Source organism: Carex rostrata, chromosome 10 (genome assembly GCF_964058835.1).
Source record: "Carex rostrata chromosome 10, lpCarRost1.2, whole genome shotgun sequence".
In the NCBI taxonomy this organism is placed as follows: Eukaryota; Viridiplantae; Streptophyta; class Magnoliopsida; order Poales; family Cyperaceae; genus Carex; species Carex rostrata.
The window spans coordinates 12,821,986-12,894,074 of NC_135927.1; the positions used below are offsets into that span (position 1 = coordinate 12,821,986).

General features: G+C 32.7%; 3 protein-coding genes and 2 pseudogenes across 4 annotated transcripts; 4 read left to right on the forward strand and 1 right to left on the reverse strand.

Annotated features, from left to right (window-relative positions):
• The first annotated feature begins 11,977 nt into the window (after window positions 1-11,977).
• On the forward strand, window positions 11,978-18,066 carry CLC-F (chloride channel F). The gene is made up of 9 exons (XM_078309353.1): window positions 11,978-12,485; window positions 12,933-13,335; window positions 13,963-14,157; window positions 14,579-15,033; window positions 15,126-15,230; window positions 15,636-15,872; window positions 16,236-16,454; window positions 17,042-17,274; window positions 17,602-18,066. The coding sequence occupies exons 1-9, from the start codon at window positions 12,132-12,134 to the stop codon at window positions 17,672-17,674; spliced, it is 2,274 nt and encodes a 757-aa protein (XP_078165479.1). The 5' UTR covers window positions 11,978-12,131; the 3' UTR covers window positions 17,675-18,066.
• Window positions 18,067-26,170: 8,104 nt separating this feature from the next.
• On the forward strand, window positions 26,171-29,917 carry LOC144560491 (aspartyl protease family protein At5g10770-like). Its single transcript, XM_078309706.1, has 3 exons — window positions 26,171-26,559; window positions 27,276-27,637; window positions 28,530-29,917. Exons 1-3 carry the CDS (start codon window positions 26,460-26,462, stop codon window positions 29,421-29,423), a joined length of 1,356 nt encoding a protein of 451 aa, XP_078165832.1. The 5' UTR covers window positions 26,171-26,459; the 3' UTR covers window positions 29,424-29,917.
• Window positions 29,918-40,090: 10,173 nt separating this feature from the next.
• LOC144560308 (aspartyl protease family protein At5g10770 pseudogene) lies at window positions 40,091-41,815 on the forward strand (annotated as a pseudogene). Its single transcript, XR_013513357.1, has 2 exons — window positions 40,091-40,459; window positions 40,842-41,815. The product of XR_013513357.1 is annotated as an aspartyl protease family protein At5g10770 pseudogene (transcript).
• Window positions 41,806-56,244, forward strand: LOC144560309 (putative aconitate hydratase, cytoplasmic; annotated as a pseudogene).
• A 2,089-nt stretch (window positions 56,245-58,333) lies between these two features.
• LOC144560492 (ubiquitin-conjugating enzyme E2 5A-like) lies at window positions 58,334-60,581 on the reverse strand. Its single transcript, XM_078309708.1, has 3 exons — window positions 60,358-60,581; window positions 59,664-59,884; window positions 58,334-58,799 (listed from the first exon to the last, which is right to left on the reverse strand). Exons 2-3 carry the CDS (start codon window positions 59,877-59,879, stop codon window positions 58,572-58,574), a joined length of 444 nt encoding a protein of 147 aa, XP_078165834.1. The 5' UTR covers window positions 59,880-59,884; window positions 60,358-60,581; the 3' UTR covers window positions 58,334-58,571.
• Window positions 60,582-72,089: the final 11,508 nt, after the last annotated feature.

Consider the following 72,089-nt stretch of genomic DNA (forward strand, 5'->3'; position numbering starts at 1 on the left):
AACTAAGCGGGTACTAAATAAAAAACAATTACCGTGATAAAAGGCAAAATAACAAGGTAAATTGGTGTTATTTTATGTTTACCAGTATAAGTTTATTGCATTGAATTTTGAGGTGAAAAATTCTCAATAGAGCCCGAATGAAACTATAAACCCCTAGATCCCAAGACATAATTAGGGACGCTTGGAACCATTGTGTTGCAAAAAAATAGAAACCTTTGTACCAGTTCTAAATAATCAACATTTACCCAAGTGCGAATCAAGAAGTTTATTAATTATTCGAATTCCTGATAAAGCACTAAAACCGAGTAAATTCAATTGATATAGAACTAAAGTGTGAAATTCAAGGATTCAAGCAATAATTCACCAAACCATTTCAATTCTACATGAATTATGCAAATATTAATTCAATTGATTAATTAAAACTATAAATTGGGATCTCACAAATGAAGTCAATTTTTTTGGTTTTACTCTCTGCTCCCAGCAGCGAAAAGTAGCAAATGAAGTCGATTTTTTTTATTTTGCTCTGTTAAGCGTGAAGAGGGCGGAGGTGCGTGCGTGCTGGCGCGTTTCTCTCTGACAACGACGACAGAAGCAAATAGGAATCGAAGCAAATAAGAATAGAAGAGACGGTCTTTGGTTTTTTGCTCTCTGACTCGGAACAAAAGCAAATAGAAAGTCTTATTTTATTTCTCTGTTGTGTACAAAACAACGGATGCCGAAGTCTTATTTTACTTGTGTGATTGTATCGCTACATTTAATATTTTTTTATCACGTTTCATTTCTCTAGCGAACAAAATAGCGGAGCGGACCAGCAGCGGAGCATGGGCCTTGCTTTGTAAATATTTTTGGGCCTAGGGTAGGCACAATAATAATTCAGGGTAGGCACTTAGGCTAATTTATACTGGGTCAAAAAAAAAATTTTAATTCAGGTGTAGGCAAGTGCCTACCCCTGAGCCTTTATGGATCCGCCCCTGACCTCCGATCAGCCTCCAATCCACTTTGCCACTGAGCTTCACCACCCATCTCTGCCTTTCTCCATTCTGGGCAGCCTCCGATCAACCTCCGATCCACTTTCCCAGCGTATCCCCACTCCGCCATCTGACATTCTGAAGTGTGATTGGTTGCTCAAGCACCAGACGCGGGTCCCAGCAATTGTCGCGGTGTTGTTTCATGGAGATCAGATTTTAGGTGATCCTCTGCAGCGGCTTCGGGCATGTAAATATCTAGAGAACTTGAAGTCAGTCTACTTTTGTTTCATTTTTTATTTTTCAATTTAATTTTAGTTTAATTGACTGATTGAACGTCGAGTGCATCTCTGAAACTTAGATGCTTTAGGTCATGACATATTGTTCTAATGTGATCTTGGTTGAATAAAATCTGTGGTTCATGGGAGGAGTAGGCCATTAATTAGTTGTTGTTCTAGTGCATACACAAGCAACTGGTGAGTTCAACTCCCTTATCAAGCAGATTGGCGATTGGTGTTGTAGCTTAGGTGTTTGCTGAAATGTCTCTGTCAGAATGTGCTCCTGGTACTTGTTAGTATAGAAGTTCTGTCACACCCCGAGACAACCCGCCACGTGTTTACACGTAAGGTGTGTGCACATCACATACATTATCAATAATAAATACTCATGCAACATTTAAAAGTCAAACAAATCTTATAACACCACCATTAGATCAAGCACATAACATACATTTAACATGAGTTCAAGACAAATATGGCAAACAAATCGATAATTGCCATGTCAGCCAATGTATCTACTTTCAAAGAGAGAATTAAAGTTTAACTAAATAGAAAATGAAAAGCTACTTGAGTCGTCTGCTCATTGACTTCCTGATCCGCATCCCTTCTATTCGTGCATCTCATCGGCTTCATCATTTCCTGGAACCCACATAAAAGTGGAACGGGTGAGAGATCGAACAGTCTCTCAGTACGGGATTCAGTTCCAGTCCCGGAGTTTGTCAAATTCACTTATTAACACAAATATGATATTCAAATTATGTCCTCACATGTTATCTTACTAATGCATATTTAAAACACACACACAAGCACACATACACTTCTTTAGTTATCTTTCATGTTTTTAACTGCCTCACCAGGGGGACTCAAACCCCACCAGATCTTGGCTATGCCACTAGACGGGGACTCGAACCACCGCTAGATCTTCTTTGCCTCACCAAGGGGACTCAAACCACCCTAGCTATTGGCGTCTCACTAGGGGGACTCGAACCACCACTAGTTCAACTGTCTCACTCAACGGGGACTCAAACCACCGCAAGATATTGACCCGTGACGGAAAGTCCAACTAACGCCACGTTAACGAGGGGTCCAGTCGGACACTAGACCCAATGTATACATTCCAACATGCGTTCAATGCATATTGGCCCCTTTCCTTTAACTTATTCGTTACTTTCCACGTTTGTTTCATTTAATCACACAAATATCATACTCTACACTACACATCTTAAAAATCCGTTGATCAATCGAATAATCTTATCCTAGTATTCTAAACAAAACAAAAAGGATCGTTCGATTCAACATGCATAATTCCATAAATAAATAAATGCAAACAAAACGATAAGTAACAATTTGACAATGTCCAGGAAATCCGTACCTGCTATTGTGGTGTAGTTCGCTATCACTTCTTCATCACTCTTTACTTCAGAACTCAGACCTAGACCATGTAACACGGTTTCTAAATTAATACTTTTATATATTTTCATTTGACTGTCGTTCAAGATATAAATCAAATATATTTATTACCATCTAATCTGACTTAAAATAAAATTTGTTATGTTTTAAAATCTGAATATCGTCACAATTATTCAGACAGGTCATCATATCAAGACAATCAAATTGATCAATTTTTATTTTATGGAAAATCATATTTAGTGCAAATCAGATAAAAGTCAAATACCGAAAGAATATACATATATATTTTATATGAACTTCATGGACACCATTTAATCAGACCGAATTATTCAAACTAATTGAAAATCACTCAATAATATAAATCAGAATAATATCTATAATCAAACTTTATGAATCAAATTAATTAAAATGACTATCTGACTATATGAACGAATTAAATAAAAATAATCAAATTCCAAAAGCATAAAATAATTTAATAAAAATTGGAATTCCAAAATTTCTATATAAATCTGACAATTATTAAATATCTGACTATCTAAACGAATTTAATAAAAATAATCAGATTTCAAATGACTATCTGATCTATTATCATCAAAGTAATTTATATATATATATATATATAGTATAAAATAATTAAATTCCAAAAGAGTACAAACAGAAAAATCCAAACGAAAAACACAATCTGAGAAACATTACTTTAAAAAAAATTGGAACACGTTGATTGCACGGATTGGGTATCTCATGGAATGTATGAAAGAAAAGGAATAAAACAAATGGAAAGCAATATAGTATTTGATCACCTCTGTGAAGATGGCGGAGGAAATGAATAAACAATTGAAGAAAATATAGGATCTGTGAAGAGGCAGAGAAAAGAACACAGAGATGCAAACCGGCCGGTTAATTCATGTATATTTAAAGAAACAGTTTCTAATTTGAATCGACGCCGGTTGTTTTGAGGAGTTATGATTCCAATTAATCTGATATATAAATATATTAATTTGGATTGGCGCCGGTTACTTTGAGGAGTTATGACTCTTATTCAACCAATTAATCAAATATATTTTCATCAAAAAAAAAAATTAATCAAATATATATATATATATATAGGAGGCTGATAATTAACCCCGCACCTCCCACCCCGCAATTAACCCCGCACAAAATGCCAAAAAACTCCAGCTGTCATTTTTTTTCATAAGGTATTAATACTTACGTACAGAAGTATTTATCTCTAAGAACGAAAGTATTTATCTCTAAGTACGAAAGTATTTAGGAGACCATGCACATTTTTTTCATGGAGGGTGGGGGGAATCTCAAATCACATGGGGGGACCATGCACGTTTTTAGAGGTGAGTTTTTTTTTATCTCATTTCAATCTCGTCCACATTTTTCACAATCTATGAGAAATTTTGCGAATCTAAAATCACGAACGTTTTCTACGTAATTTTCTCTTTCAAATGAGATCTATGATGACATACTTTCGAGCAAGTCGTTACAGAAGTATTTATCCCTCATCGTGTAAGTATTTATATCTATACTGAAAAGTATTTTTTTGCATATAATACTTATAATACATGATATTAATACTTTCATATATCAGTATAAATACTTATAATACATGATATTAATACTTTAATATGTCAGTATAAATACTTATAATAATTGATATTAATACTTTCATATGTCAGTATAAATACTTATAATATATGATATTAATACTTTCATATGTCAGTATAAAAACTTATAATAATTGATAGTAATATTTTCATATGTCTGTATAGATATAAATACTTGCATGATGAGGGATAAATACTTCTATAACGAGTTGTCCGAAAGTATGTCATTATGGATCTCATTTGAAAGAGAAAATTACGTAGAAAACGTTCGTGGTTTTAGATTCGCAAAATTTTTCATAAATCGTGAGAAATGCGAACGAGATCGAAATGAGATCAAACTAATTTGGAGAGAGATAGAGTGGGGGGATGGTGGGGGGATGGAATAGGGGGGAGTAATATAATTGTTCATATATATATATGTATTGTGTGTTGCCGACTAATTATATAAATTGTGAGTCTTATATTTTGGGATTATGATTATATACTATTTATATACTATTTAATTACTGCTAAATAAATATATAACTATTAACATCGTACCTTAATTTAGTATTTTAATTTACATGGCGTTACAAGTTCATAAATTTTTCTTTAAGTTAATTGTAGATACTGGTACCTGTGCATCATTATCAATTGGTTAGGATGTTACATTGTAACTCTGGCATTTTTTGCCTCTGTTTTGGAGAAATTTGGTTAGAAAAACTGCATTTTTATACTGGTTTCACATTTTCAGAGTACTTGGAAGATCTGTTCTCAGGTTGATTTAAATTGAGATGATGGTCCTTCAATCTTCCTTGATTGGCTAAAAATAACCTTAGAGCTATCTTTATGTGAATGCAAGGTACGTTCTGCTTCTTTCAATTACTTGAAATTAAGTGTATAAAGAACATCTTTTGCAAACGACAAGCTCGTGATTTTATATTGAAATTCTATTAAAGGCCTTTTTGGTTCTGACTGAACATTCTTTTACTTGTTTATGTTTATGCTTCTATCTAGATCATAATCCTCTTTGTTAGTTTTGCTATAATGTCCAATTTGTCAGGATCAAGATGAGAAGGGCATGATAGAATTTCTTAACTTTGTTCTGTCTACATGTGATATGGTATATGACGCTCAACCTAACTTCTATAAACTTGCTTCGAACACTCTTAATGATCATGGAGAAATTTATATATATGATGATCAAGATCTGGAAAATTTTAATTGTTTGAGAAAGGGAAGTAGAATTATGGAAGGAGAACAATTGCCTTACCAGCAAATACAGGGGACAAAACTACAATGCCATGTCAGAGAGGCACTATCTTCAGCTTTTCATTTAGTTTTATGTTTGGATGTGTTTTCTTAAGAAGTAGTTGATATCTATTTTAGGCACTTAATTTGAATAATGTTTAGTATTTTCATGACTATTTATTAGATAGTATGAATACTTTACATCTTATGCATGTATATTCTTGTTTAAAAATATATATATGAATGCTTGAACACTTGCAAAACTGATGCAATGTGAAATAATTATGCTAGGAAGAATTGGTTTCTTACGTAGCAACATTTATTTGCATAAGTGTCAATACTCGGAGATGGAAGAATAAAAAATTAAAGTCAAATATTGTTTCATATATTTTCACGCACAAATATGAATACTAAGTGTTTTAGATATCAATAATCTAGATAAAGTATGTATGAAAAAAAATAATAACATAAACAAGTAGATATGAATACTTCTTGTCTTAACTATTGTTACTTACCGTTTCATATATTAATAGTTTGAATATTTTCAATTTAAAAATTCATACTTCAGTAATTAGATATGAATACTTCATATGATACAGATCAAGTATAAGTATGAATACTAAGTGTTATAGATATCAATAATTTAGTTAAAGTAAGTATGGATAAAAAAAATAACACAAAAATTCATACTTTAATGTGTAAGTATGAATACTTGATATTTTAAAAATGAACGTTTACAACAACTACAACGCTAACACTTGAGATGGTCATTACGCATCCGCTTGGCCTTGGTTTTCTAAATGTGGTCCCTATCGTGGTCGCTTTCAAGTGACGTTTGCAGCACCCCCAGGTGAGTAGTGGCCCCCCATGTAGTTAATGCCAAAGACACGTCTTTGTGTTTATCATAAATACTTTATAACATAAATATTCATATTTTACTGAGTAAGTATGAATACTCGGAATTTTAGAGAAGAATACTTGACATATTAGAAATGAATACTTGATAATGTATGAATACTTGCACACCAAGGTATGAACACTTGAAATATGATAAATCCAAAAATATATCATTATGGATCTCATTTGAAAGAGAAAATTACGTATAAGATGTTCGTAGTTTTAGATTCACAAAATTCCTCACAGATCGTTAGAAGTATTGACAAGATTAAACGGACAAAAAGAAACCCACTTCTAAAAATGTGTAAAAGATGGGTGTGTGATTAGAGAGAAAAGAAAGTTCATGTCCAGTTTTTTGTTTTAGAACTTAATGTGCTAGGTATGAATACTTAATATATTATATGGTAATATTTGCGCATATAAGTATCCATACATGTGCGCGTCAGTTGTAAATTTTTTCAAATATAAGTGGTCCCCCAAGTAGTTAGTAATCCTCCGAGGTAGTTAGTGGTTCTCATCGTACTTTATGTATTAGTTAGTTAGGGGGACGTTTAGGGAACTGAAGTAGGGGGGTTGTTAATTAGTTGATCCTATTATATATTATATAAATTAAATATTAAATTTTTTGGATAAAGTACGATGAGAACCACAGATCCAAAGTGTTTGGTAAGCTTAATTCCAAAATCCATCAAATCGGTTTCAAATGACGAATTTGAACCGTTGGAACCCGCCTACCTTACAAGTGATTCGTCTATATGTGAAAATTTTAAACATTCGAATTAATTTAGTATAAAGTCAAGCGGTCAAAATTAGAAGGTTAATACATTAATTTTAGTGCATTCATTTTTTGAACGTTTTTTGACCGCTTGACTTTATATTAAATTAATTCGAATGTTTAAAATTTTCACATATAGACGCATCACTCGTAAAGTCAGCAGATTTTAACGGTTCGGATTCGTCATTTGAATCTGATTTGATGGATTTTGGAGTTAAATTCACCAAACACTTTGGTGAGCTTAAGAACACCCTAGTTCTACTCGTTAGTTTTAAATTGTGTATATATGGTTTATATGGTCATTGTTTAGATGTAAATGTAAAATATTATATGGTTATTGTTTAAGATGAAGGATGTAGCTGTTAATTATATAATATTTATATGGTTATTGTTTAGATATAATTAAATGTAAAATATTCCAAACAGATATTGATAAGTAGACAAATATAATGAACATTAATTATTTCACATTTTAATTTATTAAGGTAATTAGAATAACTACAAAAAAAATGTCCTAGTAATTGATTTGGTGTAGAGATTGAAATCTCTCAAGTTCAATAGCTCAATTGATTTTCAACTCGAACTCGACTTGATTTGACATATAAACAAACTAAGCTATAGTTATAATCAGCTTGTTCGAGATCGACACGTTTGCAATCCTAAATCCAGTGCAATACCTGACTGACTGAATGGAATGAGATTTTAGTCTTCAGTTTTAATCTAACACGAATCTAAAATTGGACACCCTATATCTAAATAGACACTTTTTTTTTTTTTAAAGGCATGGTAGAAGCTACCAGTGTATAAAATGCAAAATAAAATATACAAATAATCTCTCACGTCATCTAAATAGGCACATTCTTTTTTTTTTTTTTGATACATTCCCCATCAAAGCATTTCTTATTGACCTGTCCCATGTTTGTAACATCGAATCTCCCATACTCATTTACCTATATATGGTAATGAGTTTCTATGTCATAATTAGACAATCATCCGAAAAAAAATACTACAACAGAAACAAAATAATTGTTTTTTTTTTTTTAAATTGATTTACTTAATAAGGTCGTAAGGGCAAAAAATATTTGTTGATGCCCAAATTAGTGATATGATCATATTAAAGTTAATCAAGATGATTTAACAAAATCTTAGATCTTAATTTTCAAAACATCGTGGCGACCTTCTCCTTTCATCATTTTTCATTAGAGAAAGAAAGCCTGTCTTCTGAAAGGGATTAGACAGATCTACATGTCTTCTCCCATCATTTGATTATGGAATAAAGTTAAATCTTATCGTTCAACTTTTTCTGTGCACACATTTCTAAATAGCTAATTTTTCTATGCACGCATCTCAAAAAAATCAATAGTTAGATTTGAAAAAACAAGAATTTCAAGATATTGTAGCTCCAATTCGGATCGCAACAGATTTGTTTGCGAGGGAAGATGGGTCATGTTCACCCGAGCCCGGAGGAACCTCTTCGTACTGAAGGAATCCGCTTGGTGACCTCGAATCAGAAAATCGTACGGGAATGGGACTGTATCTCTCTTTACTTTGATTTTTTTTCAGTTATTTAAGAGCCAGAAAAATAAGAATTACATATATTAGTTTAATTTTGGTCAAATTTAGAACTAAGCTTTTTCTGTGTCATCAAACTTGCCGAATTTGCCTTATTGTATTTATATTCTAATTTTATCTTTTATTTGGATAACAAAACAGCGGCTCCTCTGCATTTTGAGATGATCTCTGTATTTCTTTCTCCAATTATTTAACCACAATGGAGACATCAGTTGCTATAATTTGGGCTTGCTACGGTCCAAATAAACGGTCCACGATGGACCCTCAGCCCTCAGGTTCATCATATCATATCCAAAAAATATATTTAAATCATCTGTGGGCTAAAAGGGAGGCAATAGTTTTGGGCTGTGGAGTGGAATTGTGGTATCTGATCACATGTTACTGTGCAAATTCTCTGCGGATTCTGAGAGACCATGTAAGCTTAAAAATAATTTTTAAATTGCATTGAGATTTGAGCAGGTTCAGAATTTTTATTAAAAGGAGGACCTAAAAGTTAACAAATCCAGTTTAAATTGGTTAGCTAATGAGATACTATCATCTAGATAAAAAAGCAATACTTTAATTTATAATTTTCAATACTCTAATTTATAATTTTCAATATTCTACCATCTAATCCTAATTACCAATCAAAATTCAAGAAATTTATCCTAATTTTAACCCTAAGTTTAACTCTAATTACAAATCAAAACTCTATAGAAAGGCAAATAAAATTCCATAGAAGGGTGGAACAAAGTTAATCCGGACATATAGATCTCTATAAAAGTTTAAACTTTAAGAATTGTCTTTCTAATCCTTACTGGATTCGCCCCCGACAACAAGGAAAAGCAATACTCTTTAAAAAAAGAAAAAAAAAAGAAAAAGGAAAGTAATAATCTGTTTTTTTTTTTTCTTTCTCTTTCTCTTAACTCAGCCATTGATTTTTCTAATTCTTTACCGTGTCTTCTCTGTCACAAAGCACTCTTGTAATAATAGAAAAAAAAAATCATACAAGATACATATATGTCACATTTTTCTGTTCAAAGCTCAAACTCTGGAATTGCTTTGAACTGTCAGATCAAAATCAAGTGGTCCGTGTAATATTTTAATTCTTTCAAGGGATTATTCTTTACTAGCTTGGACATTTCGATCCTGATTAAATAACACATGCAAAAAGTATAACACATTTCTAAGGTTATACCTTCATATCTATGGCAACAAATGTGCATAAATTCCTTCCTATGCTGCAACTATATTTCATGCCGGGCACGCAAACCTCGTTTTTTATTGGATCATGCGGATTTTACAAATAGGCTATCTGTCAAATTTTGCTATTTTTTTGCATCGTATTTAATTTTTTTTTTTCCTTGAAATTGCTTATATACTATTCCAAAGACAATAGCTTAGGAAGGGGAAATATGATCGTGATGAATTAATTAGCTTTGTTTATTTTATTCAGGAAGTCACAAATTGAAAAACAAAAAGTTTTAACGAGATTAATAGCAATAGCTACTGTCTAATTAATCATCGGTCGGGAATTAGTTGATTCGTCACTTCTTTCATATTCAGGTTTGGTTGAATCAGTGCCGTCAATTTCAAACATGAAGCACAAAATATGGGAATATATATAATTCTAAGCAACAAATTAATCGACCCACTAAATGCATCATGGCCTTGTGGTTTGTGGAATATATATTGATCACGCAACCAAAGTTGCAAGCACACAAATTATCTGAGGCTTCAAGAACAAAATGTAATTAAATAACTGAACTATAAAAATAGAGATTGAGTGTTAATTAGGCCACTAAGTAATCCATTAATTGGATTACTTTGTTTTATCACCAGCCGTATACGGAAAAGCATATAATGTACCAAATCAACAAGATGATAATTAAATAATATAATTTCAAGCGAACCCTGCTTTTTTTAGTAGGGGTGTATATGAGTTTGGTTCGATCTAGCTGGTTTTTAATTGAACTAAGCAATATACATTATATCATAATTTTTTTTTAATATTCAGTTCGGACGATAATGGTTTTAAAAAATTTGATATGTTCGATCCAATCAGTTTTAAAGTTTCTAAACCGAACAAAACCAAAAAATTAAACCGATTTTGAACCAAACTGATCCATTTAATTTAAAAAATGAACCATTTAATCCAAACTTTTTCTATTCAGTTTAAAACCGATTAAACCAGACTCAATGAACACCCCTATTTTTGAGTAGTATGGATCTCTTGAAGCAAGTAAGAATGGAATTTTGTACGTAGAAAAAATATCGTTACAAGAACTAATAATATTGTTAAGTTAAATATAATTACTTTATATGTAAGTGAGGTTAGGTTAATTTGTCCTTAATTTTAGACAAATAGACCAGTGTCTGGTTGTACTTTTGACTCATTATTTTCTTTCATTGTTTTTTCTGTTAGACTTGACTCGTCATAACTCACACACACTGATTTTTAAACGCAATATTCAAATACGTAAATTCAACGTGGATCTCTTTTAACGATTTGCGTTAGACCTATAATTTAAATATAATAAAGTCTCATTCATAATATTCGAGAATCGAGACACCACCAACTTACGAATTCACATCCTCTGAGATATCTCATATTTTGCGTGACTTTTTGGAAAATCTCAACCGTTCAGATACGTGCTGCGCGAATTTCGAAGCTCAAATAATACTGGCCCCTACGGTTTTCCCGAATAGGAACCGGACACGTCGGTCATGCAAAATATGAGATTTCTCAGAGGATACACACTCCGGTCAACTTACACTGCTCCTGATCCGCTTCTCTTAACGAAGCAACATCTCAAGCTCCCAGCTATGCCACGCCATGCTAAATTGCGGGACCGTGTGAAGGCACCGACCTTTCTAAGTTCACTCGTGCATCCCCCCTTGTAGCGGATTTAACAGCCCTTCAAACGTAATGCATTCGGTCTATGTTCACATCCTCTGTAATTTACACATTGCACAAGCATGAAATTCCCATAATATCTGTCCGTCACATGCTGAGTTTATATTTTATGCGTATACGCACATGCTATCCCGTGCAGAGTACATAATACTCTGTTTTTCTAGACAAACAAAGTCAGATGAAATAAATTAACCAGTCAATTTAAGCGATTCTGGTTTTCTTATACTTAATTGAATACTAAATAATAGTTTTTATATTGCACTTATTGATGCTTAATTTCAAGATTAATGAAATATATAATATAATCCCAATCTTTAAAATTGGGGAAATATTAGAGGAACCGAACTTCAGTCCGTCCTCTTCCCACCCGCATTCCCTCCATTTTCACTTTGTTTCCTCTCCAATCAACCAAAAAAAGGCAAAAAGAAAACACTAGTTCCAATTTCGAATCAAACACTGATGGGAGAAGAAATCTAGTTTTAGGGTTTCAACCCAATGGCGGGAAGCGAGCACGACGACCAGCGCGCGCTTCTCAAATCCAACCAACCCTCTTCTTCCTCCGATCCTGATCCAGAGACCCAATCAGATCTCGATACGGTGATAGCCGTCGCAACCCCTACCTCCGCCAGGAAAAGCGGGATCAGCGAGTTTTTGAGGCATTTAGATAGAGGTTTATCGAACCGGGGTCTGAACCGGCACCAATCAGACCAGGTACCTTCTCCGGTTCGAGTTGAGGAAGTATCTCAAGATGAGCTGGGCGATGGAGCGCCACCTGAGTGGGCACTGCTTCTCCTTGGATGTCTTCTTGGCCTCGCGACTGGAATGTGTGTAGCTGCCTTCAATCGCGGGGTAATGTGATGTGCAATTGGCTTCAATTTTTATAATGATGTGGATTTTTAGCTTCGATTTCGTTCTGTTTATTGCTTATGCTATTAAAGGGACGTATTAAAGCTGTTCTCCTTAGAAGATCGAGTATTTCACCTATTTATAGATACACAGAGTATCTGTACTGAAGCATCCAAAATCACTCAAGGCTCTTAAATGGTTTTTTATCAGTGTTTTTTTTTGTTTCCTAACTTTTAGTATGGTTAATAGCTACTGATGAAAATTGGAAACTTCACTTGGTATAAACAAGTGGAAATCTGATGGGCTCATCACTTGTACACATGAGTTAATTGGATCGTTTTACATTTATCTCCTAGCTCCTTGAGGAAAGGAAAATTTAGAAGAAAAGTAAAACTGATTCCAGTCTGGTCCTAAGATATGGTATAACTCCTAATGTCATTACATGAACAGGTACATGTCATACATGAATGGGCATGGGCTGGTACTCCTAACGAGGGTGCTGCCTGGCTCCGCATACAACGGCTAGCTGACACCTGGCACAGAATTCTCTTAATTCCTGTGACAGGAGGCGTGGTTGTGGGCATGATGCATGGCCTTCTAGAAATATTTGAGCAAATAAGAAATGCGAGAACCTCGCCAAGGCAGGGCATTGACTTTCTTGCAGCGATATTTCCCACCACAAAGGCAATCCAGGCTGCTGTTACACTGGGGACAGGCTGTTCTCTGGGCCCCGAGGGGCCCAGTGTGGATATTGGGAAGTCATGTGCAAATGCATGCTTTGCTATGATGGAGAGTAATAGAGAGAGGAGGATTGCGCTTGTTGCAGCTGGTGCAGCTGCTGGAATTGCTTCAGGTAAGTCGAACATCTGGTTCTTCTTTTGACATATTTTTTGATGTTAAATTATACATATATTGTAGTGGTTCGGAAGATTAATGCAACTTGAAATCAGGAGATTAGCATTATTAGATATGAAGTTTGTAACTAAAACTGAAGGTTTTATCTGAAATTAGTTATAGACTGATTAATCACATAGGTCTATTTTAAGTTATTCGTCTTGGATTTTGGTACCATGCCATGTATTTTTCTGAACTGGTAATAGTATGTTCAAAAAGGTCCCTGTGTCACAGTGGAAATTAAACAAACCCATTGAATTGCAAGGCTTGGTGCAAGAATTAAGTTTCTTATTAAGCTGTAGCTTTAATAATGAATACTCCATGTCAATTGGTTTCCCCTTATTCTATTGAAGAGTGAAAAGGCTAACCACTTTTGCTTTTGCAATAGCATTAAATTTTAGGTAAATCCACAATGTAGTAGTGATATTCAAGCTAGATAGATTTATCATATCTTACTTCACTCCATGTTTATGTAATTATATCATACATGCATAGTAGAATTATAAACCAGCAAAACCACTGTATCTACCAAGTAAGTTATAGAGCAATCGATATGTGTAGTGAATTGCCTTTGGTGCTTTTTCAGGCTTTAATGCTGCTGTTGCTGGGTGTTTCTTTGCCATTGAAACTGTATTGAGACCACTCCGAGCTGAAAACTCTCCTCCTTTTACAACAGCCATGATAATATTGGCATCTGTTATCTCATCGACTGTATCCAATGTGCTGCTTGGTGAAAAGCCAGCTTTTACTGTACCGACGTATGAGATAAAATCCGCTGCTGGTATTTTTTCTTGTGCTGTCTTTTTCTTGATCTTGATGATATCATTTTGTACATCAAATGAGTTTCTTCGAAACTTGATGAATTGTTTCAGAGCCATCATCTGTTTCATGTTGCAATTTTATTAATAGTCATATGGCCTTTTATGGAGATTCTGAGTTCAAACCATAAAATAGAATTAATAAGTGATAAAATATTTGAAAAAAAGAAGGTATATACTTAAAGGTAAAATAGTGGTCCTGTTGGCAACCAGTTTATGAGGAGTGAATTGAATAACAGGATGTTATTTGAAGTTGTAATTAGTTAATTTCAATTTCTGTATAGCGCCTTTGTGTATCTCGGATTTTTTTGTTACTATGTCAACTTTTTTTTAGAATTAGTCATAAAATCATTTTAACAATAATTATTATCTTTTATATTTTAGAACTACCCCTGTACCTCATCCTCGGCATGTTATGTGGTGCTGTTAGTGTAGTGTTCAGCCGGTTGGTGGTCTGGTTCACTAAGTTCTTCGAGTACCTGAGAGAAAGATTTGGCATTCCACCTGTCGTCTCCCCTGCTTTGGGTGGACTTGGTGCAGGAATTATAGCTCTAAGATATCCTGGGATTCTGTACTGGGGTTTCACAAACGTAGACGAGATTCTACACACAGGAAAGAGTGCGTCAGCTCCTGGCATCTGGCTATTGACTCAACTTGCTGGAGCCAAAGTTGTGGCAACAGCACTGTGCAAAGGTTCTGGACTTGTTGGGGGTTTATATGCACCGAGTTTGATGATTGGTTCTGCCGTTGGTGCCGTTTTTGGTGGGTTGGCAGCACAGGTGATCAACTCAGCCATCCCGGGTAACACTGCTGTTGCACAACCACAAGCATATGCCCTTGTAGGATATCTTCTGTTGGTTTAATCTTTAATTGTTTCTCAATCACGTGTTTTGTTTAGTAATAGTTTTGTAATGTAATATATTTTGTTCAGGTTGGGATGGCTGCTACACTTGCTTCTAATTGCTCAGTTCCACTGACCTCTGTGTTGCTGCTGTTTGAGTTGACAAAGGATTACAGGATTCTGCTTCCACTTATGGTAAATGACAATGATAGAATCTCCATTATATTACAGCATTGTTAAGTGCATGCTGCCAGTTTTGAATTCTGCACTAGTCCAATTTGGGCTTAATCATACACTTTGGAGTTTCTGTACATACTGCAAGTTCTGTACACCTTTACTTGCCAAATAAGAATATTGATCTGGAGCACAAAAGGAAAAGCACCAAACTATTTAAATTTTGTTTATAGGTCAGAAAGGTAGAGCAGATGATATAAAAATGACATGGACAAGAAAAATAAATTTATACCTTATCAATGGCATAAATTAAATAGCAATTGTACAATTGTTGTGAAAAAAAGGTATACTTTTTGCAGTAGGTTCTCTTGTTGAACTCTTCAATGATGACAACAAATGTAATAACTGAATTTTATCTTAAAATAGGGTGCAGTTGGGTTAGCAATATGGGTTCCTTCTGTAGTAAATGAATCCAAGGAAAGCAACCGCTCAGAGCTGAGATCGCCTCGGCATGGCTATTCTTCTCTTATCTCAACAGAGGAAAAGAATGATGCTGCATGGAGGCAACAAGAGACAGGAGAAAGTCTCGAGCTTTCTGTTTTGCAGAATGATGCTCGCAACATTTTAAGTAACAATGATGAAGTTCTTTTGGATGATCTGAAGGTTTGTCACTTTGTATTTATTTGTTTCTCTTCTGGTGCACGATCTTTACCTCTCTACCTCTCAGGTCACGATATTTCGCAAAGTACACCAATTGGCAGTAAGTACTTGAAGTGAGAGCTTAGATATACCAGCAATATGGTTTGTGTCCTTCATATGTTCAATTTAATACTTTATCACTCATTAACCCTCGATTAAACCTAGTAATACTTTATCACTCATTAACCCTCAATTGAATGGTTTAGATTGACTGTTTGGACTTTGAAAACGAAGATATTGATCCACCAATCTGCACTGTGCATAGTACCATAGCCTCCCTCTAGTCATGGTTATGTACTTAAAAAGGAAAATTGTACTCTTTATCAGGTATCTCAGGCCATGTCAAAGATCTTTGTCAGAGTGCAATCAACACATACAGTTAGAGATGCAATAAACCTCATGAATGAAAAGAAGCAAACTTGTGCTCTAGTGGTAGATGATGAGGATTATCTTGAAGGGATTCTCACTCTCGGTGATATCCGTCGCAGGGGGCTTGAGTTAGGTGCAAATATCTCTTCTCCCAAGGGAGGTGCATCTGCTGTTGATGTATGTCAGCTTTCATTTTTGTCATTTATCTTTAATAATATCCAAGGATATATCTTTTTTTTTTCTATTAAGAGTATCCAAGATATTTCTCTTTTAGGTTATTAGCACTTGTCATGTGATAAGTAGTGCTGGTTTTATTTTATCTACTAATCTCCTCTTTTCTCCTTGGAAATATTTAGTTACTATTCTATAGACCAGGTTGTTGTCCTTTTCTAAAAGCAGTTTTAGTTCCTAGAGTTCAGATAAAGTTCTCCTATTAGAGTATTTCTAAGCTGGCTGTTAAGTGCAAACCTTTATTATAAAAGCATACACTTGGAGTTAGCATTAAGTGCTTATTTTGACTTATTCAAAACCTCAAAAGTGACACTCAAACTGATTGGGTGCATTGCCTCAATTCCTTTCTATTGTGGGGGTTTTCTATTGACTTCTTTGCTTAAGGTGGTTTTTACTTCATAAGAGTTTTGGTTTTTATGTTGATTAAATATCGCTTTTCCCAAATCTCCTTGCCGCCTCTTACTACAATTGTGCAACCAAATCATACTAAGGTCTATCCAGTATAAGCATTATTGATGTCAATGCAATTGCAGGTGAACTCAGGTGCAATATCATCATTTTTCACTCGAGGCTTCCAGTACAGGGGAAGTGATCGTGGTCTCTTGACCTGTTTCCCAGACACTGATTTGACCACTGCAAAGGAGCTAATGGAGGCCAAGGGGATTAAACAGCTTCCTGTGGTCAAGCGTGGTGTGGGTTACAGAACTGATAGTAAGCGAAAGCCTATCGGCCTTCTTCATTATGATTCCATTGCCCACTGCCTTAGGTTAGCATTTCTTTCCCATTTTTTTATGTTCTGTAAGAGGTTTGTTTAAAGTTCTCAAAAAAAAAAAAAACAAAAAAAAAAAGATTATTCTCAAAAGTTCTTCTGAGTATCCTAGAAAGAAAAGGAAAAAAAATGTCTATATACAAGCACACTGGCACGAGAATTAAACTAGCTTGAAATCGATCTGATCATACTGGTGCTTGATTTTTTTTTTTTTTAGTTTAGATACAGCTTTTTATTAATTCATTACAAGCAACTACATTTTTTTTTGTTATTGCTGGACACTGTATTGTTTTGTTAAATTGCAAAAACTCTCTTGTAATGCAGAGAAGAAATAGAACGCTGGAAAGCCATATTTCAACAACAGGAGGATTCTCAGCAAATATCAAATGGGCATTAACCTGGGTGGGATATTCGCAATATTTAAACAAGAACCTTCAACAAGTTTGAACCTTTTTAATTGAGATATAGATGGATAAACAAACGACTGGGGTGAGATAGTTCAGTGGCCTGGATTTGCTAATGGATGATTCTTTGTATTGTGTATTGAGGTGAAGTTTTGGATATTATATATAGAGATGGTGGAGAAGAAGGATTTACCCTCTTAGAATAGGCATATTTACAATAGGTACTCAAATAGTGTTATTCTGTTGATTTTCCCTTCCCGATTTGACTAAAAATGATGCCTCTTTTATTAGAAAGGCTGTACAGTGTATGTATCAAGCAAACAGATAATTGAATAATTTCTTCACACAGCAAACGAATAGTCATTTAATATTTTCATCTATGACCTTTTTACTTGCCTGTTTCTTTCCAACGGTAGGTCTCAATGATTGAATCAAAAGTACAGGATTTACGTGCTTATTGAGCTACAGGCATTCGTTTCTGTAAGGTAAGTTGTCATGATTTTTGCACTCTGAAAGTGAAGCAAAGCGATCTTGTATGATAAGAAAATGCTACACCAAAAATGAAATACTGAAATAGTAGGAAGTTTGATAAGTATCAATCATTTAGTACAAGGTAGCACCAACAATCTTATGCATGAATCACTGCCACTGGGATATGCAGTTTCTGTTAAAAGTTTATGTCGTGCTGATTTTGCAAAATACGGATACAAACGAATCTCGACAACAAAAGGGAAAAGAGACGGATAAATTTAGTTGGTCCAGTAGTGACCCTTAATCACCATATAAATTAAGAAACACAAATTTGTGAAATAAATTGTAGGCCGCAAGGCCACAATAGTTGCATCAACAGTCGCAATAACTATCAATAACTATCAGTCTTTCGGAAGCCCCTCTTCTCCGTTTTTTAATCTACTTCAGTGAGCCTACACAAAATACATCAGAGATAAATTATAGCAATAGTACATAAAAACTGTAAAGGAAATGTAAATTTTGATAAAGGCTTTGTTTGAAAATTCAATTCAACAAAATCGAAGATCCTATAGTTGTACCAGAGGGTTTAAACCAGCTTGGATTAAAGGACTTGGTTCATTATTAACATCCTAACCTAACTTGGAAGCTTAAATTGCAAGAGAGAGGCATTTTGTAGGTATACCTGTTCATTAGCGGTCAATGCTTTGTACGCATTTGGTTTTAAACATTTGATATCTGATGGGTTGTAACAAATGGTGTGTTTTCTTCAATAGAAAATTAGAAACAGATGCCATTCGAAATCACAGAGGTTACATCCTCTCCAAATTGACTTGAGAGTAGGTCCGATGTCCATCGAACCTACTTCGGCTCGATGGGCTCAATCACTGTCCAATCCGCTTTAAAATGTGTGTGCTATGCTTCCCTGCTTTGTATATGTCCTGGGCCTTATTTAATCATAGTTTCTCGGCCATTAATTGTCGTTGGGCTTCATGAAACTTAATCAGAAGGCCCAATTGGCTTACAGCATTATTTTCTGGGTCATTACTAGTTGGTAGTTACAATATATGATAAGCAAACTTTTTATTTAAGTTTTTTATATAATTGATGGAGAACTTTATCCTATGTTCAAAGTAACCAAGATGGTTGTGATATTCTAAATTTTGTTTCATTGAGACTTTTTTTTTTGTTATTTAATAGAAGGTATTCATAGAATCATGTTTCTTTCTATGAAAAATGATTTTTTTTTTTTGGTAAGACTTGTAGCAATAATACACATACATATTTCTAGTACTACACATACAATGGAACCGTGATTCCTACATATTTGTTTAAAGGCCTAGATTCCAGGGCACTTTTGAGTACAGATTCATTTAGTTATATGGTTTGCACTTTGCAGTTACATTTTGTGGTGGTGGTTGTTGCCTCTTTCCAAAAGAAGATCAGTAGGTCATAATGGGGCTTGAACTTGATAGTTACTCTTAAGATCCTTTTCTGTTATTTAATTTTAAAATTTCCATTGTACAGGCTTGTTTATGGTTAGTTGTACCTTTCTAGGGTGGTTATTTTAAGACAAATGGCTAAGGAACTTCAAGCAAAAACTAAATAAATGGCAAGGATCTTTGCCTATGGCTATGCTTTTCTAGGCGAGTTGCATTTGGCGTTGCATCACCTAGAATTAGATTATGTCGTAGATTAATGTGTATTTTGGTTATGTGCAATTTCCTGTTATAGCAAGAGTAATTAAAGGATAAGCCCCTTAGTCTCTCTTGTCAAACTATTTAGAATCAACATCACCATCTACTTTTGATATATGCAACAGTTTCTCCAATTAAAGTAAACAAGTCTAACTGCCTTCCTATACAGATTATATATCAAATTAGTTACATTACAGTGTAGATTTATATTTGGCACAATGCATTTAAAGAACCAGGAACTAGAGCATACATATATATATATAGTACTTGAGTGTTGACCTTGGATCCATGCTTGCTCTGTACGTCTGAATTTTTTTCCCTTAATAATAATTATTTTTCTATTTCAGTTATTTGTTATTTGTTTTAGTTAATTGGGACTTAAAAACTAATAAGTGGTTTGTAAATTTCAAATGATCTAAAATTGAGGTTGCAATCACGCAATTGTGAAAAAGTTGGTCCAATTCGTTGAAATCCATTACCAATTTCTAGCAAACTACCAGAGTACCAAGTACTCTGTTCTATTATGTCAAATTGGTACCACCAGCAGGCAGCAGCAGAGCCAGATAATGCATTAGAATTATTGATTTTTTATATGATTATTAACAAATAATTAATTTTTGCTTTATTAGCGGCCAATTTAATAGAGAAAAACAATGTCCCCTATCCCCCTATCAGACTCGTATCCTCTGAGTACTACATAGGTATTGTTCTGTAGAGTTAGTAGATCCGGACCGTTCTTTTAACCTGCCACGAATCTTAGAGTGAATCCCTACCGTCTAAATAGGCTCCGATTTGATTTTGGTCTGGCTTTATTTTAACATACAAATTTTAGAATATTTGTAATTAGGAAATAGAGGCATGAAATCTCTCTGCGTAGAAATAACTTTAACTTTGCAGAAATACAAGAAAGCTAGAGTTATCTAATTAAAGAAAAGAGAATCTAATCAAATTGTCTCCTTAAATTTTTTGTTATTTTGTTTTTCTCCTTCTTTCTACAAAGAAGCAGAATCCAAATGATCACATATAATGTTGGATCTCTTTTAGCTAGCTCTCCATGCCATGCAATGAAGATTAATTAAGCAAAAGTGCTGGTAGATTATAATCAATAATCTTGTAGTGTCAATCATGCATTAAGAAAGATTGTTAGATGGTCGTAATCATTTATTTATCGTTTGGTTGCCATGTACAAGTGGAGTGGTTGCAAAAAAGAAGCCAATAAATTGATATTAGAAATGTCTTTAACCAATTACATGCCCAACTGTTTTGATAAAACCCATGTGACGGAGGCCCCACAAGAACAAAGATGAATGGAGTTAGCTTTAAATAGTGATGAAAAGGTGATACTAAATGATTGGTATCATTTAAATTTGTAAATGGTTAATAATTAACAAGCTATATATTTCAGTTAAATATACATCGCATTAATTAAGTTAAACAGTTAGGTGCTATCTATCAAAGAAAGATTACCAACCGGAATATATATATATAGCTGAAATATTGTCCGCTTTAATTAGACTAGACGGATGAAATGCTGTCCTTCTTTTCACATTAATTAATAGCGTGAAAAATAGTAGAAATGAAGCAATTAATAGTGCATGGAGGGAGAAAATATGTTGAGTGTGAATGTATGATCGCTAAATAATATTATTATTTTGTATGGTTGTTGCAATAATTTTGATTAAATATGAATATTCATAAGATTACTTTGTCAAAGTGATTAGGATTATTTGAAGTTTTGAACTAATATAATAGTTTAATAGTTGCTTTCTGATCCAAATCTGTGGTAACCAGGGGCATATAGTCAGAACTCAGAAGGGGACGTCACACCGTACGTCTTTGTTTTGATGGGACATGGGATGTATTATGTATAAGGTTCAGAATTATTGGTGATGTGGAGATATAAGCTAGAACTACTCCAATATTAATAAAAACCGTAAATTCTAAAATATATAATACGTACGGAAAGTACAGGAAAAAGAAATCCATACGGACCATATATATATATATTACCAACGTGATACGTACATAATCATGTGTGATTCGTTGAGCGTTAACCGGTACCATTTCGTTATCATACTTGAAAGTTGAAAACTTGATTCATTCCGTGTCAACTCACACTGACTTGGAGATATTCCTATTCCTTCATGCCTCCAAATTTGGGACCCATGCAACCAACGCCAAACACCTCACATGGTTGGTGCTACGCAATTATTTCCCCTTTGGACGTGTCTGGACACGGACACGGACACGGTACACCCAATATAGTGTCCAACCAAAATGCATATTATTTATAACATTCGTAAAATTTGTCAATAATTTGCGGCGAATTAATCGTTTAATTCACAAACTAGTGCATTATTCGTTATTTGATTCTTAATTAGTTAAAATCTGAATAATTCGCAAAGTTTATTATTATATACGGATCCATACATAATATTCTCATTTATTGACTTGTCAGCACAATGCTACATACGTTACAAGGTATGTTGATACCAACACTACATATGACCCACGTGTCGGTGTCGGTGTCGGGATTGGAATTTTTCGACTGTAAAGACAGGAAAAGTGGGATTTGCCTTCACGCTTTCTTGCACTGACCAAGAGAAAAATTGTGTGCTTCGTTGTCGTGTCCGTTTCTGATGGCTTGTATAGTATAGTATAGTATAGCCACTCGTATAATTGATTATTGGTTGTAGAAGGAAGGCTTCAATATCATGGTATTTTTAACATGAGTCGAGGTTTAATTAATTTTGTCTCCTGCTCTGAATTAATCGATTTTGGATATTAAACTTGGATTGATTTATTTTTCTCTTTTTTCAAACTTTTAAAATGTACAAGATCCTTATTTTTACCTAAAAAAATAAAATTAAAATGTAATTACAGACACTTTTTGATGTCGTGGATAATAGATTTGAAGGCTAAAACTTCATTTTTCTCTAAACAAAAAAAAGAAAAGCTTAATTTTATTCATCAAAACTTCATTAATTTTGATGTCGTGGATAATAGATTTGAAGGCTAAAACTTCATTTGATGTCGTGGATAATAGATGTCAGCGCATCTCAGTCGTCTGATTTTAAACGGTTAATCCGGCCACAGTCTATAATTTAGGGTGCCCTTTAATATTAGTGTGGATCTAGTTTGCACGGATCTTTGCAAATCAGACGATGCATATGCATTCACTCAAAAGATTATTTTTTTAGTTAATGCAAAGGATACAAATTCGTCTATAGTGAGGCATAATTTTATAATTTTTTAAATCTCAAGTATATTTTAATTTTATAAAAACATACATTTAATATTTTGAATATTAATTGTAAAAGAGATGTATAAAAGAGCTAAATGTCATTCTCTGATTCTACGTGACTCCACTAAGACGAGGCTATATTGTCAGTACCGGTTTTGTATAGAAATCAGTGTTTTAAAATGCGGTTTTGTTCATGCATGCGGAAGGCCACTGCATACCGCATATCCGGTATGCAGACGCATATGCGGATTTTCATGCGGATTTATATATGCGGATTTTAAAATAAAAATTCACATATATATATATATATTCATATTCATATATTTGAATTTATTTTCACATAATAACATAACCAACAATAATTTTTTAATTTTTTAATATAAATTTTAATTAAAATACAATCAAATTATCAAAACCGCATGGGAAGACTGCATGGCCGCATATTCAGACCGCATGGCCGCATATTCAGACCGCATGGCCGCATTTTTAATCCGCATGACTGCATATTCGGACCGCATATGTGGCCGCATGGAAAAACCGCATTGGCATTCTGAGCACGGTTACCGACCGCATACGCATATGCGGCCCATGCGGCCGCATTTTAAAACACTGATAGAAATACACGTACCACAAACATTCCTTGGGTAAAACATCAATTCAAGATGTAGCAATTGCTAACATATATGGAGGTGTCATACCGTTTTTCTGTATAGAAATGGACATATTTTTGCGCTTGTGTGGTGGTTAGTACAGAGAAATCCAAGGGCAGGACCAGCCGGTCCCAATGATGCAAATATACAATATATGTTTTCTCTGTCTGTAGCCTGATTTGTTTTTGTACCATCCTTGGAGGATAGCAAATGGGTCAAATCAGGTGAATTAATTGGATCACTTCAAATTTAAGTCCAATTTTCACACAATTTTTTGGTACCAAAAAATAATCCAGAACATAATTTTATTTATATTCTAAAGTTTAAAACCCAAATATTAAACTCACATCATTAATCTTCTTTCTTCACACATAGAATTTATGATTTTTTTAGTACATTTTATACTAGATCAAGTGATTGAAAAGTGAACGGATCAAAATTATCTATCATAGTGAATTAGATTTGTTTTTTAAACTACTTGATCTAATATAAATAAACTCTAAAAATAATAAAATTTTGTGTGGATGCATTCTCATTAAAGAAGATCAATGGGTTAGATTTGTCATTAGATATAGCAGAATTTTAAAATATATATAGATTAAAAAAATGAACTTGTGTTATTTGGTGGCCACAAAAAAATTGTGGGATTAGTACAGATTTCTTTTGGATCCGATTATTTCATATCTCAAATCATTTAAGTTTTAGATCGTGTCGGTTTATGGACAGATTTAAGAAGGGTACGCTTTCATATTGTTACTTCAAGAAAATAGTTTTGAATAGTGATTATTTTTTTTGTCTCAAGTTCAAGTCTAGTAGTGATTATATCAGATAGATAGAGATATATAGAAGGGTGGTCCTGCCCTTGGATTTTTAGCTCAAGGGTGGTCTCTTAAATTTATATCAAATTAAGTATGAACTAGAATATTATAAAACATGTCAGAGATAGAAGAAATAAAGGCATGTTCTCTATTTATAACAATGGCATCTTAAATTTATATCAGATAGTTTTATTGCTCTTTTTTATTCCAAAGTAGGGTAAGGCTATGGTGCTACGGCTCAATATTTGAGTTTTTAAAATTCTAACGGTCGATCCGAACCGTTCATCTTGTTCTCCATATTAATATGTGTTTGGAGACCAAATTTTACATTTTTTGAAAACTTTTGACTATTTTTTTAGATAGGTAGAAAATCAGTATCTAAAAATTTAGTAATTTTTTTTCAAAAAAATATAAAATTTGGCCTCCAAACACATATTAATATGGAGAACAAGATGAACGGTTTGAATCGACCGTTAAAATTTTGAAAATTCGAATATTAAGCCGTAACACTAACCCTCTATGCAACCCATAACACCGTAGCCTTACCCTCCAAAGTATTAGATAAATATTTTAACAGCGTAGTTTTGGTTGCATCGCACTAACTATGTGACTGATTTGATTGATTGATTCTATAGTCTGTGAACTGCATGAAGCCAAAACTACTCTGTTAAACTCTGTACCCTAAGTATTTCAGTAGTCCCTAGACTCCCTACTACGAGATGACGAGGGGGGAAGTGTATTCTCTGCGGAGCCAATCCCTGCGGAGCTTTTAATCTGATCCGTTCGTTTCGGATCAGACGGATCAGATCAGATCTTGTCCGAATTGAAAAAAGAAGAAGAAAATATTCTCAAATTTTGCAAGATCTGATCTGGTCTATCCGATCCGGAACGAACAAATCAGATTAAAAGCTCCGCAGGAATTGGCTTCGCAGAGGATACGCTTCCGATGAGGGGGGCCCCAAGATGGTTCCTATGGGCCTTGGTTATATTATTTGAGTCCAAAAAATTGTACTCTCATATGTGAAAAGTAGGATCATATCTTGTCCAATTGTGTTCACGGCTTCACGCTCATACATATTATTTATTTTGTTCAAAGAAATCTAGTTTTGTAACTTTACTAAGTTTTCATATAAATAATTTTCTTAACCTAAAAAAAAAAAAAGAGCTTCACAAGTAGATAAAATTGGGCTTTTAACTCCAACTTTCATCGAGTCTGAGAGGTGAAATTTAAAATCAATAATTTTAGACGTATTTTTCTAATTTATATTGTAAGACGATATATATAATTTGGAAACAGTTTTGTATTGCATACTTCAAAAATTATATCCTGTCCTTTACGTTGGTCATATCAATTCTATACCCAACACCAATAATACATCTAATTTTCAAGCTAGGCCCACTTGGTTGAAATTCAAGTAGCTAGCTTGACTATATTTTCTCTTTTGTGTTGATCAAGTGAAGACTGATCATTCAACTCAAAATACCTACTTTCATTGAAATAAAAGACTAATGTTTGGTTTCTCACATAAATAAAAAAGATTGGTGTTAGCTAACCTTGCCTAGGTGTACACTTTATCTGATTATTGTGTGAGGGTACAAGAAGGATTCATGTGTATCTTTTTCTTCTTTTATCTAAGAATCTTGTGTTTGGTTTTTCACAGCTGGTTTTGCATCTTATATATTTTAATCCAATAAATGATTAAATGTGTCAGCATCACAATTTTTGGGTGGTTTCGCCGCTGAATTAATTTTAGGGAGGCTCTTTTATTGATTTGTGGAGGATTGAAAGCTACTTGAAAGGCTCCCCACTCAAAGAGCGACCACTCTCTTTCTCTCTCTTGAATCTCTATATAACAAGAGCACACTATTAGAAAGAAAGAAGATATCAGAGAGGCACAGATATGGAGAAATTGGTTCTTTCTCTTGTGCTCTCTCTCCTCCTCTCAAGTGTTGCTTCCATCAGGGAAATTTCTAGCAAATTATGCTCTTCAGAATTCAAGGGTACTTAATTAATTACTTGTCTTCAATATATATATATACACTTTGCTTTATGATTTCGCTTCATTCACTTTTTGTTAGTTGGTTCTTCTTTAACTTTCTCATAACCCATCTTGAATGATATATATACTGATATATAATTTTGCTAATCCATCAGTTTTGTAGTTGAGAAATTTACCTATTTTCTCAATTGAGCATATCACAACTCCGATGAGACATAAGAGACTTCTAAAAATGGCTTATTGCTTTGGGCCCTTGGCATAGTTTTCGAATATATGTATTAGGTGGCTAATTATAATAAATTTTAACATAAGAAAAAAGAATGTAATAATTGTTTTAACCCGGGGGGTGGGGCCCTAAATATATAATTAGGTATGGAACAACTTGTTTCTTGTTCTATACTTCAGCTTTCTTTAGCGCAATATATATTTCGTGTGTTTAATTAAAGATTGTCAGGTGTGTTCAACCGACACTCTTTTCATTTTCTTTTATAAATAGGAACATATTAATTTCAGGGTTTTGATGTCATATGGATTACAACAAAATATGAGGCCAGAAATCCTGCTACAGGCTCTCATAGCTAATTAATTTCATACATATATACATTACACTGACCTGACAAACAAATTCCCAATAAAATAGTAGATGAAAAACATAACCCATAAACTAAACAATAGTTATTAAATCTAATTTTAAAGCAAAATTACAAACAATTCCAGATGAGAAGTACCACTTGAACAGCTCCGGGCTCCACCTGACACTCTACCACCCGCGTAGCCCCTGTGGCCCGGCCCCGCTCCCTGACATCACATTCTCTACCATCCTCACCCACGATGATTCACGTGTGGCATCTCTCGAGGCTCGCCTATCAAAGAAGACATCGTCTCGGCCGACCTCACTGGAGCTCCAGCCTGAGCTGGCAACCTCTCCCCTAACCCCTGGTACCTCAGTTGGAGTCGGTAACTATGTTACCAAAATCGGGCTCGGAAGCCCGGCAACTTCTTATGTTATGGTGGTCGATACGGGGTCATCACTTACTTGGCTACAGTGCTCACCTTGTGTTGTCTCCTGCCATGCTCAGGTATTATAGCCACCAATTATTTATGATGAGAGTTTGAATACCTTTATTTTTTTTACTTCCATCATACCTACACTTTTAATTTTCTAATAATAAAATACTTAAATTTATTTGTCAAAACAAAATTGTTAAATGTAATATATATTATTTTTTCTACGTACACACATAAAATTATTAATTTATTTTTATTTTATATGAATCGATAAATTGAAAAATTAATGTTCATAATTTATCCACGGTGCATTTTACAAGCTCTTTATACTAATAAAAAAGATAGAAATGTAGTAATATTTTACATGTGCATAGAAAAAATGATGTAAATTATGTCTAATGCATATTTTTTTTTTGTTAAGTTTTAAATTTTAAGTTATTGAAGTTCTAAAAATAGAGGCAAAAAAAAAAAAAAAAAACAATGAAATTCACCCTCTCATAATTTGTACTTTTGTTTTTTATTACTAAAGAAGTAATTATCCAGAGAAAAAGTCTAATTGTCTGGTGGGAATTAAAGGCGTCACAGCTAATATTCTGTGTTTAAATTGTGAGTTCAGAGTACTCTGTTTCTCTAGGTAGAAAGCAGAACAGAAGTTTAGGCACATATGGTACAAGGAAGCATAACCAGCGCAAAAAGACTCATTCTGATTTTTTCAACAGTACAAATACAATGAAGATAAAAAAGAAAAGAAAGAAGAAGTACAAATACAATTAATATATAACAGTATTTCAACATTTATTAATTGGCCGCTAAAGAAGATTTTAGACATACAAGCACTAGCAAGTATTATGTTAAGGAGCAGTAATTGAACAATTTTAAGTTGCTTTCTTATTTTTCTTAATCAATTTTATTTTGTTTTTCTGTGAACTCTTGACTGATTCTAATCAACTGAATCTCTGTCAGGCGGGTCCAGTCTTCAACCCAAAAACCTCCAACACGTACCGTCAAGTCTCGTGCGCCGCCTCAGAGTGCTCTGCTCTCGAATCAGCCACTCTCAACCCATCGGCATGCTCAACTTCAAATGTATGCATCTACCAAGCCAGCTATGGAGACAGCTCTTTCTCAGTCGGTTACCTAAGCAGTGACACACTAACCTTTGCTGGATCCTCCGTTCGAAATTTTATTTACGGTTGTGGCCAAGACAATGAGGGCCTTTTCGGCCGCTCGGCTGGTCTCATCGGCCTCGCACGCAACAAGCTCTCTTTCCTCTACCAACTTGCGCCATCTCTCGGCAACTCCTTTGGCTACTGTCTCCCTTCTACCTCTTCCTCGGGTTACCTTTCCATCGGTTCTTACAACCCGGGCCAGTATTCATACACTCCTTTGGTATCTAGTTCTTTGGACGATTCTCTCTATTTCCTACAGTTTTCTAGCATATCAGTCAATGGGAAACCGATTGGTGTTTCATCTTCAGCTTATGATGCTCCAACGATTATCGACTCCGGTACGGTGATCTCACGATTGCCATCAGATGTGTATGATGCTTTAAGCAAGGCAGTTTCAGCCGCCATGGCAAGGGCTCCAAAGGCATCGGCGTATTCAATCTTGGATACCTGCTTTAAAGGCAGCGCCTCAAAATTGAGGGTGCCGGCAGTGAGCCTGACATTCCAAGGTGGCGCCACGTTGAAGCTTTCATCAGAGAATGTGTTCATAGATGTCGATAGTTCAACAACATGCTTGGCATTTGCACCATCTAGTAGAGTGGCTATTGTGGGTAACACACAACAACAGACGTTTAGTGTCGTATATGATGTCGGCAACTCTAGGGTAGGTTTCGCGCCCGGAGGATGCCGGTAACCGAACAAAGAAAGCCGGTACATGAAAGGTCAAAGAAGCAACACAATTAGTGGTCTTTACTGACCATGGTGCCCTGTCATGTCATACCGGTAGATGGTATGGAAATGAGAGAAAGGATGGTAGGTGTATATTATGTTTTCAGTGTACAGAATAAAGGTTGCAGCGTTGGGTTGGAGATTAAATTAATTAACATCATTAGTGAGGTTGTATTGGTGCCTGGTGATTAGGATATAATGGGACTAATGGTTAGGCCAAGCCTCTTCGCCAATTGGTCCATGAAAAGATTTATAGATATATAATGCTTTCACTTTCAAATGGAATTGTGTAATTCATTTTTTATTCGTCTACAATCTACGAGTATCAAGTGTAAGATATTTTATATGGAGGAAAAGAATATAAAAATAGGTTCTGTTTCCAATTGTGCAATATCTCATCATTTTCCTTTACTTCTATTATTGATTGTAATATTCTTTTCTGAATTTTAAAGAAAGCTGTTATATTGTCCTTGTCTTACCTTTTTGTTGTCTGTCATAACTCATAAAGGCCACCGGTCATTTTCCGCTTAAAATTTTATAAATATTACATAATTCATTTTTCTTTTAAATCCACACAACAAAGGATGTTCTGTTATAAAATAAAGATAAACAAGCATAAGAAGAATAAACAAAATAGAGAGAAAAAATATGACAATCTTTTTATTCATATATTTCTCATGTATGTCCAATACAAGATTACAAAGTCTCTATTTACAGGCTAAATAAATGGAGAAATGAATTTCAATAGTAGTGGGCATCAATATGCATGGAATAGTGGGAAAATAAATTGAGGGTTAATATGGGAGTTACAAAATGAATGACATCCACACATTTAATATATATTCATAACACTCCTCCCTTGGATGTCAATTATATAAGAATATGTCTCATTAAAACCTTACTAGGAAAAATCCTATGGGATAAAAACCTAGTGAAGGAAAAAAAGTACAATATTCTTCTAAATACGCAACTACAACTTTATAAGGAAAACCCAGTGGAAAAAATCACAGTTAAGGAAAATATAGTGCATATTAACTCCCCCTCATGATAGCATCAATCAAGCTCTTTAAGTTGGTGAACTCCAATATTATGAACTAGCTTTTCGAATATTGCAGTAGGGAGTGCCTTAGTGAATAAATCTACTGGATTTTTCACTTGAACGGATTTGCTGAATATTAATAACATTATTCTTTTGGATATCATGTGTGAAAAAGAATTTTGGTGAAATATGTTTTGTTCTATCTCATTTAATGTATCATTTATTTCATTAAGCAATACATACAATATTATATTCATATATGATCGTCGAGATCATTTCTCTAAAAGACAAGCTACATGTCTGACAAATGTGTTGAATCACAGATCTTAACCAAACACATACTCGGCTTGCTTTTGTGTATTGCTAAATTTTCTCATAAGTAGCGAAGTATATGTTTAATTATATGTCAATATCTTCGCGTTGAAGAAGAACTATATCTTGCTAATAAATATTCACTTAAGTGCTCATATTGCACTAAGGCATGGTACTTCAGGACTAAATAGTTCTTCATCATTTGCTCGAGGTCTAAAATGATCTTTATTCACATCTAATGATCTTACAACCATCGGAGTGCTTAATGAATGTTATTTATCCATATAAAATTATTTCAGCACTCTTACAATATAATTTTCTTGATACATAAAAATATCATTTTTAAATGTTCGATTTGCAATCCAATGAAAAATTTTGTTCTCCTAAGATCTTTCATCTCAAATTATTCTTTTAAATAATTTATTGTTTTTGGAAGCTCTTCAGGAGTTCCAATGATACTTAGATCGTCAACATAAACTGCAATTATAACAAAATCATTTCTATATCTTTTCATAAAAATACATGGACATATCGTATTATTCTTATATCCATGTTTCAATAAATATTCACTTAGACGATTATAGCATATGCGTCCATATTGCTTTAATCGATATCAAGATTTATTCAATTTAACTGAATAATATTCTCGAGAACCTAAATTATATGCTCCAGGCATCTTAAATCCTTCAGAGATTTTCATATAAATATCATTATCAAGTGAGCCATATAAATAGGTTGTAAGCCTATAACAACATTTATTAGGCGCAAATCAACTCCTTCATGAACTGCCAGACTAATTATGTACCGAAAAGTTGTTGCATTCACCACAGGTGAGTATATTTGATCATAATCAATTATATATCTTTGTGAAAAATCTTAGGCAACAAGCCGTGCTTTATATCTTACAATTTCATATTTCACATTTCTCATTTCTTTTTTCGCATAAATACTCGTTTATATCATACTAGTTCTACACATTCAGGTATTGGGACTACAGGCCCAAAAACATTTCGTTTTTCAAAGGAGTTTAACTCTGCCACAATTGCACCTTTATATTTTTGGCAAATTATTTATTTGTCGACATTCTTTAATAGACTTCTAGTCATAATCCTCAATATTTATTATATTTAGCGCTATATTATATACAAAAATATTATTGATAACAATTTCATCTCGGTTCCATCTTATTTCATTCATGATATAATTTATCGAGATCTCTTTATTTTCATGAATTTCAGATACCCGAGTTTCTACTGGAACTCCAATATTATTTATATATTTGATTCTCTTCTGGAGCTTTATCTGAAATTATCATATCCTCGATTTGACCATTTTCATTCTTTGCTCCTTTTTTCGAGGATTTTTATATTTTTAATCTTTGGAACCGATTGTATTTCCACGCTTCATGCGTGTTATAATTAGTCTGTCCAACAGGGACACCGACTTTAATTGGAGCATTAGCAGCTGGTACATGTGATTTGATTACTTTATTTGAGTCTGTGAATGTGTCTGGCAATTGATTCACTAATATTTGCAAATGAATTATCTTTTGAACATTTAGTTCACATTCTTTAGTATGAGGATCAAAATTGGACAATGATAATTCATTCCAACTAATATATTTTTCCAGCTGATTATTTTCTCCCCCTAAGTTGAGAATATTGATTCATAACAATCGGCAAAACTAGCTATGAATAAATCTCTCATCAATGGTTCTAGATACCTATTATATATGGAGATTCAAATTCAATATAAATTCTCAATTTTCTTTGATGTCCAATTTTAGGGCGTTGTGGTGGAGCAATTAGAATATATACCACACATTAAAAAATTCTTATATGAGAAATGTTAGGCATATGATCAAAAATCTAATATAAAGGGGAAGTTTTATAATAACTTGTTGGCATGGTGCGAATTAGTGTTGTTTCATTAAAAATATCATATCTTCTTTTGATATAGGAACATCTACATAATATTCAACATTAATTTCGACATTGTCTAGACGTATTTTCTTAATCAAATCAATTGAGCAAGTAATCTCGCAAACGTCAGGTTGCGATTTGATAATAAACATATATGTGATCATCTTATTGATGCATCAATTATAACCATAACATATTCAAATGATTCACATGTTGGATATAGTGTTCCACAAATATCATATTGTATACGTTATAGAAATAAAATCAACACAAAAAAAAATCATCAGATGAAAGAATCTTCTGGTTCTTTGATTAATGTTCACATTAATTCTCTATTATTTTTTGCATCATTATTGATCCGGAATGACCCAATCGGTCATGCCAAATTATAAACATATTATTGTATGTAAACTTCTGGTTTACAATAACATGTGCTTTAATTGTATTAATATATGTGTAGTACAAGTCGCAGGAAAAACATATGCATTGTTTTCCATATATTCAATATTTTTTTTTCAATAGTTGTCTCAACATGATATCAAATTCGGCGGATATTCTTAAAGCTTAACAAATTCTTTTGAGACTTACAAGAATATAATACATCATAAATTTGTGTTCCTCCATATCACAACAACGTAGCTCTTCCGGAGCCTTCAATCAATTCTCTCATTTATAACAATTGCAAATAACAAAAATAATAATAATAATTGCAAATAAGAAATAAATATTGTAAACATTACTTAATTGAGCGAAATATATAATTATGTTTCTTTGTTGAAACAAAAAGTAATAATAATAGCAAAGAATATAATAAATAAATAAATATGTTTTCTATTCTCTCGTATATTGTCTTATTGCAAATCTCACAAATATTTTGTCATACTTCAACTATTTTTGATTTGTTATTATTATAATAGTTTGACAATAATTTTCAAATCAAATCAAGACAATATGAAATACACACATTGTTCCATTTAAGTAGCGCATCTATAAAATAAATTCAAAACTATTGAAAATTTGAATTTGTTCCATTAATGCCATAGTCAGCTCCAAATTTCGTTATTTTTTATTGGAATATGTGTGAGTACATGGAATTTCAAAATTAAAATTAGTTGCAAATATTGCCAAGATTATGAAGTTAAATAATTATTTACAGAATTTAAAAAATATATTGGATATTTATAATTACAAACATTTTTATAATTACAAACTTGTCTCTTAACAAAACTAATATTGCCGAATAAATTAGCTTCTAAATATGCATTATTAACTAATTTGCTCGTGTTAATAGTAATAATTGCAAATAAGAAAGAAATACATTACAAAAATATTTTTTTATTAATTTATTTATTTTTGAATACTATCATTACTAATCAAGTTATTAGTTTTTATTTTCTTTGTTAAAGTAATCAACAACATCCAAATGAGTAACATCAATTTGAATAAGATTGAGGTCACCTTCACAAATAAAATTTGTCTCGATTTTTTTTCTTTATTATTATTGATGCTTGATATAGGTCAACAAAATATTTGCACGTACGACAGGTACATGGCCAATAACATTTATCATCATAATAATAGCATGAATTATTTTACTCGCTATTATGTCACTTTTCTCATTCTTTTTGTTCATTAATTTTTTTTTCACTTCTAGTGGTAATTCTTTTTGTTTATTATTTTTTCACTTTTAGTGGAATGGTGCGTCTTTTCTTCATTACCATGTCCATATCTAAGAGTGTGTCAATCATATTATTTTCCACTTCTAGTGGAATTATTATTTTGTTCAACCATAAGAAGACAAGAAATATACTCAAAACATTTCTAGAAATCTTCTTCAGGAAGATTAAATTATTAAAAAAATATATGAACATCACATTAATTTTTGCACATTATTTAAATTTTCTTCATTATCTTTCCACTTCGGGTGGAAATATGTATTTTTGTAATAATCACCATGATAATAAATTCATTCTTGTCCACGTCCACAAGTTTTTTTTTTCAAATTTATTATTTTATATTGCTATATTTACTTCAGGAAATGGAGCAGAACCAATTGAATTATTTTGTCCAACTCGTTATAATCTCTTCAACCATAAAGAGATAATAAATCAACTTAGAATATCTTTTAACTTCTTCAAGAATATTAAATTATTGAAAAAAAAATATGAACATCATGTTAAATTTGCGCATCATATAATTTTTCTTTATATCTTATTCAGGAAGATCTTCTTAATATCTTTTGAAATCTTCTTCAAGAAGATTCAATTATTGAAGCAAAAAAAATATGAACCACTATACAATATTTGTACATCATATAAATCTTCTTCAAGAAGAATTTTCTTTTAAATATTCTTCAGGAAGATTAAATTAAAAAAAAAGCACTTCATTTAAAATTCTATGAATCCTACTAAATATCTCAAAATAAATATAAATAAATTGATAACTATTTTCATTTAGCAATTACTACGAAGTATTATTTATATAAATGAAATTGAAATAAAAGTTATTAAAATTAACTCGAATCTTCAACTAGTAGAGCTCTCGTGCTGATAACGTGTTATAAAATAAAGATAAACAAGCATAAGAAGAATAAACAAAATAGAGAGAAAAAAATGTGACAATCTCTTTATTCATATATTTCTCATGTATGTCCAATACAAGATTACAAAGCCTCTATTTATAGGCTAAATAAATGGAGAAATGAATTTCAATAGTAGTGGAAAAATAAATTGAGGGTTAATATGGGAGTTACAAAATGAATGACATCCACACATTTAATATATATTCATAACATGTTCAACCTGACACCGGTCATTTTCCGCTTAAAATTTTATAAATATTACATAATTCATTTTTCTTTTTAATCCACAGCAAAGGTCAAATGTTCAACCTGACAAGTTCTTCCCAGTCTGGCAATAGTCTTGTGGAGAATGTAGGGTATTTTGTTATTATTTTTTCTAAATCAACTAAGCAAGCTACAAAACAGAGGATTAAATTTATGGATGCCTCATCAACACTTATGCAATCCAAGTAGTGAATTATTTCTATCTAAAAAAGTAAAAAAAAAATCTAAAGAATTTAAAATTTGATTTAATGTAGAGATCATATTGAGCAGTTTACATCAATTTTTTGAGTTTAGAAAATAAAAAATTCATCTAGAGCACGGACCAATATGCGCTATGCATACTACCATAGCCTCACTCATCATCTATTTGTATTTTGTAACATTTTGAGTATCATTCAATAATACATTAAATATCATTAAATTTATACAACTCGATAATATGAAACTGTTTAATGCATGAGTAAAATATGCAACAAATCCCATCATTTTTATATGCACCATGAATAAATCACACCAAAAATAAATCCCAATTACATTGATAATATCATAATAACAATCAACTTGTCAAAATGATTCCATTGATATCCTGATATCCAGACCTTTTTATTAGTTTCTTCTTGTCAGAGGATGATAGCATGATAAAATGTATTAATCTAGGCACACACAAGTAAAGAGTTGTCATGACAAGTTCTAAACGTACACGTTTGTACAACCACTAACAAATGCACCAAATTTCATAACAGCTAAAATCAAATATGCCCTACCACTAAACCATTTCCTCCGGACTTCGGATAAATACAATTCATCGTTAAAAAGACAGAAATTGACACCAAAAAACCATATCATCCAAGCACTCAATTTGGTGTTATGTCCCCATCACCCCCACCTCACTGCCATTTTGCTGTGTTATTTAACAAAATCTTGTTTAAGAAGTAATTATTACAAGTTAAAAGTGTTAGAACAATATATTAAGATTTAAATTTCTGCTTATCCACATGTATTTCACACTATTATCACGTACGGTTCGCGGATGTCTTCATCATACTTTCTATCCTCACCTGTAAATAATATAATTTCATCAAAACTACCTAACTTCGGTAGGGTCTATCTATCATCACCTATCATGGCCAAGGACGAAGTCAAACTTTCAAGCTCTAAGAGTCAAACAAACAGTAGAAGTCAATCATATAAAATTTTCCTCCACCATTTTAAATTACGCCATACCACGTCCGTCATGTCATTTGTTTTCCTTCACCAAAACATCTAGCTAATATAATTGTGCTAATCAAAATTAGCAAAATTCGCAGAAGAGCACCCATGAGTTATGATATTAATTTGCTAGCAAAATGTTACTGATAGACCTTATATTTTAGTACAAAAGAGATTTCTCCTGTGAATTGAATTCATCGCATTGCAATTCCCACACGTCGTCGAATTCTTACTAAATCTACTATACTAACACTAAGTATTTATTTATTGAGGACACAATTGAAATAGACAATCATTTTATTCAATAACATGAAAAGGCATAATTTCTCCCTGAATAAAATAATAATTTGTCTCCAGTTATTTATGGGTGACTTTTCCAAATATAAAAGATCTCAGTGTTTCTTTATATCAGATCAATCAAAGGGTGTAATTTTCAGTACTAACATGCTAACTAACATTTCTTTGACCCAAATTATTAATAACTAAGTACTTTAATTTTTGTCAGTGACTCAGCAGACATGAAATGAATATTTTCAGATAAATCTCTACTAACAGTAATCAAGTTCTAATAGTTATATACCAGTATATGTCAATTCAAAGGAGATGGCAGACATAGGTTCACCCAATTTCGTGCCAACTTAATTGTGAAAACAGAATCAAAGCTTTCATTATTAAATATAAGTCCTCGAAATTTTTAGAGAAAGTGCCTAGGTCATCCATTAAGGTCCTCTTTTATCAATTTATTGAATTATCTTAGCATTGAATCAGCAATTGCTCGTGAATACAGAACGAAAAAAAAAAAAAAAGAATCTGTGCCAGGATGTAACAACCATCGTCCTGGGATACAATATAAATATAAATATATATATATAGTTGATAGATGATGACAAATTAGCAAAATTTGAAGTCTTACGATGTTACCTTCCGGTATTCTATGAAGTCTTATCTGATATTTTTAGCCTTATTAGAGACTCAAAATTGTGCTGACCACTGAAATAATGTAACCAGTCTATGCAAAATCAAGTTATATAGATAGTGAAGTTTTAGCTGTCATTTTCAGATACTAATTAGTATGAGAGTTTTTCATATCTCACTATATCACTTTTCAAGGGTCCAATGTGTAACAATTGATTTTTGAAAATTAAAAAGAAAGAAACTATTTGTCAATATTATTTTACTGTTGAAAATTATGATTCTCCAATGCCTATTATAAGTTTCAAAAAGGTACAAGTCAACTAGCTAGTTCAACCAATTTAAGTAGTATATCGTATTTCATTACTGTACCAGTCAAACTCAGTAGTTATCTTTTACCAGCAAGTGATGTATTTTATAGTGAACTTCCTGTTCGTACTTGATTGAGCTACTGCTGAATCAGCAGTTACCATGTACATATGGATACATTACCAAGCATTAAGCATTACCATAGAGAATAGAGATATATAAATGTTGACATGGTATTGATCGAGACAATTGCATGACATCCGTAGAATCAATGCACATTTGATTTGGGATTTTAAGAGGAGTACTATTAAATATTAAGAAAGAGAAATAAGATTTTTCTTCTTCAGCTTCCCGATTCAGGTGAGAAGAATGAGAACCGTCCCTTCTTCAGCTGCTCACCTGAGAGGCTGAGACGTTAGCATTTAGCAATTAATACTAGCAGGATTAATATATTTTAAAACGAGCGGATGGATATTTGGGCCATATTTTAGAAGGCTATGGAATATTGGAATGCATCTATTTGTTGATATTTTTGGGCTGGAAGCCTTGAACTATTGCAGCTTGAGAAATACATCGTTATGTAATGCATCTATAGTATCGCACAAAAATAAAATGCAAATTTTCTTAATTTGTTATTTGTTGCACAATACAGGGTACAAATTTTTGGTCAATTGACCATAAAGAACAAAAGTCTGTGTTTGTTGGTAGATACTACATACGCATATTCATTCATATAGAATTATGTTTTAATTTGTAAAGCCGGTTTCATCTCTTTATTAATCTCTAGAAATATCTCAATATATAAATGTGCGGAAGTCACAGTTTTGGAGCGGTATTCCGGACTTTGTTTTGTAGAGGTACTAGTACATATTTTTAAAGGAATTGAAAGCTACTTGAGAGGTTCCACAATCAAATAGAAATACAACATTATCTCTTATATTTTGGGGGTATGTATATTAATTATATTCTATAAATAACAGCAGATTACTAGAAAGAAAAAGCACACTAGGAGGAATTTCAAAATTAAAAAGAGATGTGGCTGGTTCTCCCTTTTGTGTTCTCTCTTCTTCTCTCAAATGTAGCTTCTGTCAAGGCTATATCTACCCCAAAATGCAATTCAGAAATCAACGGTATTGTCTGTAATCTTGTTTGGCTATAATTAAGCTTTTTTTTAATTAATAGTGGTTCAATTAAAGTTGAGATTATTTGCTTTTTGATTAATCATTCTTCAAGTATAATTGTGCTACAATGATATGATATGACATGCCATCCATCAAGTTTTATAAACTGTGCTTAGATAAGGAAGGGCCCAACAATTCCCAATTACTTTCTCTTTTCCAAAAGTTGGTATTCATAAAGATGCCCATCGGACCTAGTTTGGTTCCGATGGGCAAATATACTGTCTAATTTGCTTCAGGATTTATGAGCACGAATATTAAAGCATACGCGAAAGTTTTGATGCGAATCCTAAAGCCAATCTGACAGTGATTGAACCCGTTGGAACCAAAGTAGGTCCAATGCCCATCGGACCTACTCTGTTTCCATTGTAAATATGCATATTACACATTTGTTCATGCTATGGACTTATATCTCTATTTTCAAGGGCAAAACGGTCAATATGAATCATTCAACGGGATCTTAATATGAAAATATACTCGCAGATCAAATTTTACATTTCTTTAGAATTTTTTTTACTAGTTTTTTATATAGATAGGAAATCGTTTGAAAATTTTGGATCTTAATTTTCTACCCATCTTTTTAAGATAATAAAATAACTTACGGTTTGAATGGAGTATTTGATCCGTAGCATGAGTCAATTAATCGTAATATGCATATTACCGTATCCTCGCTCATTTATAAAATACAGGAAAATATAGCAAGCCTAGATAACCACACATTATTTTATTATTTTTATAAAATTAAAAAACAGAAATGATACAAGTCAAAGTAAGGTTAGACCAGAAGTTGAGAAATATTGACCCCCTATTTACCAGTCAGCACAGCCACAGTGTGCCCACTAGTCAGGTCCCAGCGTAAGAAATTTTGACTAACAATACTGTAAAAAAATTGTCATTGAATGATTGAAACCTCCAGTGAAGCACCAATTGAACAGCTCAGGTCTGCACCTGACCCTCTACCACCCACGCAGTCCCTGCAGCCCGGCACCACTCCCCGACCTCCCATTTTCGACCATCTTCGCCCATGACAACTCACGTGTCGCATCCCTCGAAGCACGTTTGTCAAAAAATTCCTCAACCCATTTGGGCTCTTCAAAACTCAAGGAGGATCAGACACAAGTTCCTCTGTCCCCTGGTACATCAGTACAAATCGGGAATTATGTTACCCGAATTGGGCTTGGCACACCGGCTTCTTCTTACGTTATGATAGTTGATACCGGATCTTCGCTTTGTTGGCTGCAGTGTATGCCATGCATCGTCAATTGTCATAGACAGGTATAGTATATTAGTATATTAGTATATTAGAACCATAGTATAATCTTAATTGGCTTGAATAGTTAAAAAGATTCTCAAACTTGATACTAATATTTCTTGCAATAATAGTAATTAAATTGAGTACTTGGTCTGCATGGAAATGAATTAACAAACAAAATATAAACCAAGGTGCCAAAAGTGAGGATCCAAATAGAATTTTAAACAAGGACCGTACTAAATAATATATCATTCGATTTATAGACCAGATTACAGGATCAAGTGACGCAAGTGATATTTCAAAACAAAACCAAGAACTAACTCAACTGGGAAGATCAATTAATTGATTTTTTTTTTTCTTTCTAAAGCCTTCTATTTTACTGATCTATTCCATTGTGTCCCTCAGGCGGATCCGATCTTTAACCCAGAATCCTCGAGCACTTACTACCAAGTACCATGCACGGCCTCAGAATGCTCCAATAAGTCTCTCGAATCGGCCACACTCAACCCATCTTTGTGCTCGAGTAAGTCGAATGCATGCATCTATCAAGCAACCTATGGTGATGGATCTTACTCAAGGGGGTATCTCAGCCGTGACACCCTTTCCTTTGCCGGATCCTCCTTCCCAAATTTCATTTACGGGTGTGGCCAAGACACTAGTGAGGGCTTATTCGGTAGGTCAGATGGACTCATCGGCCTTGCCCGCAACAAGCTTTCTCTTCTCTACCAACTTGCCCCTTCCCTTGGCAGCAGCACCTTTTCCTATTGCCTCCCTTTGACTTCTTCCTCAGGGTACCTCTCCATCGGTGCGACTTCTTCCTCAGGGTACTCTTACACTCCTTTGCTCAACAACAAATTGTCCCCTTCTCTCTACTTCCTCAAGTTGTCTAGCATATCAGTAAGTGCGCAACCAATCGGGGTTTCATCATCGTCCTATACTTCACTACCAACAATTATCGACTCTGGAACAGTGATCTCGCGGCTGCCATCCGATGTGTATACTGCTTTGAGCAAAGCAGTGGTTGCTGCTATGGCAGGGACTCCAAGAGCATCAGCTTATTCAATTTTAGATACCTGTTTTTCAGGCAGTGCTTCAAATTTGAAGGTGCCAGTAGTGAGTCTGACTTTCCTCGGAGGTTCCACGATAAAGCTGCAGACAACGAATGTACTCATAGATGTAACTAGCTCGACGACATGTCTGGCATTTGCGTCGGCTAATCAGTTGGCTGTTCTCGGTAACACGCAGCAACAGTCGTTCAGTGTTTTGTATGATGTTGGCAACTCCAGGTTAGGTTTTGCCGCCGGCGGATGTCAGTGATAAACAAAAGGTGAAGGTACAAAATGAAATCAGCTCTTGAAGCCATATGTCGATGGTTTTTGAGGCAATGTGATCTTGTTATAATGTTATTATATATATAGGGCCTGTGTTATACCAGTAAATAATTAATCAAGTTTAGCGTTAAAGAAAATATGGCTGGTGTATGTTAATTTAACGCTAAAATTGATGTTTAATTGAAGTTCTTGTTTAAACAAAGCAAGAAAATTGATGTTTAATTGAAGTTCATTACTGATAAATCTTTGTAATTACTTGTACATATATGGATTAATTGGTTTTCTCTTAACCTTATACCTAACTTTAATTAATATACTAGCTAGAAACAAAAAATCCGCATTAAAATAGATTTTATCTAAGCTTATGGAATCATGCTCATAGAAATTGTTTAAGACCATAACAAATTTTAGAGAAAATGCATGCATGATTTGGATGAGAATAATGAATAAATATATATAGGTGGTCGATACATGTTGACATAATAATTAAATCTAAATGAAAAAAAATTAAGTTTGAAAATTAATTTGTCGAATCAATCATGCAAAAAAATTACAATAATGAAGAATGACAATCAACATTTTAACAATTTAAGAAAGAATCTGAGTAACATAAATATTCAATAATAATTAAGTGGCTTGCAACATGAATATTTCTAATCTAATTAATAAATAACCATTAAATCTGCAACCTGAGTCATGATATGTGAGCGAACGGGGCAATTTTGACCGGTCAGGATTCATTTATATCCCATTACGTCCTAGATGGGGTCGACAAATTAATTAGGACCGCAATTGTGGGAGAACTAAATCACTGAGAGTGGGACCCATGTCGTCAAGAGAGAAACTGGAGACATGTGAGAGAGATAAGTTGCTAGCCACATAAGCAGAAAATCCTGAGATGGCACTAATATGGCAGGCGGAGAGTAATTAGAAATATTTACCAAGTATTTATTGTAACTTTTTATTGCATAACATTGCTCATGTTTGGTTGTGGACTAAAGTTAATGAGGCCTAACTTGATTATTCCAACTTAGGTCCATCTAAATTATTTATGTTTGGTTGATATCTAAACTTTAGATTCTAAAGTTATACCTTGACTTAAATTATTTCTTGTTTGATAAGAATTTGATGGCTTAAGAAATAAGTAGATATTACAAATTATGTTGTCCTACAAAATTTGTAATAACAATAATAAAACTATTCTTCGTTTTTTTTTTCTTTTCATTTTGATCGAAAGAAATTGTACAAGAAAATGAGTAATGTATAAATTAATTCTATATCTTAGAGAAACACATTGTATTTAATGAATTTTATTTAATTAAAATTATATGTGTACTAATTTATTTGTCAAAAATATGTTATGTTGATAAATAAAATCTTTATTATTTTGTAGTACAATTTAAAAAATATTTTATTTAATTATTTTCTAGATTGCATATTTTGTTGATTTAAAAAGTTATGTCATTTAAAAAAAAATGTTAATTCTATAATTGATAAAGTTATAAATTTCCTTATAAGTAATTTAAAAAAAAATTAATTGCTTATTTTATATTTCTTGAAAAGTTATTAAAAATAATAAAAAGTTAAGTCTCACACTCAATTAAAATTAAACCACCTAGAGATGTGGTTTAGTTTAGGCTATTATGTCTTAGTCCGGCTTCATTAAATTATGTTTGATGGAATAAGTGAGGCCTAAAGATCGGCTTATTCTGTCTTAATCTAACTTAATTAAATCACGTTTGATGGAATAAGTGAGGCCTAAAACCCTTATTCCACTGTTTGATCCACAATCAAAGATTCCAAACATGACCATTGTGAATAAATAAGAAAGGGGTCCGTGGATCTAAATTTAGACAATTCACAAGTAATTTCTTTGTTTTTACCTTAATATTTTGGCTTGTATATGCCGTTTGTATTCAATTTGTGAGATTCTAACAAATGAGTTCAATTTCCGTTCTATGTGATTGTATTAAGATCAAGGGTGTTGTAACTTGCAAAATTTAATTATCTCATTTAATTTTTTAAATCTAAAAAATTAAGTTATTTGATTTCCTCAAATATCTCAACTTTGAAATACATAAAATTAAAATTTTAAGGATCAATATGATGTCAATTAAATCTCAGGGGTTGACTTGACTTCTTGGAAAAAAAAATAGTTGGAAATTAATTTAAAGGCACTAATTTGATTTCCATTTTAGATACTTCCAAGCTAAAAATATGAAGTTTCCCATAGTCCTCCTAGGGGCTAGGGCTCTACAAAATTGCTCGAACTCGTAACTCACTCATAACTCGCTCGTTAATGGCTCGCTTTAATTCGCTCATTTACAACTGGAGTCAATTTCAACTCGAGTTGGCTGACTAGTTTAATAAATGAGCTGAGTTTGAGCATAACCCAACTTGCTTATGTATAACTCGAGGTATATAACATGAGTTTACTGGTGCTTATGTACTAAGTTGTTGTATAAAAAATTATTGGATTCTAGGTTGTTGTTTGCTTTGGAGTTGACCTATTATCTATGGGTTAGATTGTTTGTATTTAGATAAACTATTACTAGGTCATTTCAATTATTTGTGTATAGATAAACACATACTAGTGTATAACAATACCTAAGAACTTGATAGGTTAAACGAGTTATAAACAAGTTGCAAGTCAACTCGAGTTGATAACGAGCTAAATTCAAGTTGGCTCTACAGCTCGTTATTACCATCTCAACTTGAGTTGACTCGCTCATTTATTAAATAAGCTGAGTACGAGTTGAAGGTAACTCGCTCAAATTCAACTCATTTACAGCCCTAGTCCACCCCCCTAACATGTTTCGGGAAACATTATCATGCGTCAAGACTCGTGCATGATTTTCGTTGATGGGCTGAGTTTCTCCGTTTTTTTTGTACATAACACCCATTATTTTTTATTTATTGTTGATTTAGATAGGGTCTAAATTGATTAGTTGTCATTTTTGTTGAATGAAATATTCACATTCTAATGACCGACCACAAGAGGTAACATCATTCGGCCATTATTTTTAATACCCTAACAAAAAGTTTTTACAGATCTGTTCTCAACTTCATTTTTTTTCAAAATTGCTCCAACTGCCCAAGACACGGGCGGTCCACTATTCTACATGACAGCCGGGGCAAGGACCGTCTACTAAGGATCTGACCTCCCCTCTGCTGGGCGGTTCACTATTTTTTTTTAGGTCTTAGTATTTTCATTTAAATAATTAGTTTTCTTGTTTTGGGTGTATGCCAAAAAATAAGACATTTGATATATTTATGAGTGATGTCGTAACTCTTTATAATTTTGATTTGATTTGTCAGTTGGATATAACAATTTTAAAGATAACACTAATTAAGGACTTGACTTTGATTCAAAAATTTCCAAGTTCTGATAGCTTGTTGATATTTCAAAAAATTTGATTAAATAATATCTTGGAGTTTTGATATTCTTCTCTTTATTTCTGGTACTAAAACAATAGTTTAGAGCTACTAAAATATGTTTAAATCTCAAATTAAATCTATGTTCATGCACAAAGCATCCTAGAGTGACCTATGGTATGGTACCAAGTCCAAACTCAGTAGCCAAGCACTAAGCAAAGGCCACTGGTATAGTGCAATGCACTAAAAACATCAAATTTAACATTTGTTGGTAAATCGACAAGTCTGGATGATACAGTGACCAAACTGTAAAACTGACTACACCAGCATGTAGAGCATTAAAAAATACACAAAATTGACACAAAATTTAATTTATTTGTATTTTTCTACAATTAGTTATGAATTTTTAAAGTTCAGCTTTTGAAAAAACTTTAAACAGTCATAACTTTAGCTAGGAAAGTTGGATTTGCACATATGACCACTTTTCGAAAAGGGAGGGACGAGACGAATCCTAATTTTGCTCAGGAGAAAATTTTGGAGAATATGAAGCATCAGAATTGCAAAAGAACGTTGTTTAGTGGCTCAAAAATTTAGTTTAAATTTTTTATCAACGATAGACATACAACGATCGATATTTTGTTTAGTCAAAAGTCTTAGAGGTTATTCAAGAATTATTCATATAATTATTTTAAAATGCATTTACTATTTATTGTGTGTGTTTGCTTATTCAAGCAAATGGTATATATTGACAATAATCAAATAATTCAATTATTCTCTCTTGCTCTTAAATTATTTTCTAAAAAGAAAAAGAAGTTGACATCATTGAGGCAAGTTTAAAAATTAACAAGCTGTCAGAGCTTAAATTTTTTTAAATCAAGGTCAAGCCCTTAATAAGTGTTATTTTTAGACTTGTGATATCCAACTGACAAATCAAATCAAAGTTATAAAGAATTACGACATCACTCATAAATATATCAAATGTCTTATTTTTTTGCATACACCCAAAACAATAAAACTAATTATTTAAATGAAAATACTAAGACCTAAAAAAAAATAGTGGACCGCCCAGCAGAGGGTCAGTCAGGTAGAATAATGGACCGCCCGTGCTCCAGACGATTGGAGCAGTTTTGAAAAAAAAAAAAAAACGAAGTTGAAGGCAGATTTGTAAAAACCTTTTTTTTAGAGTATTAATAACAATGGCCGAACATCATTTTGCCATTTTCCCGTTTCTTATAGCATCTCACTTTGAATTTTTTTTTTTTTTTTTTGTCTCACTATTATTTTTTAATTTTATTGTTTGGTACAGCGGCGTTTGGGGACGTTTTTGTTTTACTCATTGGGATCACTGATTGATATTTTGGATTGTAACCACTGGCGGATCCACGTAGGTCCAGGAGTAGGCACTTGCCTATCTTGGATTTGAAATTTTTTTTAAGCCCAGTACGATTTTACTCTTGTGTCTAACTCTGGCTCAGATACAGTGCCTAACCCTGATCCAGATAAAATTATAACAAGGCCCGCTTCGCTTGATTGAATTAAAAGATAAATAACAGGCTTCGATCTGACTGCTCCGCTGCCTAATTCCGATTAAATAAAATACTACTTTGAATCTTTGATTGATTCGCTGGCCCAATAAATAAAATACTTCTCTGCTGCTTTGAGGCTTTGATTGACTCACTTGCAACAAAATAAAAAAAGTCACTTAATTCTCATTGACAGCTAGGAGAGGTGAGCAAAACCAAAAAAAAAAAAAACAAAGACCCTTTCTTGCGTCTCTGGAGCCAGAGAGCAAACGAAAAAAAAAAGACCATTGAGAAAAAAAAAAGTTAATTGGGCAACAGTATACCAGTTTTCTGTTTGCCACTATTTTATTGCAACAGAAAAGAGATTAAACTGGCAAAATAAAAACTGCTTAGAAATTAACCCCTATTTTGTTTAGCCTAAGGTGATTTAAAATTGGATTGGATTGATTAAAGCATCTACTCAGTTCTGAATAAACGCTCATCCAGCGATCTTTCATTTCTATCTCTTGCGAGAAGAAATCAATTAGCATACCCGATTAGTTAATGAGTTTGAACCCAATTAAATAATTTGAATCCGATTAGTACCCTACCCTGACAGAAAATTTGGATCCGCCCCTGATTGTAACTATCTCAGGGTTATGCAGTGCCCAAAGAGCACCAGGGCAAAGTCATAAATTTTTCTTTTCATGAAAAACCAACACAGCTTAGACATGGCAGCGTTGTTATAGCTGCTATTACAATTTACAAGCTGCACCAACACCTCAAACCCTACTGTTATGATCTCTGCAGGCCTTGTTGCAAAAGCCTGTGAACTTGGTCTCGTGGTAGTATATTTTGCCATTTTTTTTTTTTTTATGGTTAACTGCTATTTTGCCTTTTACTTTCATCTTTTTTTCTGAAGCTTCCTGATTAATTATTTGACCGCATTTTCTGATCTTGTACATTTAGCCAGATTTTACCGTGGATTAAGACGAGCCTTGCACCAGGATCTGGAGTTGTGACCAAATATTTGCTTCACAGGTGATGTATATTTAAATTCTTGAGTTGTGACCAAATATTGTTTTTTTGGTTCTCCAGTGGCTTGAAGAAATACTTAGATCAGTTGGGCTTCAATGTTCTTGGCTACGGCTGCACCACTTGTATCGGAAATTCAGGTGACCACGATCAGGCAGTAGAGATGCAATTTCAGAGAATTAATGGTAACTTAAGCTGCCTTTTGTTTGTCCTGTACTGCTTAGAGGACTGCCATATTGGAGAGGAATACAATTCTAAAGAATTTTCATACTGAATTTGATAAAATTCCTGTAATCTTGTTTTGTTCTCATAAATTAAGTGAAAAGAAATGTGTTGTCCGGAGTCATACTGGAATTGGAAACTTTAACTTTTTTCTATCACTGATATTTACCATCAAAGGATTATAGTCGATATTATTTAAAAAAGCATTGTCCAAATCCTTTCCTTTTTCTCAACAGATTATTATTGCTGTGGCAGTACTGTCTGGAAACCGTAATTTTGAGGGATGGATTCACCCTTTGACACGAGCTAATTATCTAATTATCTAGCCTCTCCTCCGTTAGTTGTTGTATTTGCTATTGCTGGCACCATACAAAAGTTGCTCCTTACAATTGTTAACACCAAGAACTTATGATGGCTGCCTGGCAGATTGAGTATTTTCTTGGAATTTATCTATTTCAATGATCCATTTTTAAGTTGAAGTTATGTGCACAAGTTGAGCTTTAAGCAGACTATATCTTGCATTATCTCTTATTCTGAGATTTTTTAAATAAGATCATATAAGTATTTACAGGTCAACATTGATTTTGAGATGAAGCCAATAGGTAAAGGGGGAAATGGGTATACTTCAAGGATATATGGCCTTCAAGTGATGAAATTTCTGAGGAAAAAAAAAGACCTATCTGTTAGAACCATAAGACAATAAAAAGTGTCTCTTGCCAGTACAAGTTTTTAAAACAAAGGGTCGGTTTGTATTTGTCAAAAGTGGAATAAAATTAACGTTAAAGAAAGATCATTTACTTTTTTACCATAAATATCTCCAAAGTTCTACAAGTCTATGTTATCACCATAACTTTGTTATCATGCCTTCACTCTTTAAATTGTTTCTTTATCAGTAGTTTAAGTGCTAAAATGTCAAAATCAGATTGTCCAATCAAATGTGCTGGCTACCATGTTCAAGAGCACATACAATGCCGTAAGCCCCATAACACTCGGCAACCCAAAGTGGAATGAGCTTTCAATCCCTTCCTCAAGCTTTTATGCATGGGACCCGAACTCCACCTACATTCTACATTCGTAAGCCTCCATACTTTGAATACATGACAATGACCCCACTCGGGCCCCATAACATAGAAAATGCCTACTGTTTGCTTAACTTTGGGGACAGTGTCACAACTGATCACATTTCTCCTTGTGGAAGCATACATAGAGATAGCCCAGCTGCTAAGTACTTGATAGAATGTGGGGTCAATCTGATGGAATTTAATTATTCATACGGTAGTAGAAGAAGCAACCAAGAGGTGATGATGAGGGGCACTTTTGCCAATATTAGGATTAATGTGAACAAGCTTCTAGAAGGCGAGGTGGGGCCCAAGACGATTCATGTCCCGAGTGGGCAGAAATGATATGTTTTTGAGGTTTCTATGGTTAGTTTCATAATATGATTTAATTTGATTCATTTCCGCAATTCATACCTAGTGACTTTAAAATAGTATGTTGTCTTTGTTTTAGAGCAAGTAGTTGATATTAATTGATTATTGAATGATGTAATGACAATGTGATACCCACAAGTTACAGGAACTGTTGGGAGAGCTTGGCATTATAGAAGATCATGTTGTTTCCTTCTTTTTTGGAGCTTGCATAGATGCATAGAAATTGATCGATTGGTTATTTTTTCTTTATTTTAGAGGTACATGGCTGATGGACATGACAGCATAATTTTGGCTAGGGAAGCTTATGGGACAGGGAGCTCCAGAGACTGGGATGCCAAAGGCACAAAGCTATGCAAAGCACGTAATAGCCTAAAGAGTGAGGCTATGGTACTACGCTAGCACAGATGTTATAAATTTATTTTATAAAACTCAAAATTTATATAAATAAATATTATTTTTACTAATAACGTTTTTAAACTTTATGAATTATGGAGCTATTAATTTCTGTAACTCATTCATTCTTTTAATTGCCATTATTTGAAACATAACGTTCATTTCTTTGATATACTAATTTCACTTTAATTGCAATGAATAGCTATTTATTTCATTTCATTTCTTTCTTCCGTTTGATTGATTGCTTTCGGTTCACATATTTGAAATATAATGAATAGCTATAATTTGAATGTTATTTTATTTAGTATGTAATAATGGTAAAAGAATGAATAGAAAGTTCATGAATACAAGTTTGTCTATAAATAATACATAATACTTGAAGAGATTATCATCCAATAATCGATATACTCTCTTCTTCCTGTTAGCTCCATATTTCATAAATTCAATTTCTATTCTCTCACAAATAAATATTTTCATTATAGAAAATATATTATTCTGCTATCATTGTTGAAAGAAGTTACATCAACCTCTACCACGGTTGCGCCCGCAGGCAGAGGAATACCGGCGTAACTTGGGGCAATCTTAACCGATTATTCCTGCGCTTAGGACGGGAAGTTGCCTTAGGTCCGCATTTTGCAGCTCCGGGTAATAAAGTTTTAATTATATTCTTGATTATATTTTTTAATATAATTGTTATTTATTTTATTGATCAAAATTCAGATTTAAAATTAGTTGGTTAGTTCATATTTTTTTCCAACAATCTAAGGCAATAACCCGTAATCTAAATTTGATCAAATTAAAAAAAAATTAATTATTTTATAAATTGTAGAATCAATTAGTTTACCAAAATGAAAGATAAAAAAAAACAAAATCAAAACTTTGATCATAAAAAAAACTGTTCCCTAATTCGGATGGTATTTTGTATGAACTATTACTATGATTTGTAATATAAATTTAGCAGTTATTATTACTATGAAATTGTATTCAATCATTATTATTTGATTTAAATCACAATCGGAGAAGTTAGGAATATAAATTTGAGTTTGAATAGATGTTGCGATTTATGAAATTAAATTAAGTCCCTTATATATGAATTAATGTTTTATGTATTGAATGCATTAGGAAATTATATTTGTTAATTAATTTCTAAGTATGACAATGGTTTCTGCTATAAAAATAAAATAAAAACTTTGTCTTAATTTGTTTATCTTATTTTAATCCCAATCATAACCAGAAATAAAAAATCTGATTTCTTGCTAGACATTCTAGATTTCTTACTAAAATATAAATTTGATTTTAGTAAATGGAAATTTGAATAATAAACTAGATGATTCAAGTTGATGTAGTTGTTGATTTATGAAATATTATACAATTGCACTCGTAATAGAAAGTTACGAAGAATAAATTCAATATTAAATCAATTAATATAACACTTAATGACAAAGGTGTTTTGTTATCAGGAATCTTAACAATTGTTAGAATTTATTGATATTCTGAATGTTATCAACAAAATTCAGAAATATGATTATTACTCTTAATCCAAGTAATTAGATTTATAGATTATTTTTCTGACAAAAAGAAAAATTAAATTACTAGAATTATTTAGTATTTAGGCTTATTTATAAATAAAATAAATTTAGGATCATTGGCAAATGAAATTCTAAGACTTCCGGTGCAAAGGAAAAATGGCCACAAATAAAATAAGCCATATTTAACTAACAAGTATATTTGAGTTATTTTTCTATTTAACTCTTTCCTATAGAAAAAAAAATAGAGGAATACTGATGGTTATTTCTAATAGTAACCGAAAAAATGATAATTAATAAAAGAAACCGTAGCTCACTTACATACGGTTACAAATATATAATTAATCTAGATCCTCTTAAGCCAATTCCCTATCTGCACCAGAATTGAAGAAAATACATATAGATACTATTTTAAATATGGCATTTATTAAAATTAAATCTGTTGTAGATTTACGTACTGATCAATATCTAATAAATAATCATAAATAACTTATACAAAATATATATTATTTTGATACTCTTTTCAAACTGATTTACAATATTAGAAATTTAAGGTGATTGGTGATAAATTACAATTAAAGTAAAATCATAGTAAATTATGATAGAAAAACCAATTCAACCAATGCCTACTCTTCCTGATACTATTTTTGATTTACCGAGAAAATAAAAGTGAAATTTTAGAAATCCTGTCATAACCGTTTTAATTGATTTCTTAGTTTTATTATTAAATTCAGGGTAATAATATATTATAATTTATTTCCAATAAATTTTGTTTGATACAATAATATTAATTTAAATAACGGTATTTTTTTTCAATTTTAAAACGCCATAATTACATCTTTAATGTTCATAATTATCTTTAATGATATGAAAAATTAAATGAATAATACAAGCATAAGCAAATAATGATGTACGCTTAAATGCAGTAATAACATGTATTCTCAAACTTTATCCAACGAACTACATTACTTCTTTATTAAAAATATATATATTTTTAACTATACTAAAATGGGTACTGAGACTCCTCTAAGTCTTCTATATATACAAATAAGAAATATGGTTATTAAAATTTATGTCAGTGAAGCAATTAAGTCATTGTATTTGCTAAATAAGTGAATATATCCGTTTTATTTTTATATTACATTAAGATAATTGACATCTAAAATAAAACAAATAAAAACTCCAACATACAATTCTCGGATCTGATTAATATTATAGGATTCAAATTTTATAGATATAACAATAAATCAAAATATTTAATATTTTGTTGTCATATATGAGATTAAATATATATTATTATAGTCTGAAAGACTACTAAAATAAAATTGATAATATTCAATACTTCTGAAAATAAAGAAGAAAGAGAAATGTGGGGGTATAATTTAAAAATAATATTAATTAAAATAATTGTGATTAATTTTATTCATTGAGGTTCATTTTAATCAATTAATCATGATGACTAGTTAGCATACATGATTCATAATGTTATGTTAGGAAATAATTAAATAAGATGTCAATCTTATTATTTTATATATAACAGAAAAATATGAGGGTTAATTTTTTTATAATATTTTATAGACCAACCTTAAGTTATATATGGCATGAAATTATAAATGCATAAATTAAACCTTAATTGCACAATACTGATTATGCATTTATAGAATGCTTTAACATTATGTTATATATAGTTAATTGCGGAGATTAAATGTTAAAGAAATTAACCCTACGATATGTATGGCATGAATATTGAATATATGTCCTTGATTTTAATTTTATGAGGAATTATGATAAAGTTTAATAAGAAAACGAAATATGGGGGTGTGAAATAAAATGTACTCATTTAATTATTGATCATGATAACTAATATATATATTGATTGTGATTATAGCTAATATGTATTAAATGAGATTACTTTATAATTTTCTCGTATGTTGCAAACAAATGTGAGAATTTAAATTATCATATATCATGACATGAGGTGATAAAAATTTATTGAGATATACATGCTTAATCTATCTTGATGTCTTAAATTACTTTAATTGTATTAGAATGCATGATTTTGACATTCTATTGAAAATACTATTATTGTTAGCTCATATATTTTATTCTAAAGTATGTGTGATTAATTTTATGTCACATGATGCTACTAAATTAATGATATGTTTTTGAAAGCATCATTTCTAATTATAATAATTTGGTGAATATTATTTTGCAAGTCATTTATAAATAAAAAAAATTACTTGCATGCTTGAGCAATAAATGATAATTCATTGACATAAAAATGTTAATGATGGACTAAAAGTTAAAGTCCATGTGTATATAGGACGAAAGTCCTAGAGTCATCGAGGGGATGGGATTTAGCCTAATGGGCCAATCTGGTGTGGGAACCCAACATCTGTGATGGGCGATCCTCTGAAGGGGGTTCAGTGGGTAAGAACAAGCAGATGGGTTGGCCAAGGAGCACAAGAATATTTAGATATGGAACTTCTGTTCCAAACCCATCCCTATGGTGATCAATGCTTCTGTGTAGTGTAATAAGATGAGTGTCCCAAGTCGGTAATTCGTGAGATGTGACTCTACACACATCCCAGAGGGAACTCTTCTATATGAGAATGACCGTATATAAAAGGCCGCAGCTACTGAGTTTAGGCAACCCGTAGAATATTCTCATCAAAAAATCAAGTTAATGTGCATGGCCTCAAACGCACAACCCGCGATGTAGTTTTCTGTACTGTGTGTGTAATAATGTAAGTTCCGATCAAAGGAATCGTTGTTCAAGACCTGGTTCACTCCGATCTCCTCGGACTGAAATTATTGACACTAAGCGAAATCAAAACATTTTGCCCAATGCACAGTATAAACAATGATAGCGGAAATATTTATATATATGTTTTTAGTTTATTTAGTTTTTTTTAATTAAATTTTGAATTTTGTGGGGGATTGTTAGAAATTTATTTTATAAAACTCAAAATTTATATAAATAAATATTATTTTTACTAATAATGTTTTTAAACTTTATGAATTATGGAGCTATTTTAGAGGTACATGCACTACAACAAAGTAAACACTTTTTGCGAGAAAAAAAACGCATTTATGACGGTCGTTCGTCGCAAAAAGTACCGTCGTAAAAAGAAAAAGCTAAACAATAAAAGTAGTTCGTCGCAAAAAATCACTTTTTTATCCTCGCGAAAAGTGTCTCATTTTTTTTTGTGATGGCTGATGGACATGACAGCATAATTTTGGCTAGGGAAGCTTATGGGACAGGGAGCTCCAGAGACTGGGATGCCAAAGGCACAAAGCTATGCAAAGCACGTAATAGCCTAAAGAGTGAGGCTATGGTACTACGCTAGCACAGATGTTATAAATTTATTTTATAAAACTCAAAATTTATATAAATAAATATTATTTTTACTAATAACGTTTTTAAACTTTATGAATTATGGAGTTATTAATTTCTGTAACTCATTCATTCTTTTAATTGCCATTATTTGAAACATAACGTTCATTTCTTTGATATACTGATTTCACTTTAATTGCAATGAATAGCTATTTATTTCATTTCATTTCTTTCTTCCGTTTGATTGATTGCTTTCGGTTCACATATTTGAAATATAATGAATAGCTATAATTTGAACGTTATTTTATTTAGTATGTAATAATGGTAAAAGAATGAATAGAAAGTTCATGAATACAAGTTTGTCTATAAATAATACATAATACTTGAAGAGTTGATCATCCAATAATCAATATACTATCTTCTTCCTGTTAGCTCCATATTTCATAAATTCAATTTCTATTCTCCCACAAATAAATATTTTCTTTATAGAAAATATATTATTCTGCTATCATTGTTGAAAGAAGCTACATCAACCTCTACCACGGTTGCGCCCGCAGACAGAGGAATACCGGCGTAACTTGGGGCAATCTTAACCGATTATTCCTGCGCTTAGGACGGGAAGTTGCCTTAGGTCCGCATTTTGCAGCTCCGGGTAATAAAGTTTTAATTATATTCTTGATTATATTTTTTAATATAATTGTTATTTATTTTATTGATCAAAATTCAGATTTAAAATTAGTTGGTTGGTTCATATTTTTCCAACACTGGTATGTACTACAAATCAATATTTTTGTTTCTGAAGTCCAAATAGTCAATCTGAACTAGCAACCTAAGATGTTTGAATGTGTCCCGAAATGGAAAAGACTTTAAGTTGTTTCAGTATATGGTTTTGAATGTTTCCAGCTATAACTAGCAACCTAAGATGAACGTCTGTGATATGAGGAGCTAAACACACAAGAGAAAAATAATGAGTTATTTATAACCCCGCCAAATTCGTCCCACTGCCACCCGAAAATATTTTAAATAAAACAAGTTTCTAAATCAAATTTCTTTATTGCAATATAGTACTACCATTTTCCCCCGTGATATTGATGATTCTTTTTTTCAGGGAGTGAAGGCTGTAATTGCAAAGAGTTTTGAGAGGATACACAGGAGCAACCTATATAGTGGGTATGGGGTGATTCCTCTTTGCTTCAAGCCTGGTGAAGATGCCGAGTCTCTCGGTTAACTGGTTATGAGCAGTACACAATTCACTTACCAAAGATGATAACTGAGGTAAAACCAGGCCAGGATGTTACTGTAGCCACAAGCACAGGAATATCATTTACGTGCAAACTCCACTTCGACACTGAGGTGATATGCAATCCTGATTCCTCATCTTAAATGAGGAACTTAAAATGGGTTTTCATATTAGGTGACTTGATTCAATATGTCTAGAATTCAATCCAATCATAAACTCCAAATTGTCATGTAATTTGATCAGAAATTATTATACTTGATTCCTAAACACAGAAAAGGGTTGCTATAGGATGTAAGACAAAGGTTTATTTCCCTGTTTAGCTTTAGAGTAAACCTTAAATTTCTCAGCTGACATAAACCACGCTTTGAGTTGGCTTATTTTGACCGCGGAGGTATCCTTCCATATATATGTCATTAGGAAGTTGATCAGATCTCAAGATTATAATCCTTAGGAAAGATGGAGATTTCGGTTTTACGTGGAAACCTAGTTTCCTTTTGTTGTGGATGTATTGTATATAATTTGTACATATTTTTGTTCCAATAACTACTGGACGTGAATGGTCATTGCACTTTGAAATATTTTTTGCAGAGTGGAGTTGTAATTTAGACTGTAAAAGGCATGATTTCAGGTTTCAATATTTATTTCAGAGTAATTTTGTAATTTAAGACTATAGAAGGGCTTAGAAGTGAAAATTCAAAAAAAAAAATTTATAATTTGTATTTGACATTTTCAATATTTATTTCGGATACGGATAAATTATCCGTATTTGTCATTTTCTTTATTTCAGATATCCGAATTTTTTAATGGTCAACTATCTTTGACCCGTACAAAAGTTATAAATGAACCATTACATTTTGGGCCGGTCTGTTAGAATAAACTTTCAAATATTTAATTCTACAGTCACCTTTACACCTTTGAGATCAATCTACAAATAATATATTTTAATATTGATTTCCTTATAGCCTTTCTATATATCTTCCTTTTACTTTTTAATGTGACTCTTCGTATTTCTTCTACGAGCTTCTAAAAAGACGCTTCCAACTCTTTTTAGGTAATTTTAATATTTGCTTTTTCTACGAGCTTCAGATTTTACTCTTCATACTATTTTTTGGTTTTTTATTTATCATATATGGTTGAAAGAATGTTATTCAGCTTAGATGAATATATTTTGATGAACAATATGACATAATTAGTACCTATTATTTTGTTAACATGATATATCTTTTGTAACTAACAAACTTTTGAAAAATATTAAATCTAATTTAAATGAAAAAAGTTATATTTAGATGTTATTTTTTACTAAAATATACATTAGTATTTTATTTTTAATTATCCGAATTTTATTGATATTTGTATCCGTATCCGTCCGAAATCCGATCCGTATCCGTATCCGTTTAATATTCGATCCGTATCCGTTTAATATTCGATCCGTATCCATATCCGTTTAATATTCGATCCATATCCGTATCCGAAAAATTATAATAGATACGGATACGGTTTGACTACTATCTGATCCGTATCCAACCATTTAAACCCCTAATAGCAGCCTATTTTTTCCCCCACCGAGTACTAGGATTCCCGTTCCACATCATTAAAAAGTTCTTTAGCAGCAATCCATAATAACTTTAAAAATATGAGGTTATATGCCTCACATAAGTATTTACATATATAGATTAAGCAGCGATTTAATACAATTATATACTTTTAATAAATTTACGCAGCAAATCAAATAAAAGATAAATTCAACTTTACACAAATGTTGGAAATATCTTACATATGAGTAGAATTTGTTAATTATTAAACGGTAAAGTTTTATGTAATTATCTGTAGCACAGTAAAAGTCTTGCATTGTTAGAAATGAAATTGTAAAAGATGGCAAAAAAACCGAACAATTATACTTGTGGCCTTAAAATACATATTGGACGTCGATGCCTGAAGTGCGACTATAATGATATATGTCTATGAAAGGGCCTCAATAAATATTATGGCAGGTATGATGGTTTAATTTAAGTACATGATGTGACTTGAGCACAAAAAAAAAAAAGTATATGATGTAACTTGAGCACAAATTATTGTCCTGATAATAAATTTTTTTTATGTTTATAATAATACTTTAACTCGTGAAATTGTTCCTATGACCCTTAGGGTCCCTTACCTACGCTCTCAAAAGTATTACATTTTTAAAATAAGTATTTATTCCTAATAATAAAAATATTGATATATTTGTTGCATCATTGCACGCATAAATACTTTTGATATATTATATGAAAATTGAGATTTCATAAAAGTTCAAATTTTATGCACGTTTGACTTTTGCTTACAATTTTTTTGAAAGAAGTAAATAGTTTTATCATCAAGTAAAAACAGTTTTAAAGGATATAAATATTTTCACAATACAAATAAGCTATCTTATCAAATTATACAATAAATCACTTCCTAGGATGGGGTGCTAGGTTGGCTTGAAAAAGGTCATGATTCAAACCCCTTCCGATGCACACGAAATACGGATATGAAACCTACGAAGTTCTCTAATAAGACTTGGATATATAGGTCCCCAATTAGAACTTACAAAGATAACAAACCAAAAATACAGATATGATCATCACAACAAACTAAATCAAAACCCATGATCAAGAACATAACAACAGAATTATTCTATAAAAATAGTACAACGCCACTAGTTTCAAGTTTCAACCTTTATCCCCAATCCATGTCTCTTTTAAACTAAGGGAAGGTCATTACTGTCAAACGGCATATTTCTGGGTCCAAGCCCTGGCCGTCTCCTCGTAGCGGGACCGCTGGTTCTTGTAAATATGAGCTATCTCTGGCACAAGGGGATCATCTGGGTTGGGATCGGTGAGAAGAGAGCAAATTGAAAGTAGAACTTTTGATATGGTAAGTGCCGGGCTCCACTGATCCTTTAATATGTCAAGGCAGATGCTACCGTTTGAATTGATATTTGGGTGGTAAACCTGAAAATAAGATAGTTTATTAATGAGGTGATGGACTGTCACTACCAGGATCAAAAGCCAAAACATCCTTTTTTTAGAAGAATTATGCTCACAGGATTAATGTGAATGTTCTGTTTTTGCCATGCTAAACCTAATATTGGGTTCCTTGCTTTTTCACATGCAAATTCAATGACTTCAAATTCAACCTTCCACTTGTTAGTTTCTGAGTCTAGCTATTTAGTAGATGTACTTCATCATGGTGGGATGTTACTTGTAAGAATAATTTAGAATTATAAATAATTATTCTATGTAAGCATCCATTTGGATATATATTCTTTAAATCATGTTTCCTGCAGATTCAAAAGTAAATCATACATATTCACTTGTGCAATAAATGATATTTTATCACAAGGGAGTATTACTCCTCACACCTCCTAAGGTTTAAATAAGACTAGTGAATTCTTACCTTTATATTTCATTAATGGTCTCAAATCAGAATTCCAATTCTATACCTTGAGCACCAACTTAAATTCTTATTGGTAATGACCAAGTACAGCCATCCTTTCATTTTTTTTTTCTTTAATTGTAATTACTTTCTGTTTGTACATGGTCATGTGCTTTCACTAATTCTGGACATTTATATTTGCTTTGAACTTTGAAATATAAATGCAAAAATAGAACATGATTAAAGTACAACCGTTGCTGTTGCAAAATATTAGATCCAACCAAGAAAATGTATTATTCACACTGCCACAAATCTTAAGGACTGTGTGGACACTGTTATGTGCTGCACTACATGAAGTTGAGGTCAAGGTCAATAATCAACAACAACTTCAGGAGTCATAAAAAAAATATAGCAAAATATAGCTGAAGCACTCAACTCACCTTAGTTTGGAAATTGACTTTAGGAGGTTTGAAGGGATAATCAGGAGGGAAATGAATCATAACAAAGAAGACGCCGCCCGAATAAGGACTATCAGTTGGGCCCATGATGGTGGCCTGCCAGTGGAACAGATCCTCCCCAACAGGCCCCGCACTGCATGAGGTCGGCGGGTCCCTCTGTAGGTCCATGAGCTCCTTCTGTATTCTCTTGCTAGCCATGAAGTCTTTTGAAAGTATTTACAGAATCAGATATCAGAAACTTGAAAAAGATAGATCCAAGGGTTGGTTCTAATGTAATTACACTGACTGTCTCAATTAACACTTATACCTCATTATTACAGGCAAATAACAGAATAATTAACCGTAATCAAGTACAATAAATGATTAGGTCGCATCCAATACTAGCATGAACTAGTCAAGAGATGAATTTGCACAATTATTTACCTCGTCATATATATATATATTTTTCCCCCAAATTACCAGCTCTAAATGTCAGCAGTGTGAAAAAATTACAGATGAACTTTAGCAAAATAGTCAAGGATTAGTTCTGGAAAGCTATGTTTGAATTCTACACTTAAATGAGACTCCGAGTAGTATCAAAACAATTGAGGCAGTTATTAACTACAGGTTCTATCGCAAAAATATTAATAGAACCAACGAATCAATAATTCATAACTGGAAATTTTCCGAAACTTACTATTTGTCTAAAGGCTAATTATATCTTTAGCCCCTCGACTCGTCGATTTGGCCAAACCCTAAAGTTTCGAGCTTCTAGAGAGAGAGGGAGAGAGGGGGAGAGAGGGGGAGAGAGAGGAACTTTTTCCCGCTGACAAACAAGAGAGAAACTTTGCTTGATATTGCAATTTTAAACAGGGATTCGATCAGGTCACCGCGCGTAGTCGGGTGACCAAATTTGAGTTTGTAGGTACCCATGCACCAGGCGCATATTATTTTTACTCACTCAACTTAGGGGTCCACCAAACTATCCGATTTGTGGAGCCCACAATTAAGCCATCTGGGCCGTTTGACTGTATGAGTACCCAGCGGTGGGAATTCATGCTCTCCGATACTGCACAAGAGAATCTAGACCGTGCTTTTTAACTTTGCACGATATCAAAGCTCAATAATAATGCTCAGCGCTAGCTCAAATTCCAAAACAATGAGATTTAATCTCAAACCGTAAAATAAAGTAAGGCCCATTCTTACTTTATAGAGGATTTGAATTCCGGCAGTGGGAATTCATCCCACCTGTAGGTAACAGAATATTTCCGTTTAGATCTAGACCCTCGGATCGAAGTTTGCACGAATATTAAAGGAATCTCGTGCATCTACTGCGGACTGATTGGGCCGGATTCTGATCGGACAGTTTATATATAAACAGAAATATTCTGTTACCTCAAGGGATCTGGCTCCAGAAGTCGGCAGCTGAGGAAGGGATAACGCCAGCTGGCTCCACAATATTCGAGAATTACGACTACCTCTTTATTTGATCCTAGCCTGTTCGGCAATCGGCATGTCATGGAATTAAAGTGGAATAGAGGAATTGTAGAATTGAGAAAAGAGAACTATTCTGATATATTTCAAATCTGTTCGGTAACTTTACGGTGGAATAGTGACACTCTTTTTTCATTAAAATAAAGAATTAAATTCAAAAGTGCTCCACTTTTCTTCCTCCTCTGAAAATGTGCACATTAAAATGAGATCAGATCTCCTGTCCCCTGGGGTGCAAGAAATTCCTGCCCCCAGAGTCACTGCAGGGTGGACCCAGTTACTGTTAAAGGGTTAAAGTTAACTAATTACTGTTTACTAGGGGCCCACTCTTCAATGACTCTGGGGGCAGGAATTTCCTGCCCCCAGGGGGGCAGACGATTCGATCTCCATTAAAATTGAAAAAAGTGAAAAAGAATCTGCCACATCATCCAAATATGAGTAGAAGAAATATTTCTTTAGTCTCTATTCCACTCCAATTCTTTATTCTAGCTCCCCCTTGGAATTAAAAATATGGGAAAAAGCTCTATTCCGATGCTTTTATTCTAACTCATTCCAGCTTTGTTCGGCAGGAATTAGATCTTAATTCCGGTCTATTCTTCTATTCTATGTGTGCCGAACAGGCCCAAGAAGTAAGAACTAGTTCGGACTTCGGATTGTCTAATACGCTTATTAGAAAATATTCGTGTGTTGCATGCACTGGCATTAGAACCCGCGAGGAAATAAAGAGGGTTCTTCTGATTTTTTATTTTTTTCTAAAAGAGGCATGATATGTCCATTTGCATTAGCAAAAAGAGAATTTATAATTACACCATCATCAGCATCAAAAGATTGGCCAAACTACAAGGGCGGATCTACTGTAGCACAAGGGGACAATCGTCCCTCCTCCTGAATTTTGAGTTTTAGTGATGATCTATTGGTACCGATCGACTTTGTCTCTCCTTGGAAATTTTTTTGTCCCTCTTTGGATGTTTGATTTGTAATTCGGGTGAAATTTAGTGTTAAAATTAAAGTAAATTTCTTCAATTATGATTGGTAATATTAATTATAAGTTATAGGATCAGAAATTTTAAATCAAGATATTGGAAAATATAAGTCAAAACATTATTTTTTTTTATCGAGTATCAAATTAATTAATGGGTTTAAATTCGATAAGCTATTTAAACCTGATTCAATATTTTTTTGCCCCCCTCTGATGAAAATCCTAGATCCGCTCCTGCCAACTACCCCTTCGACTCAGATGAAAAACCTCAGCATAATGCTTCATTTGGTTAGACTTTTTTTTTTTTGGTATCTATTTGATTAGACTTTACCTCTGTAGTTAGAACCTATTATCCATTACCAAGATCAACCGTGTTATTCTGATTTAGGGCCTGTTCGGCCTCCAATTGGGAATGGGCATGAGCACAAAAATTGAACTGAGAAGTACTGTTCTTGAAATGAATTTTTTTTTCCCATGAAAACAGTAACACTGCCGAACAGGACCTTAAAGTATATCTGTATATGGATCTCATTTTGGATAACACCTGCACGGAAGCTCTCCTCATACACGTAATAAAGAATCCGAAATAAGTATAGTAATATAGTCTGGGACAATTTTAATCCGGCTACTGCATGCTTATCCGACCCGGACCGTCCTAGCAGACACAAGTATATAATTCGGCGGAAATAAATCTGCTGTGATTCTAAAGGGATCGCAGTATCCTGTTATTTCAAATCCATCCATTTATCTGTTTGGAGATTCGTGTATAAAAAATAAGTATTGTTGAAATTTGTGCATTCCAAAAAGTGAAAGGTTGGATTTGGAATCACAGCAGATTTATTTCCATAATTCGGCGGGCCATGTGAAATACGAATTCATATAATCTAAGACTGTTTGTTCAGATGCAGACTGCTCAATCAGAGTAATAGTATGCACAAATATAAAAAGAATTCTGCATATTTTATTTTAAACTGGATTAGTTAGAATCTACACGAATATAAAAAGAATTTTGTATATTTTATTTCAAACTGGATTAGGTCGAATACTAAATATACGGTTTAGGAATTTGAGTTTGCTTTTGACTACAGGTTCAAATTTGAAGTTAATAACTAATCCAGTTATTAACTTCAAATTATTAACTAATATAATTAGGAGATCCGAACTTGAAGTTATTAACTACAGGTTCTATAGATTTGTGAAATATCAAATTCGGATCTCCTAATATAACTTCAAGTTTGAGTTTGAGTTTGCTTTTGAACCGTCTAATCAAAATATACACCAATATTAAAGGAATCTTATATACTTTATTTTTAACTGGATTGGCTTCGATTATGATTGGATGGTTCGTATTCAAAATCAAAATTTGAGTTAATTTAGGAGATCCGTGTTGGGTTTTAGGTCCAAATAGGCCTAGCCCAATAACCCCCTTGTGCTCCTCTATTTCTCCTATAGGTCACACAAGGTGAAAGGTGACTTTGACAGCTCTTCTTTCTGCAAGACAAAAAGAGAGAAAGAGAGAGGAATAAATGGTGAGATAGAGTTATTATTTGTGCTAACAATTGGACACTCTTGCAATATCTTATTTAATAGTGAAGTTTGTTGATTGTTCATTTCCTGGTAGTGGTTTAATACTCGGACCGGGCATATCCGAGCACGGGCACGGGCAAGTCTCGGACACGGGTATGTCGGGTAGACGGGTACTACGGACCGGGCGTCCTCGGGTTTTTTTTTTCCAAAAACCGTGCCCTGCCCGTCCTATACTCTTGCCCGCAATACCCGCGGGGGGGTAGGGCAGTCCAGATAGGGGGGCCGGATGGTCTGGGTAGGGGCCAGTCCGGTCCGGTTTTTTTTTCTGTTTTTTTTTTTACGGTGTCGTAGGAATATTATTACGTGTTTATAATTCGACTTTTAAAATCTAAATAGACATAATAGTTCAATATCAAATTCAAATAGTGTAAATATATATACATAAAATTATCAAGTCACATCTATATAATTTCTAAATAAATAAAATTTGTAACTTACATATAAACATTATTCGTGCGGAAATTTGTATATTTATTCGGCTAAGTACAAATGTATTTACTTATTTCTTTACACGAGTCATTTTATTTTATTTTCAAATTCTCATTCTAATTATATAGTTTCATAATTTATTTATATCCCGAAATTTTTATTTTACATTTTAAATTGTTAATATATTTTTTAAATGTTCATTTTAAATTAATAATATATTTTGGAAACGTTCATTTATTTTCAATAGGTTAAATAAAATATAAATAAAAAATATCTTAAATCAATTACTTTAAAAAAATAAAATATAAATAAAAAATTTCTTAAATCAATTACTTTAAAAATAATTATGAATTATTTTAAAACAATAGATTAAAAAATAAAAGTTATCCTCCTCCTTTATTCCAGGCTTGGAACCGGCTATGTAAAATAACATAGGCGGAGTTCTAACTTTTTTTTGTTAGTAATTTTTCTTTAAAATGAATAATTTAAAAACTAATTAAAATGTTTAAAAATTTATAATTTAAGAAATAACCATAAAGATTAAAAGAGGTTAGAAATTTATACCGACACTACCTATCTAGAAGTTCGCATGCCTCCATATGAATACGGTGGTGTCGGTTGAAGTGTTTCTTGTGGAATGTATACATTTCGATCGTTATTTGTATAATATGGTGCACTCATTTGGGGCGATTGTTGATAATTTGTTTGTAGCATTTGGTCCCTTCTTTGATAATCTTGTGGATAATTTAGTGGATAATTAGGTGGTGGTATTTGGGAGGAATAACTATCAAGATAATTAGGTGGATAGTTTTCTGAATAATTAGGCGGTGGCATAGCGGGGCCAAAAAGTGAGGCCGACAATCTCGAAGCAAAATCTTCCCCCGAGTCGCGATGAGGAGGAGTTGTCATTTTTTTAAACCTATTGAAAAAAATAAACATAAATTACTTCACATATGAAAGAAAACAAAAATTTAAAAACAAAAATTAAAAAACAGAAATAAAAACAGAAATTTAAAAATAGAAATTAAAAAACAGAAATTTAAAAAAACAGAAATTAAAACAGAAATTAAAAAACAGAAATTTAAATAACAGAAATTAAAAAACAGAAATTTAAATAACAGAAATTTAAAAACAGAAATTTAAAAAAAGAAATTAAAAAACAGAAATTAAAAAACAGAATTTAAAAAACAGAATTTAAAAAACAGAAATTTAAAAAACAGAAATTTAAAAACAGAAATTTAAAAAACAGAAATTTAAAAACAGAAATTTAAAAACCGAATTTGAAAAATAAAATCTAACATATTCAAAACAAATCTAATTACTTCACATATTCACAAAAATAAATCTAACATCTTTTTTTAACCTATTAAAAATAAATCCGAATTTGAAAAATAAAATCTAACCTATTCAAAACAAATTTAATTACTTCACATATTCACAAAAATAAATGTAACATCTTTTTTTAACCTATTAAAAATAAATCCGAATTTGAAAAATAAAATCGAACCTATTGAAAACAAATCTAATTACTTCACATATTCACAAAAATAAATCTAACATCTTTTTTTAACCTATTAAAAATAAATCCGAATTTGAAAAATAAAATCTAACCTATTCAAAACAAATCTAATTACTTCACATATTCACAAAAATAAATCTAACATATTTTTTTAACCTATTAAAAATAAATCCGAATTTAAAAAATAAAATCTAACCTATTTAAAACAAATCTAATTACTTCACATATTCACAAAAATAAATCTAACATCTTATTTTAACCTATTAAAAATAAATTCGAATTTGAAAAATAAAATCTAACGTATTCAAAACAAATCTAATTACTTCACATATTCACAAAAATAAATCTAACATATTTTTTAAACCTATGAAAAATAAATCCAATTTCAAAAATAAAATCTAACATCAAAACAAATCTAATTACTTTACATCTAACAAATCTAACATAAACTAAATAAATCTAACATATTCAATAAATCTAACAAATCTAATTACTTAACAAATTTAACAAATCTAACATAAAAATATAAAATAAATCTAACAAATCTGAATATCTAATTACTTAATATCCAATAAATCTAGATAAATTAAATTTATTCTACAAAAATAAATTAATCTAACATGAAATAAATGTAACATTTAAATCTCACGAAAAAATCTTGCGGGAGGTGCCGAACTTCGTAATTTTGATACCTTCGTAATTTCGATACCTTCGTAATTTCGTTTGCGTATTTGTAGAAGGAATTAAATTTACAACTATATATTATTTTTAAACAATAAATTTAAAATTTGAGAATAATAGAAATTTAGATTGAGAGAATGAGAATTGAGATGGAGATGTGAAAATGAAGGGAGGAAGAGGGGGTATTTAAAGAAATTTTGATTGGAGGGATAAAATTTAAATTTAATTTTTTTAAAGAATAACAGAAAAAAAAACTTTACATCCCATCCGGTCGGTCCGGTCCGGTCCGGGTGGGTCCGGCCGGTCGGGTCCGGATGGGATGGAACCGGTGGGACATTGGGAGGGAATTTTGGGTTTTGAATTTTCAATTAAAGTATGCGGGTATCGGGTAATGGTAGTCGGGTAGTCGAGTACGGGTACGGGTACGAGTACGGGTACGGTCGGGTACGGGTATGGTCGGATATGGGTATGGTCGGATATTTGTCCAAAAACACCGGTCCGGCCCGTCCTTTGCCCGTACCCGCCTACCCGCGTACCCGATCTATACCCGGGCTTGGGTATCGGGCACCCCGGGTATCGGGTACGGGCGGGCAGGGTAGGGTATACCCGACTGGGGCAAAATCAAACCACTACCTCCTGGTGGAGTAGACTCGACCGAACCACCTTATCTCTGTATTTGCTTTATCTTGTGTGCTTGCTGGACTTAATTTATCTCATATTAACATCTTTCCTCTACTTTAGCATATTTGGTTGTATACAAGGTTGTATTTGTCTCAAATTTCTCAGTTATCTTTGGTATACGGTTTATTGGATCTTGTAACACTTTGTTAATTAGTTATATTTTAATGTATACAAGTAATTATAATTTATTATTTGAATTTTGAGGACAAAATTATTTTTAAAGAGGGAAAAAATGTAACGCCACGTTAAATCAAAAATACCGTATTAAGGTACAATATAAATAATGTACGTATTTGTTTATCCGTATATGTCAATTTTCTTTGTTCAATTATTTAATTGAGTAAAGATGTTGTCCCCCTTGAATCTGTCCCCTATCTGTCCCCCTAACAACTTTCCTTTTTTGTTCCCTCACGTGGTCAAAACCCACCCTCTTCAATCTTCAATCTTCTCACGTGGCGAGGAGAGTGTGGTGCACCGTCGAGATCCGGCGAGAAGAGCGTGGTACACCATCGAGATCTGACGAGGAGAGCATGGTGCACCGTCAAGATTCGGCGGGGAGAGCGTGGTGCACCATTGGAGGGGGTCCATGCTAGCCCAGCGAAGGTTGTCACAATGCAACATATGAATACTTCATTAGTTAGATATGAATACTTCAGTTGTTAGATATGCGTACTTCATGTTACATATGAATACTTCTTGTAAGAGGTGGGATGAGAGAGATGAATCTGACTTTGAATTTTGAATTGTATAAATTATTTCGAAAATGTATGAATACTTCGTAATCGTCAGTATGAATAATTCTTTAGTTAGATATGAATACTTCATTGTTTTAGATATGCATACTAGTCTGTCGAGAATATTTCTTGGTCCCAATCTGGGCAGGTGTGAATATTATTAGTGTCAGATGTGAATATTGTTAGTGTCATGTGTGAATACTTTATTAGTTAGATATGAATAGTTATATATATGAATATTTCATTTGTTATATATTGAGTACTTCATTAGTTGGATATGAATACTTCATTTGTTAGATATGCATACTTCATGTTAGATATGAATACTTCTTGGAAGAGGTGGGTGAGAGGGATGAATTTGACAATGAATTTTGAATTGTATAAATTATTTTGAACATGTATGAATACTTCGTAATCGTCAGTATGAATACTTCTTGGAAGAGGTGGGGTGAGAGATGAATCTGACTTTGAATTTTGAATTGTATAAATTATTTCAAACATGTATGAATACTTCATAATCGTCATTATGAATACTTCATTTGTTTAGATATGAATATTTCTATATTTAGATATGAATAATACATAGTTTCGCTGTAGTGGTCCCCAATCTTGGCAAATGTCGCTTTCAGACGATTGCGGTCCCAATCCAGGCTGTCACAAGACGTCAGCGGTCCCCCTGGTTGTTACTGGTCCCCTCCAGCTTGTGTTTACATATGACAAATGGTTCTGATAATAAGTATGAATACTATAAATTCGTAGGTATGAATACTATACGTTTTGACTATTAATAAGATAGCATTAATCTTGCTCTTTGGTGGTAGTTAGCACGTTTTAACTATTTTTTTTGTCTTTTAGTGCGGGGGACAGATAGGGGACTGAAGTAGGGGGACTGTTAGTCGATCCCTATTTAATTTAACTACTTAACAAATTATTCAAACTAAACCACGGTGAAAAGAAATAAATAATTTATAATTCTGATATAGATCTCTGAAATTATATAGCCATATAAATACCGTTGCCGAGTCATGAAAAGCCCAAAAGAATTATCCATTTAGTTATCTGTTAACTGCGAAATAAAAACCGATCAAACAGTCGTAAAACCCAATATAATCCAATTATATATCTGACAGAAGGTATATCTATCAAAAGGTGCAAATCTAATTTAAATACATAACTGCTCAAATTAACCGGCGCCTCTCTGATCCAAAATAGAAACTATATCTATCTAACTAACTATCTCTCTCTCTCTCTCTCTCTCTATATATATATATATATAGGCTGTGGCTAATTTGCTGCCGGCAGCATTTCTGCCGGTGGTGCTGCCGGCCATTTTTTTATTTTGTGATGTCCAAACAACAAATCTAAACCGTTAGATGTTTAATCTATATTATAATCTACTTGAAGACCAAATTTTATATTTTTTGGAATTTTTTTACTATATATTAAGCTGGTTTGAAAACTGCTGATTTCAATGCTGCAGAAATTTACTGAAATCAGCGGTTTTCAAACCAGCTTAATATATAGTAAAAAAATTCCAAAAAATGTAAAATTTGGTCTCCAAGTAGATTATAATATAGATTAAACATCTAACGGTTTGGATTTGTTGTTTGGACATCACACGGCTAAATATAGTCCCGGCAGCACCTCTGCTGAAATGCTGCCAGCAGCAATTTAGACAGACCCTATATATATATATATATATATATATATATATATAATTAAACAGTGGTTACATCCCTTTGTCTTTTGGGAGATGATATGAGTACCCGCACTCTCATCCCCCCATTATCCCCCCAATTTTATTTGTTCAATCTCGTCCACATTTCTCATGATCTATAAGGAATTTTGCGAATCTAAAATCACGAACGTCTTCTACACAATTTTATCTTTCAAATGAGATCCATGATGACATACTTCCGAGCTCGTCATCACACAAGTATTTATACCTCGTCATTTAAGTATTTATACATAGTATTTTTCAAATATGACACTGCTGACATTTAAAAGTATTTATATCTATGCACTGAAGTATTTATACCTATGTGGTCAACTATTTTTGTTAGATAAAGGTTGACGCAGGAACGATTAGGGAAATGTGATGCGGATATGCGGGGTCCACGATTGGGGATAAATACTTACAAGTATAGGTATAAATATTTGTACGATGCGGTATAAATACTTGCACAACGAGGTATAAATACTTGTGTGACGATGAATCCGAAAGTACGTCATCATGAATCTCATTTGAAAGATAAAATTGCGTAGAATACATTCGTGGTTTTAGATTCGCAAAATTCCTCATAGAACGTGAGAAATGTGGAAGATATTGAAAAAAAAAAACCCACCTCTAAAAACGTGTATGATTCTTCTCCCATGTAGTTTGAGTGGTCTCTCCATATAGTTATACATACAAGTATTAATATCTTAATTTGCAAGCATTAATTTATTATCTTCCAATATTTATACTAGTGTTTTGAATAAATTTAATTGAATTAGTTAGTTAAGTTAGTTTATGGGAAGTTAAAATCTGTTTAAGAGATGGGATATAATGCGGGTACTGGAGTGTGGAGATTGAAATAATTATTCTTGTCTTTTTCTCCGCAAATCACCACAAAAATCAAAAGGTGAGGAATATTAGATTTGTTCGATTTTGTCCCTTTCTCTTAATTAAACCTTGATTAATTTTCGTTCTTTCTTAAAAAGCCTTGATTTCCGATTTTGCATATTCTGGGTTGATAATTTTTATACTTACTCATTGGATTCCGCTACTTTGTATTGTGTATATAATTTAGGATATTAATTCAATTGATAGGATTTCTGAAAAATACGTATATTTATTTTGTTATGTTATTATTAGATTTCTGAAATTTTATAAACTTGTTCAATTAGTTAAAAGTAACCTTTAATAAAAGTTTAATTGATTATCGAATAGTTATTTGGTAATATTATAAAGTGAATTAACGTTTGTATAAATTCTTAGATGCACCAATGAATTTCCAGAAACTTAATTTAGTTCATGAAGATCAATTCTTATATTTTATTTATTTAATTTAAGTAAACTATTTAATTTAAGTAAACTTAATTTATTTAATTTACTAAACCTTATATATTATTCTTAATCTGAAATTTTTGGTTTATTTATAATAACCTCCTTTTTATTTTTAAACCGAAATTATTATTTTTTTATATATAACCAGAGACTCAATTTTGATCATATCATTGTATTTACAATCTATTACATCTAATTAAGTTTCGGATATAATAAGGATCAAATAACCTAGATTTCTTAATTGACAAAACAACATCTAAAATGTATAAATATTAATTTGGGAACCGTATTACATGGTCTAGGTCTGAGTTCTGAAGTAAAGAGTGACGAAGAAGATGTAGCGTACTACACCACAATAGCAGGTACGGGTTTCCTGGACATTATCAAATTGTTACTTACCGTTTTGTTTGCATTTATTTACTTATGGAATTATTCATGTTGAATCGAATGATCCCTTTGGCTTTGTTTATAGAATACTAGAATAAAATTATTCGATTGATCAACAGACTTATTGGATGCGTTGTGTTGAGTATGACTTGAGCGTGATTAATGAAACAAATATGGAATGTAATGGATAAGTTAAAGGAAAGGGGCCAATATGCGTTGAATGCATGTTGGAATGTATACATTGGGTCTAGTATTCGACTGGACCCCTCGTTAACGTGACGTTGGTTGGACTTCCCGTCACGGGTCAATATCTTGTGGTCAGGGGCAGAAGGTAATGGTTTCAAAAGGAGGCTTAGCTACCCCCATCTATTGAAAATTTTTAATTTTGTCCATTGAATTTTATAATTTTTATATGTATTAATACTTTTAGCCCCCTCTATAAAATAAAATTACCTACTGTTTGTTTTCTAGCCCCCGTCATCTCAATATTCTAGTTCCGCCCCTGCTTGCGGTGGTTCGAGTCCCCGTTGAGTGAGACAGTTGAACTAGTGGTTCGAGTCCCCCTAGTGAAACGCCAATAACTGGAGTGGTTCGAGTCCCCCTGGTGAGGCAAAGAAGATCTAGCGGTGGTTCGAGTCCCCGTCTAGTGGCACGGCTAAGATCTAGTGGGGTTTGAGTCCCCCTGGGGAGGCAGTTAAAAACTTGAAAGATAACTTAAGAAGTGTGTGTGTGTGTGTGCCAACGTGTGTGTGTTTTAAATATTCATTAGTAAGATCGCATGTAAGGATATAATTTTAATATCATGTTTGTGTTAATAAGTGAATTTGACAAATTTCGGGACTAGAACTAAATCCCGTACTGAGAGACTATTCGATATCTCACTCGTTCCACT

Coding starts and splice junctions, on each gene's coding strand:
- LOC144560492 (XM_078309708.1), bottom strand. CDS start 59,879: ATGGCTAGCAAGAGAATACAGAAGGAGCTCATGGACCTACAGAGGGAC. Junction 58,800..59,663: donor AAGTCAATTTCCAAACTAAG/GTGAGTTGAGTG, acceptor TCTTATTTTCAG/GTTTACCACCCAAATATCAA.
- CLC-F (XM_078309353.1), top strand. CDS start 12,132: ATGGCGGGAAGCGAGCACGACGACCAGCGCGCGCTTCTCAAATCCAAC. Junction 12,486..12,932: donor TAGCTGCCTTCAATCGCGGG/GTAATGTGATGT, acceptor TTACATGAACAG/GTACATGTCATACATGAATG. Junction 15,873..16,235: donor TTCTTTTGGATGATCTGAAG/GTTTGTCACTTT, acceptor ACTCTTTATCAG/GTATCTCAGGCCATGTCAAA.
- LOC144560491 (XM_078309706.1), top strand. CDS start 26,460: ATGGAGAAATTGGTTCTTTCTCTTGTGCTCTCTCTCCTCCTCTCAAGT. Junction 26,560..27,275: donor ATGCTCTTCAGAATTCAAGG/GTACTTAATTAA, acceptor AAACAATTCCAG/ATGAGAAGTACCACTTGAAC. Junction 27,638..28,529: donor TTGTCTCCTGCCATGCTCAG/GTATTATAGCCA, acceptor AATCTCTGTCAG/GCGGGTCCAGTCTTCAACCC.